The following is a 70,264-nucleotide window of genomic DNA, read 5'->3' as shown; positions in this document are numbered from 1 at the left end:
GGAGGTGCTCTCAATCGCACTGCCGCATGGTAGCTCAAAGTTGTGGACAAAAAATAGAGAAAAATTAGAAACGACAAAAATAAAAGATAAAAATAATAAAAACTAATAGACTCTAAAAACAGAAACATTAAACAGAAGGCAAAATAAAATAAAACAAAAAACAAAAACAAAAATTAAAAATAATAAAAATAAAATAAAATTGAAAAATATAAGCAAAACTGAAATCAGCCGCATCAGTACTGTTGTCTGGCTGTGAGCTCGATCGCAGTGCACTTGCGCTCAATCTCCCTAGAATGGGCGCTCGAGCATACTGTCGCAAAATATAAGCATATAAGGCTCACAGGCAGCAGTGCGCTCGATCGCTGTGAGACTGCGCTCGATCGCACTGCCGCAAATTAAATCAGATTTGTGGACAGAAACAGAAACGAAAAACAAAACATAAAAATTAAACAAAAATAAATAGAAACATAAAACAAACAAAATTAAAAACTAAACAAAACAAAGAAAGAAAAAATAATAATAAATTAATAAAAGAAACTAAATTAAACTAAAGGAAAAAATTTCTAGACATAATTTAACACAATCCCCTGCAACAGCACCAAAAACTTGTTGTGCAAATATCTACATAAATTAATAGGCAAAATAATTATACATTTTACTCGCAAGTGCACAAGATCAAACGATAGTATAGCAGGCAAATACGAGATCATTCCCACGAGGATTGGTGAATTATGTTGAGAAGTAATTTCCTATTTGATTAAACATATAAAATTCAATTGTCACGATTGAATTAAATTTAATATAAAGAAATAAAATAAAAGATAAACTAAAACTAAAAAGGAAAGGGAATTTTGATATCCACCCCTAATCAGACTAATTAAGATAACAATATGCCAATGCGCCAATTATACTGGTATATTTAATGTTTGTCAACCTAAGGGCATAGGTGTATACTCCTTAAGCTATTGATTTTCCTAAGCAACGAATTAAGCATGAGTGTATAAAGCAACGAATTTAGCATGAGTGTATACTCTAATTCTTTTCTTTCTTAAAGGATTTAGCATGGGTGTATACTAAGTTGTTCTTTAAGAAAGCATAAATCTATGGAAATCGACAAACACACGGAACCTTGGGCATGGACATATATTCTCGGTTTTCCATATTGATTAACCCAAGAACCCGGTGTGGATTTCTTTTGTTACTCTTATTAAACCCAGGACTTGGTCATCCAAATTGATTTAATTAACTAGTCCATACCACATGCATATGTTGATCAGGCAAACACATATGAGGAATACAAGATAACTGGAATTAATCAAGTTAAATATACCAAAATATAATCGTAGCAAAGGCGCCAATATTGTAATCTTAAAAAGACATGACTAGGGCTTCAACCTAGCCCTAAATAAAATATAAACTACATAATAAAGATAAAAGATGGAAGAAAAGAAAAACCCAAACACCTCTATATTTAGCCTTCAGTTCCTTTCCAAAGCTTGTGCTTCTTTTCTCCACACCTATTCCTAGAAGCTAAGAGGTCTATTTATAGGCTTTAGAAGTCCTTGTTACACTAGTAAACCTAGGAAATTCACAGAGTTTTATTCATATTACAAGTGAGAGTTGGAAAACCCTAATATGGAAAGAAAGTGAGTCTGGCCGCCTCTTGACGTGTCACCTATGCACCAGTGCGATCGATCGCAACCCTTGAGCACTCGATCGCACGTCTACGATTGAGACGCTTCTATTGTGCGCACGATCGCACATGGCCACATTCACTTGTCTGTGCGCTCGATCGCAGATTCCCTGCGCTCGATCACACTGTCAGGGGCTCCAACTTTTCCCAATTTCTCTCTTTGAGCCCAAATCTTCCAAATTTACTTCCTTTTTCCTCCAAAAGCCTACAAAGACATGAAAAACACATAAAAGAACTAAAATAGCATAATTTAACCAAAACTAAAGGATTAACAAATATAAGTTAAGAGCTAAAATATGAATATTTTGGCACTTAACTGCAGGTTCGCATAAAACTCGCGAACTATCTCGATTGTAGTTGGTCGATGATCCTTCATCATCAGCAACCATCTCTGGACGTCAAGTACATCTCGCACTCTTTGGGCGTTGTTAGCCACGTCGGACACATTCATCCCCCTCACTACAATGATTTGCGGGTGCTGTAGAGAGAGTTGTATCGAAGCTTTGCCTTGGTAGAAGCATCCTAATCATAACTGTGGAGCGGAAAACTTGTCTGAGATGGCCTCCTCCTCCGCCTCCATCTCGAAATCGGAGTCAAAGTCGGGATCCTAGGCCTCCTAGAGCTAGGCTCGAGTCCTACGGAATCAATTTGGGTAGGAAGAAGATGAAGTTACTGTGCTTGCCTTTGTTCGTGCCAACGTCCTGCATTGGATTAAAAACCATCACTGCCAATTTTATGTGCAACCTTAATAATAATTCATCTAACTACAAAAGTGGTAGCCTAGTTCTAGAAACTGAAATCCCTCCCCTCAATCGTCAAGAAAAATGCCAGAAAGCATTGGGAAACATGGGATTTCTGAATCTTAGTGAAAGCTTAGCGGAGTTGTGAAAATGTTGGTTCGTAGTTTAGAAATTCGGGTCAATTGGTCAATAACAGTTGTTGTGCAAATTTATTTAACTCTCAAGTGCACGAATCAATTGTAGTTTAATGGATTGCAAGTGCAAGGTCGAACCCACAGAAAATTGTATTTTTGAAAGAGAAATTTAAATCTAAACTAATTAAATCCTATCCAAAAGGGTTTTGAATTTTGGTTTTTAAAATTAAAAGATAAACATAAACTAAACAAAAGGTAAAGACAAAGGTTTAGGAATCCACACTCACCAAATCATAACAACATACTCCATGTTCATCAATATTTATCCGAAGTTCTCACAATTTAAATCTTATGTATGTTTTACTATACTTCAAAGAATTAATCAAAATCATCCCATGTATCCATTCATTGACCAAATCACAAAAGGAATCCAAATTCAATTGAAACACCAGATGTATCCGTAGAACAAATCACAAGGGATATCCAATTTTTATGAGTTAAAAACCAAGCAATCAATCATATGAAATTATTTTAAATCAACACATGTATCCTTTAATCATAAGAGATATCCAAGAATCACTCCACACATTGATTAGAAGTAAAACAATTGAAATATAAAACTCAATAAAATCGGATAAATAAATACTTACATAAAAGTGATGTCGTTCTTCATCAGTGAGGCTTCATCCCCAACCTTAGTTGGGAATTTAGCTCCACATAAAAATAAAATCTAAACCTAAACCTAAACCTAAAGAAAAACTAAACAAAAGAATTTTGCTCTCTAGGATTGTATCCTTTTCTTGAATGCAAAGAAGTCTATTTATAGGCTTAGGAAAGTCCTAAAAGCCTTATTAAACCTAGATAATTCGGAGGTCTGTCTCCTAGTCAAAATAGAAGTCTAAAATCGGAATAGGATTCGTCCAGATTTGTGTCTCTTAATTGCGCAGCGATTTTGGCATAGAAACCTTCCGAATTAGGAAAATCCTATTTCACAACAAATTGTATTATTTTGAGTTAGCTTTCCAATACCGCTTGAATCACTTCAATCCGATATTTGAGTAGAAAGTTATAGTCAAAATACTGAGACGTATACAGAATCTGAATTTGAATCCGATCCGAAATCTTTTCTAATCTATCTTTAATCCAAACTGATCTTTAATCCAATTTAACATTTTTTCTTGGATTCGGTTGATCTTAACCACATCATCTAGGTCTTCTCAAAGTATGCTTTCTTCCAAACTTTGCATTTTTCCCTTTAAAGCTGTAGTTTTTTTTAATGACCTACAAAACACTAAAAACACGAAACTAACACAAAATATTAAATAACGACACAGTTAAATGACTAACTAATATAAATAAAGGGGTCCAAATATGCAATATTTGGCACTTATCAAACACCCCCAATCTTACATTTTGCTAGTCCCTTAGCAAAACAAAACGAAAAATAAAATAAAAGCAAGAAACATAAATCCTCTTTCGTGGGAGAGACGATTGCATTTAGCATATACAACAAGTCTTTTAAACCTCTAGACATCCCTAGTGGACGAGTGAAGTCTCGTGAGAGCTTAACGGGAATGATACCCACAAACATTGTACACTATGTTGTTCACAAGAAAGAATTTTCATAAACCATGGTTCTTATTCATGAGCAAGTTTAAAAATACAAACGTCATCATAACAGTCAAAAATGAAATCCATAATGAAATCACTCATAAATGGACAATTGAGAAATCATATGTTCTGAAAAGTGTAAAGTGTAATTAGCATACAATCATGAAGCTTTCAGTTTAAACTCAAGACAAGTTCTATAAAATTTGTAAAAATCTCTATCAAATGAAACAACCAAGGCAATATATGCATATTTTTTTATTATTTTTTTTATTTTTATAGGCTATGCAATGTCTAACTCCCTGAAGCTTTCTAATTGACACATGTAACAAGTATTAAGCCAATGACTCCCAAGCCAGGTGGTTTTAGGGCACTAGATGTAGAACATCCCTAAGGGCTGATTAACTTAAGTCAAAAAGGCTACGAAGCCAGACTAGCCATATCTTAAATCAACACTGAACTTCACACCTTTTGACGCTAACACTCAATGCTTAATGAGGCAAGAGGTCCGGTTACTCAGCGAAAAACTCAACGTAATCTTTCTTTTCTTTTCTTTTCTCTTTTTATATATATATATATTTTTCTTCTTCTTCTTCTTCTTCTTTTTTTTTTTAATTTATTTTTTATTTTTTTTATTTTTTTTTTATATCTTGCAAGCTAATGGTTATTCATCAATAGGTCATCCAACAAATCTCAAAGAGAACAAGCGTAAGCTTAAACATCATACCTCACAAAAAACATGCTAATGTGCTCATGAAAATTTATCTCAAAACAAGTGAAATCTCTTTACCCAAAAATAAGTCAAGGGACTTAGACTCCTAATGACATAATAGTCTGTTCAACCCTTTAAGCAAGCTAAAGAAATGTAAATCACAGTTACAGTTTAACTCAAACTTGACAACAACATAGCACAATTTTTTTTTTTTTGTTTTTTCAAATTTTTTAACACAAAATGACAAATAAAAATAAACAAATTAGAACAAAAATAAATAGATGATGTGGTATTTTTGTGTCCAAAAATATCAATAATAAAAATGACCACTCGCAATAGTACGAATCCTGTAGGATAGGGCTATATTGAGGGTGTCGAACCTCAAGGACTGCAGGGGTTTAATTATCAAAATTTAAAAGATTAAAGTTAACTTAATTAAAAGGGGAATTTGATTTGATTTGATTTGCTTAAAAACTAAAGTGCATAAAAGGAGTAAATATATGAGAGAGAGTGTAGGGTATTGACTTCACCTCTATCCGTACAACAATAGTTAATCATAATTAATCCCAGAAATTCATTATATGCATGTTATAAATAAACAAGAAACTACCTTATTAAAGAATAAGCATAATCTATCTTCGGTTGGCACGGATCGTCCACCTAACCACTAAGATGCGGTACGACCCGTCTTCCCTAGGTATAAATTATCAAATTCTTTAATAGGATACATACAATCAATGAATAAGTGGAACCCATCTTCGGTTGGCACGGATTGTCTACCTAAATTACACTAAACTAGGGTGTAGTACAATCCGTGTTCCTTAGGCATGGCCTATCAAATCCTATTAATCATATGTCAATTAAACTCATTGTATAACTATCATTCTCATAATCACAGAAAACAAGAATGATTTGATTTCAATAAAAGTAAAATACTTTCTAAGACAAGAAAAGAATTTCACAAATATTAATTTTGGAATTTAAGAACAATTGCACTTAATATGAAGAACAGAAATCAATTGTAGCAATCCTCATAGTTATACAATCAACATGCATAAATTGAAAATCTAGAAATTAAATACAATCAAACCATTGTACTTGGATAGGGTTACATCAACACCCCACGAAGGGGTTTAGCCGCTCATGATCTTCTAAGCTCCAAAGACAATTTTCTGATTTCTAACTCTAAGAAGCGGTGTCTTTTATCTTAATGCTTAGAGGCATATTTATAGGGCTTAGAAGAGTCCTAGAAGCCCTAGGAATCCCAGAAAAATCGTAATTCAGTCTCCTAGTCAGATTCGGAGACCTAGAAAAACTTTCCTTCTCAATTTCGGAGTTTGTTTTGCCTCTGGCGCCCGCGTGCGCTTGAGCGCATTGTAGCTACAATACGTGCTACAGTAACTTGCTCCAATACCGCTACAGTAATTTTGCTACAGTAACTCTGGTACATTAAAATTGCTACAGTGCCGTGCTTGCCTTTGTTCTTGCCAACGTCCTGCATTGGATTAAAAACCATCACTGCCAATTCTATGTGCAACCTTAATAATAATTCATCTAACTACAAAAGTGGTAGCCTAGTTCTAGAAACTGAAATCCCTCCTCTCAATTGTCAAGAAAAATGCCAGAAAGCATTGGGAAACATGGGATTTCTGAATCTTAGTGAAAGCTTAGCGGAGTTGTGAAAATGTTGGTTCGTAGTTTAGAAATTCAGGTCAATTGGTCAATAACAGTTGTTGTGCAAATTTATTTAACTCTTAAGTGCACGAATCAATTGTAGTTTAATGGATTGCAAGTGCGAGGTCGAACCCACAGAAAATTGTATTTTTGAAAGAGAAATTTAAATCTAAACTAATTAAATCCTATCCAAAAGGGTTTTGAATTTTGGTTTTTAAAATTAAAAGATAAACATAACCTAAACAAAAGGTAAAGACTAAGGTTTAGGAATCCACAGTCACCGAATTATAACAACATACTCCATGTTCATCAATATTTATCCGAAGTTCTCACAATTTAAATCTTATGTATGTTTTACTATACTTCAAATAATTAATCAAAACCATCCCATGTATCCATTCATTGACCAAATCACAAAAGGAATCTAAATTCAATTGAAACACCAGATGTATCCGTAGAACAAATCACAAGGGATATCCAATTTTTATGAGTTAAAAACGAAGCAATCAATCATATGAAATTATCTTAAATCATCACATGTATCCTTGAATCACAAGAGATATCCAAGAATCACTCCACACATTGACTAGAAGTAAAACAATTGAAATATAAAACTCAATAAAATCGGATAAATAAAGACTTACATAAAAGTGATGTCGTTCTTCATCAGTGAGGCTTCATCCCCAACCTTAGTTGGGAATTTAGCTCCACATAAAAATAAAATCTAAACCTAAACCTAAGCCTAAAGAAAAACTAAACAAAAGAATTTTGCTCTCTAGGATTGTATCATTTTCTTGAATGCAAACAAGTCTATTTATAGGCTTAGGAAAGTCCTAAAAGCCCTATTAAACCTAGATAATTCGGAGGTCTATCTCCCAGTCAAAATAGAAGTCTAAAATCGGAATAGGATTCGTCCAGATTTGTGTCTCTTAATTGCGAGCGATTTTGGCATAGAAACCTTCCGAATTAGGAAAATCTTATTTCACAGCAAATTGTAGTATTTTGAGTTAGCTTTCCAATGCCGCTTGAATCACTTTAATCAGATATTTGAGTAAAACGTTATAGTCAAAATACTGAGACGTATACAGAATCTGAATTTGAATCCGATCCGAAATCTTATCCAATCTATCTTTAATCCAAACTGATCTTTAATCCGATTTAACATTTTTTCTTGGATTCGGTTGATCTTAACCATATCATCTAGGTCTTCTCAAAGTATGCTTTCTTCCAAACTTTTCATTTTTCCCTTTAAAGCTGTAGTTTTTCTTTAATGACCTACAAAACACTAAAAACACAAAACTAACACAAAATATTAAATAACGACACAGGTAAATGATTAACTAATATAAATAAAGGGGTCCAAATATGCAATATTTGGCACTTATCAACAGTGTTTTGAGCATAACAGGTGGGCTTCAAATGTCAGGTCTGGCTTTAATTTCAAGATCATTCAAAGGGTCTAACAAGAACAGCCTCTGAGAGGAAGGGTGGACAATATAGGGCTATCCGGGGTATTTTATTCACTTCAGATCCGGTTGAAGATGCCGAACTCGATTGGGTGAGGGTGAGGACTTAAGGCATTTGGTGCCATTGGAAGGTGGTCCAATTTAGTGGCGACTCTAACATGTGAGGGTACCGAGGTAATAAGAATTCGGGTTTTGAAGGCTTAAGGGTAGTTAGGTAATTTTGCATTTAAAAGTTAGCACCGAAATGAATGGTGCCATTTTATGGTTAGTTTAACATAATGGCGTCCCCAAGATATGTGGATACCGGGGTGAGTGGGTAATTAGAGAAATTAGGGTTTTAAGGGAATTTTGGTCATTTTTTGAATTTAGACAAAGTACCTATAACACCCCGGTCCCATATTGGGAAGATAAAAAGAAGCCCACATAGGGTGGGTGGTTTATAATGATAGTCATGGATGCTAAGTCCCACATTGCCTAGTTATTAAGTGAAACTGGGCTTTATATTGAATTCTAGGAAAGCTCCAAATTGACTTTGGAGTAATAAAGCAGATGTGGCTCGCGCTTTTTCCTGGGTCGTTATAAGTGGTATCAGAGCCACCTAGTAACGCCAGGTCATGTGGTACTGAAGCACTGCATAACGTGGCCTTGATGAGGACGTCAGGAATTTAAGAGGGAGAGTTTGTAACACCTCGGTCCCATATTGGGAAGATAAGAAGAAACCCACATAGGGTGGGTGGTTTATAAAGATAGTCATGTGTATTAAGTCTCACATTGCCTAATTACTAAGTGAAACTGGGCTTTATAAAGAATTCTAGGAAAGCTTCAAATTGACTAGTCCTTTTGGGGTAATAACGCAGATGTGGCTAACGCTTTTCCTTAGGTCATTACAAATGGTATCTGAGCTACTTAGTAATGCCAGGTCATGTGGTACTGAAGCACTACATGACGTGGCCTTGACGAGGACATAAGAAATTTAAGAGGAGGAGTTTGTAACACTTCAGTCCCATATTGGAAAGATGAGAAAAAGCCCACATAGGGTGGGTGGTTTATAAAGATAGTCATGGGGTGCTAAGTCCTACATTGCCTAGTTACTAGGTGAAATTAAGCTTTATAATAAATTATAGGGAAGCTCCAAATTGGCTAGCACTTTTCTCTAGGCCATTACGGTACCAAAATTCGTTAGGGTTAAGGTTGACAGATCGAGATGTTTGGTACTGTCCTAAGGGCAAGTCCTCACAGTGGCGACCTCAAGGTGCGAGGTTACCAAAGTATGAGAGTTAGGGTTATAGTGCTAAGGGCATTTTAGGGTTTGGACAAAAATGCCAAAATTCAAATGGCTAGGTTCATAGGTTAGGCATTCAAATAGGGATTTTAAGGTCTGGTTTGGTAGTCAACTCATCAACCAAAAATTTGGGCAATCCTCAAATTAGGGCAAAAATCCTAATTTAAGGCTTAGGGGTATTTTGGTCATTTTTTGGATTTGGACATAAATTCCAAAATCTGATCAATCAAAAGTGTATATCGGACCTATGATTAATGGGTTTAGGCCTCAATTGGTCATGGGGCCATAGTGGGACCACTAAAACCAAGAATTTCAGATTTTAGGGAAAAACCCCAAATTCAAAAGCTAGGGTTTTGGGTATGCCAAAATTGGCCAAAGGGGTTAGTGGGTTCTTTTCATAAGTCAACATGGGGGCATTTGGGTCACAACCCATGCATCAATTGCATGGTGGGGTCAAGGAAACACAAGGATTTCGGATTTAGGGCAAAAATCGCCAAATCCGAATATGTGGTGATTTGGGACTAGAAAAGAGCTCTAACACAACAACAACTATCCTAACACAACAAGTAAACATCTAGATGCTCAATCCTAGCCAAAATCCTAAAATCGTAAAACTAGAAATTTCGAATTTAAAATGGTTAGAAGTACCTACCACGTTTTAAAAATGGAATTGGAACTTGAAATTGAAATTGAGGGAGACATGACCGAAAATCACTAGGGAAGTGTTTCAATCACAACTATAGCTATCCCTCGAACAATTGCCCAGTGTCGGCATCCATCGCGCATTTGAATGTAGAGTAGGATTAAGTGCCTATAACATAAAGCAGGCGATCCTGTTCAATCCTATACTAAGCAATCAAAAGGTTGTTATTTTAGCCTGCACCTCAACAAATTAGAGAACCTAGGTCTATCCTATGCTCCAGTCCTTCAAGGTTTAGGCCTAGTGTATCGTAGCATAGTCTTAGATATTACAGTCAGCAAGACCGTCTGCTCTGATACCATACTGTAATGCCCCCAAAACTGACCTTGACCAATCTGGCAGAGTTACTGGCAATTACCCCAATTTAACCAACTGATGGCTAAATGGGAAACCACCACTCTAAGCATTATCAGAGTTAATACATAGGAAGGTGAAATAAATCTGAAAAGTCTAATAATCATTACAGGTACAAGTATAATCCTCAATACAAAGACACAGAGTAACTAGCAATAATTTAAAGCAAACCTGATAATGAAGACCTTTCTTAAGCAAAGTCTGTAGTGGTAACCGTACCACTCTTGGGTTCTAGAAACAGGCTCCCTATAAGATTAATAACCGTGTTAGTATAATGACTTAGTAAGTAAATCCCACGATAGAGTATGATATGAACCCGTTATTATTAAGCATAAATAAACATACAGTTTTTGTAAACATTTAAAAGAGGTGTTGTCTCTGTTAATACACCTTAAAAATATTGTTTTGTTGATAAAATGAGGTGTACTCCCAACAACAATTGCCTAAGTATTTTAATGCATGAAACTAATGCTTTATGGGTCATAACTATCATATATGGTCTACCCGAGATATTACCTATTCTCAGTAGGGTTGGCGCTGTTCTAAGGAACCTACAATACAATGCTGGTGCCCCGACCATTGTACGCTACCGTCCATAACATTAGTAACTCAACCGAGTTCGGCCTCGCTACTAATGATGTACGTCTTGTAGTGACCCGCCCATTAAGGCTGCGCGGATCAAGAAATAACCATTGGATTTATGGCTCATATAATACATCCATACCGTTTGACCATAGAGTCAAGTCTATATAGTAAACCCGTGGCCATTATACCGCATGTACCGGTGTACCATGTCATACAATGCATCTTATCAACTAGTTATTAAAGCAGTTATCAAGTGGTACAAAATATAGGCATGCTCATATCATACACGTGCTCAGTTAACTGACATATCGCACTTTTTAAGGAAAGTGTTCGTAATTGTTTACTTACCTCATGTGCTTGTTTGAGTCTCCTGACATCACGAATCCCTACTATAACACGACTCATCATTATAAGTAGTAGTAGAGAACTCTACGAGGTTCCATCTAACGAGATGGGTTGCTAAAAACCTTCGTACCACATATTTGGGCTAAGGGGCATGTGTCTTGCTCTCTAGGTGAGCGTTCGGCCAGAGAGTTAAGGCTCAGTCCGAAATTTTCAAAATATGTTTTAGGCTTCTATCTAAAGCTATGGGTTGGTACATCTCTTTCTAGGCCCTAAATAGACACATCCAGGTACAAATAGGCAACTTTAAAGAAAACAAGGGTGGATTGAAAGCTTTTCGAAATCATTATTGGTTTTGTAAAAAAATGGGTACAAGAGTTGGCCAAGGTATTCTTTACAAATGTATATGTAACACCAAGAAAGCAATAACAATAAACATGAAGAATAAGAAATAAGCTAGAAATTACCTTGATGATGGCAAGACTTCATCAAGGCTTCCTCCTTCTCTCTCAAAGATCACTTCCCACTCTAGGGTTAATATTTCTGATGTTTAGGGAGGCTCAGGGTTGAAGGGTACGGATTATATAGAGGGTGGAGGCGTACTCTGGGTCTGAAAAGTGGAGAACGGGTTAAAATTGATTTTTAGAAATGGCAGCGAGTGCTCGGGTACTATTGAGTGAGTGCTCAAGTACTATTTACACAATGGGTAAAAAAGTTCAGGCGTACGTTTGGGTTTTTCCGATTGGGTTGATGACTGGTCAGCAAGCGCTTGTGTGGTCCCCGAGCGATTGCTCTCACCTAGGCCAAGAGCCAGCGCTTGTGTGGTCCCTTAGCAAGTGCTTAGCCAGTGAGGGTGGTTTTGGAGTTTTTGCTTCTAAAAGTCTCAAGGGGTTCGGGTTATTTGGAAAGGTTTAGGTCTCTTGGTTCAAGGCTTTGTTTTAAGGAAACATTGACCGTTTAAGTAAGAAATATTTAACCTTTTAAAATGGGTGTTTTGTCAAGGTATTACATGGACGGCTAGAGTTGGAAAAATGCTATCCTCCACTCTTCTATAGTTGACACATTGGGCCAGGGAATTTCTCTCTCGCCCATGCATCCACTCCTCTAGTGTTGGGCCTCGGTTTTATCCTAAGCTCTGTCTCCCTCTCTTGCATCCTCTGTTCTATTTCTTTTTAATCCGTGTTTTAATAATTCAAAACAAAAAGCCAAATAGATAAAAAGTCTGCCTGGTTAATTTATATTAGCTTGGTGAGGGACTCAAAGAGAAAATAAAATGAGCTCAAAATAATCTTGACTTTAACAGTCACTATTTGATGCAGCGTGACATCGTGAGTCACAAAGATAAACAACAAGAAAGAAACAATCCTTCTTAAAAACCTTGAGTATATCAAGGATTTAAGAAATTCTTTTATATTGGATTTGAGAACAAAATATAGAAGAAACTCAAACTCTGAGCTTTCTTAATGAAAACTGACAAAAAATATCAAAGCTGCATTCTTGGAGTTATAAACATGTATTTATAGGCCCCAAAACTCCTAATCCTAGTAGTAAAAGGAAATAAGTCAGTTTACAAAACTGCGCTGGCTGTTCGAACGGAACATGCCTTCATTCGGACGGTCATAAAACAAAACTGAAATAAAACATAAATTTATTCTACGTTTGCAGGCCATTCGGACAGGCTAACGAACAGACGTCTTTGGAATTAATACTAGGACTTCCAAGATGTGTCGTTTGCTAGCACGTTCGAACGATCTAGTGAATGGACGCCTCGGGAATTACTATGGTGACTTCCTTGGAGTGCCCCGTTAGCTAGCACGTTCGAACAGGCTATTGAATGGAGGTTTCTGTGACTTCTTTAACAACTCCTCTGCGGGAGCTTGTGATCTTGTCTTGACGCCTCTCGCTAGCACGGTCTCCCTAAAGCCCCTTCACACTCACATCTGCTCTGATCTTCTTCATGAACTTCCATGCGCTTTGGTCTACATTACTATTTAATTACAATTGATTCCACTAAATAATTGTAATTGCACTCTAATTTATATTTTTTATTAAATCAATTAATTCCTTAAACTTACTTAATATTGGCTTTTGATTTTTTCATAAAATCTTCCATAGTAGAATTAAAGCTAAAGACATTGTCACTTTAATTCTCTACCTCTTTATCCTTGAGTCACTAATTTTATTTATTATTCTTGTACTTGGGAAAGGCTTAGCACATGTACATCAATATTTCGGTATTCTTTACCAAACTACCATGGCCCGGGACTAAGAATAATTCAATCTTTAAAATCTATCTCAAGAATTTTTTTTCTTATCTTTTTTAAGAAAATGACTTGGATTCCTTCTTGAGAAAAGTTTTTTCACAATGCTGCATGTGATCGCCCAACACACCTAGAGTAAATGGTTTACGGTTTTAAAAAAGAGAAATAATTTTACAGAAATTAAAGAAGCTCTTTTGGTTAAATTGAAAATTTTTTTGTTGATTATTATTTTCCGTCACACCAAACACCAATAAATACATAAAATACTTTTCAAAAATCATTTATATCGAAACAAGCATATCCTAAGTTGATCATGGAATAGCCTTCGAAAAAATCTGCTTATGAATCCAAAAAATAATTTCATAACACTCTTGCGGATAGGTGACCAGTAAAATTATTATGGGCTCAAAACTGTATGTAAAACATATATATATATATAATCACATACTTCTAAAGTAATTAGCATTCCTAAAAGTTAGGATGTCCCTTTTTTTTTTTTTCTTTTTCTCTTTCACTCTTTCAGTGGAGAATGATTCATCCCAGCCCCAAGTGTCTGCCATATATATATATATAGTCACATACTTCTAAAGTAATTAGCATTCCTAAAAGTTAGGATGTCCCTTTTTTGTCTTTTTCTCTTTCAGTGGAGAATGACTCATCCAGCCCCAAGTGTCTGCCATATATATATATATATATATATATATATATGGGAAATCATATATAAACTTTTTAGGTCAACACGCTTTTATTAAAAACTTTTTACGTGTTTTTTTTCGAAAATTGATTCTCTGGGTCAATCGAAACTACAATAAACTTCCTACCGTCAAAAAATTTTAACAGTCGTTAGTGCTACTCAAAACTCCTTGTTTTACCTTATTAAAATATTAATTTTTTATTAATTTAATTTAAAAAATTAAATCATTAAAAAAAAAAAAAATGGAGGGGTGGCCAGGTGCCACCTCTAGCCACCCCCCCAACCCCTATGGGGTGGCTTGCGGCCACCCCCAGGTGGTTTGGGGTGGCCTGCGGGCCACCCCAAACCACCCATGGGGTGGCTCGAGGCACCCCTTTCCACCCATGGGGTGGCTCGCGGCCACCCCATGGGTGGAGGGGTGGCCCGCAGGCCACCCCAAACCCCCAAGGGGGTGGTCGCGAGCCACCCCATGGGTGGAGGGGTGGCCCCAAACCCCCAATGGGGTGGCCGCGAGCCACCCCAGGGGTGGTTTGCCAACCCCTGGGGTGGCTCGAGCCACCCCATGGGTGGCTTGGGGTGGCTCGCGGCCACCCCATTTGGGGTTTGGGGTGGCCTCCTCCACCCTTGGGGTAGCTCACGGCCACCCCATTTGGGGTTTGGGGTGGCCCGCAGGCCACCCCTCCACCCATGGGGTGGCTCGCGGCCACCCCCCTGGGAGTTTGGGGTGGCCGTGAGCCACCCCAAGCCACCCAAGGGGTGGCTCGAGCCACCTCATGGGTGGTTTGGGGTGCAGGCCACCCCAAACCACCTGCGGCCACCCCAGGGGTGGGCAAACCACCCCTGGGGTGGCTTACGACCATCCCATAGAGGCCACCCCAAACCACCCGGGGGTGGCTTACGACCACCCCATAGGGATTTGGGGGGGTGGCCAAGGGTGGCGCCTCCATTTTTTTTTTTTTAAAAGATTTAATTTTTTAAATTAAATTAATAAAAAATTAATATTTTAATCAGATAAAACGGAAAGTTTTGAGTGGACTAACGACAGTGAACAAAAATTGACGGTAGGGAGTTTTCTAGTAGTTTCGAGTAACCTAAGGACTAAATTTCCAAAAAAAAAAACCTAGAAAGTTTTTAATAAAAACGTGTTGACCTAAAGAGTTTATATATGATTTCCCATATATATATATATATATATATATATATATATATAATCACATACTTCTAAAGTAATTAGCATTCCTAAAAGTTAGGATGTCCCTTTTTTTTCTTTTTCTTTTTTCTTCTTTCATTTTCAAGCCCGACTCAACTGATGGAAGTTGATAAAAAATTCAGTCTTCCATGGCCGGTGGAAAAAAAAATGATAAAAGGAAAGGAAAGATTTGACAGTTTGTAAGTTTTCGTGGGATTTGTTTTTTCTTCTCTCTCCACAAATGTTATAAATACTTTTATTTTACGCCCATAAGTGCATCTCAAATAATACTAGTTAAAATAATTAATAAAAAATATAAATTTTTATTTTAGTTATTACTTAATTATAAGATTAGATGTGATCTCAGCGAATTGAACTAACTACTCTTTGAGAACTTAAAATCTTAATTTATTTATTTATCTATGCAAGATAAAATATGACAAAAGGAAATGAAAGAAAGAAAACACCTGGACGGATCCACCTAGAGAATGGCCGTAATAGATGGGACAGGGATTCAGCCACATCATTTTGGTCGGAGGCCCATCGGATTAGAGTTTGTGCCCCTGACTTTCTCTGGAAAAGTTTGATAACTTTTTTGATAAATTTTAAAATCTTGAATACAGCTACTTAGTAGATTGTTATTTATTTATTTATTTTATATGTCCACACAAAGAAAGGAGATGGGTGATTCAAACTAGTGACTTTCACTTCATGAGGCGTGATTTACTGCGGATTGAGTTACTTCTTGGGATCAGTAGATTGTTATTTAACTTGTTATATAATTTGAATAATATAACAGTGAAAATAAATATTTGAATAAACAAGAACTTGAAAAACAAAAAAAAAAAAAATTTAATGACTAATTTTTATTACCAGATTATGTAGTTATATGATAATCGTATGACAATTTAATAAATAAAATCTTTGTATACAAATAAAGCACAACAAATAAATGCTAGGCTTACAAAATTTAACTTCTACAAATTGACGTGGCACAATATGATTGAATTTCTTAAAATTTAAATTCATCTAATTTTCAATCATGTTGTGCTACATCACTTTGTAAGAGTTTTTCTTCTAAATTATTTTGCAAGTCTAACATTCTTTAAAAATAGTGTATAATAAACGGTCATCAAAAACCAAAAGAAAAAGAAAAACAACGCACCCATGTATTAGAAGTTTTTTGTTTCTTCCTACCTTTTTCATGCTTGTTCAAGGAGAAGGAAGGTAGCAATTAAATAGAGGAAATTAACCAACAAAGGGTGCACAAAAGCCTGGAGATCAAATTTTCAATCACATGTAAGGGGAAATTTTCTACAAACCAACCTCTAAAATTGACATATGTTTCTTAAATGACATATAACAAGCAATTTTTATTTTATGACCACTTAGCTATAATATTAGCTATAATTTGACCACTTCTTTTTCAGCTGATTAGCTAAAGACTAGGTTAAGTGTATAAAGTGCTACCGTAAATAGCAAGTACTGTGACACACTTGATAAATATTTTATTGTTCCTCAATGTTACTTTTTAGTTTATTCTTTCTTTTTCATGAAGATAGAATATAATAATACAAAAAATAAAATTAAAAAAAAAAAAGCAAAAAATAATATTTTATAGCAAGCAGATAAGAGAATAGAAAATCTTTTAGAGAGAATAGAAAAAATGATAGCTAAAGTAGAGAGTTGCACTTTTTCACTAGGTATTTTACCTATTATTGCTGGAGATATTAAATAGAATAGGTCCAAACCGAAACAATATATTAAATAGAATATTAACCCTCTTAAGCCAAAACTCAAAATGGGCTTCTATACTAATCCTTTTAACAAAATCCACAGAATTTAAATAGATTCAGTATACAAACTCTGGTTCTACTCGGATTCTATAAACAAGTTCTTATTAGATAAGAGTGCATGCAATATTCCTAACACAATTTGGAATTGAAAAATGTTATGGGTACCAAATATTTAACCAAAAGAAGGGTATTAAAATGATGTGGAGCTTATTCATTAGTACCCATAATATTTTTCTTTATTATTTATTTTGATCCTCTCTAATAAATAATCTCCACACTTGATAACCATAAAGAAAACTACTACTACTACTACTTAGTGATACACACAATCTCTTTATTCTTTACTGCCATAATTCTAATGAAAATAGAAATCATCTCAGCCTTTGCTTGTTTCTCCCTTTGCACTCCATTAGACCCCTAACACATCCCAAGCAATTTCCTCAGCAGACCTAAAGCACTCAGTTCTGCACAGAAGGCCATATTGCAATCTCCGAATACCCATCTTCAGTGGCACAAGCTCGATACATCCCTGTTGTATTTAAAGCCATTGTGACTTCTCCTTTGGCAGAGACAGCAACCAAGCCAACATTGCCTCTTGGAACACTCTCCTCTACAACATAAGCTGCAGCCTCCTTGAGAGAAAGACCCTTGAATTCCATAAGAGCTGCTACATCTCTTGCGACAGTGCCACGTATTATTGCTTCACCTTTTCCCGTGGCAGAAACTGCGACGAGATTATTGGCATATGTCCCCGCCCCTATGATCGGCGTGTCCCCAATCCTGCCAACCATCTTGTTGACAAATCCACCAGTAGAAGTTGCGGCAGCTAAATTCCCATCATTATCAACAGCCACACATCCAACCGTCCCAATTTGGCTATCACTGTCAGTATTTGGTGTTTCTTTCTTCACATCCTTTTGAATGGGTTGAGTATAATCAAGCTGTAGAATTTATGGAAGAAGTTACCAGCTTAAAGTCAAAAAACCATTTCAAATCACACTGAAGGCTGAAAAACAGGTTTAAGACATGCAAAAATTAGACATCTGGGCAATCCCCCCACTTCAAATGATTTGTTAGATTGCTCAATGTACTTAAAAGTCCTAAAAAGTTTTTAGGCCCTTGCCAATACAAAGGAATAGCTAGCAGCTTGCAAACTGGAGTGGTAGTCATATGCACCATGCAAGTGATTGAGGAACAAAATTTCACAAAGTTAAGATTGACTCCAAGCATACATTCACCATACTTGACATCTACTCCACCAAAAAATAGAGAAGAAAATACCTGAACTGCATTGGCTTCTATTGCCTGTTGAAGCCTCTCAATGTTTTGTGGAGTTATAAAATGGCTCGAATCTACAGTTTCAACACCCTGGACAAATTGAGAAGTCATGGTCACAAAAAAATTGATGAAGATTAAAAAAAAAATGATTATATTACTTTTTATTTATAAAAAACAATAATACTACTATTATTATGATTATTGCTATTGTTGTGGTTGTTATATATATTATTATTACAACTAGAGAGAGCGAAAGGAAAAACATCAATGAAACAAACAGACCTCTACGTATCACTTGCTCAGTTTCAGTCAAGACAAAATACCCAAAGCGATACCAGTTTTCTTTTTCTGAATTTAAAACTGTAAATGGATAGAACCAGGTTCTAAATGAGACGTATAAGGCCACATTCTGGAAAGGGTCCCTACACATTGATCTATATGTTGATAACATGCAAGAAGCAGTGTTGATAAAGTGATTTCATGTGCCTCGCAGCTTGTCTTGCTTAAATAATAGTTACAGAAGAAGCATAGACTTTAAAAGTCTGAGTTAATTACAAAACATTTTGGGAACATGTAGCACCAGCAGGTAAAGGTATGGGTATTAAAAGCATACATTGTAAGAAGCTGCATTTCACAATCCAATTTTTTTTTAATTGTTCAAACAGAATTCTTTTGAACTATTTTTCTGTTTGTAAGATTAAATTATATTTGTTATTTGGAGTCAATAAATTAGGTAAAAAAAAAAAAAAAAAAGAAAGAAGAAAGAAATGAACTAGCTAGTGGGTAAATCAATATATATATATATATAGGCACAATTGGAGCCTTGAAAGAGGCTTGGAAGGGACTTTGAAGGGACTTTGAAGGCTGGCAAAGAAGGTTTTCCCAAGCTTAAAGTCAGCAGGAACAAGATTATAACAAAAACCTCAGAAAGCTATGTTGACAACTTAGGATAGGCTAACTGTAGTCCATAATTTGGTATTGGTCATGGTTTAATTGAGGTTGATGGGCTGTTTGGGTTCTTGGAACCCTAGTAACAACCTGTAATCAGGGTTTTTCAAAACCTAAAGTCCAGGCCTTGAATCAGAATGCTAATTCTAGCCAGGCCATGCATAAGAATCAGTAATCAGGGTTTTTCTAACCCTAATGTCCAGGCCTTGAATTGCTAATTCTAGCCCAGTCATGGATAAGAACAATTTATGAACTTAGGGTTTGAGGCAAAAATCTAGTGATAATGGAAACCTGGTTATTTATCATTCTAAGAAGGTGTTAATGCACATCCTAGGACACCTCTAGGTCTAGGCCGTGGAGGGCCAAGACATGTAATGATGAGGACTGAAGTATAATAATAACTGGTAGTGTTAGCTATCACTTTTGGCAACAAAATGTGGTAATGGGTTTTTGGTCAAAACCCAGACCTTGCATGACTTTTAAGGGCTGTTAAATTGATCTGGAAAACATAGAAACAAATGAGTTTAAGGGCTGGTATGACCAAATTTTAGATTTAAGGCTTACAAACCACGGTTAATTGGGCAATACGTTTTGATGCCATTCTAAAATTATTTGATATACTTCAATTCAGTATATTTGACCTAGGTTGTTTGCTAACTAACGTTTCAAAGAGAATTTTGATATAAATTACTGTTTGAAATCTACTCATTCTAATATGGTATCAGTCTATGCTTCAGGGGTCAAGCACTTGTCTATGCTTGATTTGCTTAGAAATCTCCTCCGTGATATAACTAAGGTTTTGGGACAGATTGATGATGTTGGAACTTGGAAATATTCCTACGACTTACATAATTGTTTCGATATTTTGAGTAGAATTTAAATGTTATATCTATAAATGAGTATATTGATTTTCAGCTATAATTGAGAAACCATTATTTGTATTTAACTTGGTTGCCTATGGAGTCTGCCACTCCCCATAAGGTGTAAATATATGGGTTTCTGTTTGTTAGCTGTATCATTCGGCCTGCCAACAGGGGTTTAAATATATTGGTGATTTCCTAGCCAAGAATAAGTGAGGGTAATGTCCAATCACGGGGACTGTGCATGCAATCCAAGGGCCACATGCCTGGCCATGATATGTTTGACTACCCACATATATCTACTTATGTTTGCTAAGTTTCATCTCTATTCTTCAGAGGAATCACTTTGTTGTCTATGCTTTGCGTTCGATTTTCTAACAATCATTTGATAGGTAATCAGAGAAATTTTATAAAAAGAATAGGCGCCCCTAAGCATACAGGAAGTATACAAAAAGGACACAAAAAAGTAGAAAAAACAAAGGAAACTAAGAAACCCCAAACACCCAACAGAAACCAGCTTGCAAACCCTAGGCAATTACATCACAGCAACAGCCTGCTTGCTTTTGCCGAGGCTAGAACCGCGATTCTTAGCATCAAAGTTAATAGAGCACTCTAAGTTCTTCAACTCCCTTCTTCCTTTAAGATTAGGAGTGGAAACTGGAACCTCCTAATGTTGTCCCTTATCCACTTGAGCCGTGAGGTTCAGAAAACCATTCGTGTTCCCCTCAAAAGAGATCCCTGCAGCACTGCCACAGGAGAAACAACAGGCCCTTCGAAATGACCTCCCCTAGAAGTTTCTCCCACATCAAAGGAGGAAGACAAAGTCGCAAGGAAAATCCAGCAAAAGCCTAGGCGGGGTCAATCACACCCACAGCCTGGACCGAAGAGACCGGAGAAGGCACAAGCCCAAGTCAATCTTGATGTTTGGTTGTAATTAAAAGCTCTTACCCTTAGCTTGGCCCTTCCTATTTGTGAACTATGTACATATTGCTTACTGAGCTGTCAAGCTCATGCTTTTCTATCACTTTGTAGTCAGAGATTCTGTTATTTTATGTACAAGTTGGGAACTTTTAGGAGTTGTATCTTTGAGATTTTGTTTAAATTCAAATTTATTATGGTTTAGCTCTGTTCTGTATACTTGCTTAGTGGGGAGAATTTTCTATATTTTGCTATAAGCTTAAACTTTTAACTTTTCAGGTTTTTTTTTTTTTTTTTTACCTTCTGATTTGTTTCTCCAACTCATTTTTGAAAAGTTTCAAGGAAATGACAGCATAGCAACAAAATTGGGATCTCAAAATGATTGGAAACAAGAAACTCGGTTAAAATGCATATCTCACTCAATTGTCCAAAAAAAGACCAGAAAAGAGATGCTGACCTCTAGGCAGCATACCTTGGCCGCATTCCACATGTTAGAACTATTGATTCTAAAATTTTGGAAGTACTATCCTTTAGCCATAAAAATTATTAGTTTTCTGGATAATAAAATAAAAAATAAAAATAACAAAGATGTATAGGCATGAATACAACGGAATAAGAAACATTATAGACATTTGCCTTCAATTGGAAATGAAAAATGGAGAATATAATAGAAAAGCTCAAGGCTAGCATTTTTTCATAGTAAGATTCACTCACTTGTTCCCTTGCAAATTTTTCTGCTCCATCAAAAGCAAGATATATATGAGGAGTTTTCTCCATGACCAGTCGTGCTAAAGATATAGGATTAACGACAGTAGTGAGCCCAGAAACAGCTCCACATCTTTTGGTGTTACCATCCATGATAGAAGCTTCCATTTCAACCGTGCCTTCGCTAGTTAAGACGGATCCCTTACCCGCATTGAAGTGTGGATTGTTTTCTAGTTCACGAACCTATACAAGGCAAATCATCAAATGTACACCAAAAAGTGAAATAAAGCAGGAAGAAAGTTCAAAATCCTTCTACTGCAAAACAAATACCAAGACCCATATTTAGCCAGAGATTCAGCATTTTAATGAGCTTCCTTAAAGACATAGAAATCTTCCCTGGCGGGAATATAAATGACAGATGAGAAAGGTTTTTACCTTCTACTGAAGTGATCATAGAACATTTCATTCTTGTCATCGCAGTACTTGGCAATAGAATTATATATATAATTCTATTGCCAAGTATATATATATATATATATATATATAAAGCAAATTCAATAAAAGCGCAAACCGCACAACTCAAGTACATAGGATGTGTACAAGAGAAAACACCCATCAAAATCAAGAATAAGGAAAGTGCGCACAAAAATCTGCAAAACTAAAGATATTGAGAAGAGCGTCAACAAAGATCTACTCAAAGCGTGATTGAATAAAACACATTTGCAATAACTCAAAGAAAGCGAGCTGGACACATATGCTCTATCACTCCTAAAAAATTAGTCAAGTTACAATTGGATCTCCCCAAAACCATTTGTAAAGTTTAGTCTCACTTAGTAAGGAACTAATGTGAGAATTAACACCCATGAACATCTTTATAATCCACCACTCAATGTGGAGAATTTATTTTCCATTGTGGGACTAACTTTTTGGAGTGCCACAATTTCCTCCACTTAAATCCTAACGTCTTCATCAGGACTCATGTCATATAGTCATCCACTTACTACACTTCTCTGATAACATTGGTAATAACCAGAAAAAACACTAGCATCATATGTACTATCACTCCAAAAGGACAAGTCAAGTTATAATTGGAACGCCCTAAAATTGCTTTAAAAAGTCTAGTTTGACTGGAATTTAACACTCATAGACATCTTTATAACCCACTCACTCAACGTAAAAAAATCATTTCTCAATGTAGAACTTTGTAGCCGCATCCTTCCTCAATTTCTCCCCCGTATAAAGCGCTCTCTATTCTACAATCTCATACAACCCTTTTATGTCCTCAACAAGGGACCTTTTGTTCTTCTCCACATTACCAAAACTCTCTATCATTCCATGTTTTTAGGTCAGCATAGCTCTTAACTTTTGAACCAAAACAAAGCTAAGACAGCCATGAAAATAATAGGAGTTCCACCATTTTTTTTATAAGTAATTTTTGACCCCAATGGGAGGGGAAAAGAGAAATGAGTGACGTTAAAATCGCCCCCAATACACCAAGGTACCTCCCACAACAACCGATAATCAACATCTAAATTAGGGACTCTCTTCTATCGCCAGATTTGGACATAGAACCTTTAGAGACATTATTAATGAAACAATCTAGTATTTTCAATTAAACAGGGGGCCTAAATCAAAAGACGGCCTTCTCTGCCTCATCGCCGGCGAAAGTCTGGCTTGGAGCGTGTCCCTGGAAGACGCCGTAGACGGAGGACTGCCGGCGGGAGAGATCTCAGTTCCGTCTCCCTCCGACGAACTTCATCAACTTCAAGGTTATGCGGCGGAGCTATCGGAGGGCCAGCGAGATGACCCGAGCTCACACCTGCCATAAGAGAGACCAAACCCGCGCCCGATTCCTTGTAAAACCTAAAGGAAGAAGACCCGGCCCGCTTTTTAAATACCCACTTAAGCGTGGGTTTAGATGGGTTAAGAACCCGTGGCCCTTTTTAGCTTTTAAGACCATCACCTGGTCGCCTCCACGAGGGCTGGGCCTTAAGCCAGTTATAACGGCCGTTATTGGGCTAACCTTTTCCTTCAATCTGACCCTCTCAAAGCGCACATCCCCTTCATCCAATAACCGACTTATTTCCTCTCTAAAAATCTCCGGTTGTTTCTTAAAAGAGCAAAGGATGGGTGATGATTTCATGGGGTAGTTCAATCGGCCGTGAACCATGCCTAATAAAGTGAAGATCACTAGTTCGAATTCTTCCTCCCCCTTCCCTTATGTGGGTATGTCAAAATATTTTTTTTTTTAAAACGGACGGTTGATGGAGTCCCAAGTGTTCTAACTCTAATTTTGTCTTTAGCGCATTTTCAATGGGCTCCTTATATTTTCACCTAAAGGTCTATTTGGTTTTCGACTTTAAAATGTACAAATGTGTATTTTGAAAACATGATTTTTAAAAAATTAGTTAAAAAATTTGGCAAATTAGCATACTTTTTTTTAAATCTATATTCAACTATTGTCAAACATGCTTCCAACATTCCAAAAGACAAAAAAATTAAATTTATATAATTTTTTTTAACTTATTTTTTATTCTCTCTTCTATGATCAGTTTAAAACTAAGGGAAATTGTATATAAAATCCTTAGGTAAACGCGCCTTTTTAAAAAACTCCCTGGGTTTTTTTTTTCGAAAATTTACTCCCTGGGTTAATGGAAATGACAATAAAATCCATGCCGTCAAAAATTTTTAACAGCCGTTAGTCAAATTCAAAACGCACCGTTTCACCTTATTAAAATATTAATTTTTTTTATTAATTTAATTTTAAAATTTAAATCTAAAAATAAAAAAATAAAAAAATTAATCTTTTGTCAACTCACGACTTCTTTCCTCAACCCCGGCGAACACACCCCAGCTCTCGAATCTCTCCGGCAACATCAACGGTGGTTTGGCTTCGGTGGTGCCTTCTCCAGTTGTTGGAGAACAATTGATTTCTCAGTTAGATTTCCAGTTGGTGACTTCTTGCCTTCAAATTGATTTTTCAAGTTGAAGAACAAGAAAAAGAGAATTTTACTGCTGGTTCTTGTTATTATATCTTGATGGTCTTTTATCTTTACAATTTCAGGGTCTCTACTGCAATTACCAAAGGGAGAAAAGGAGACTGTTGTCGATCTGATCATTGCTCAAAGTTTTTGGTTTCTTGCTCTTGGTTTTGTTGGTAGAAGGATTTTCTGAATGGGTTTTGCTTAGTCTTTTTTTTTTTCTTTTTATTTCTGGTATATGGGATTTTTTCAGCTTGTCAGATGTCAACGTTTGGAGAATCTGGTTGTTTCCCTCAGAGCCAAGCTAACGTTTACCCAAGTCAATCTGATCATTGTTTCCCTCTTGCCTTCAAGGAGAATTACAGCAAGCATCAGAAAGGTTTAAAAAAATTCCACAGGCGTCAAAAGATTCCAACTTGTTTAAGACGGCTAAAACACATTAGCAGAGGCATGCATAACATTGTCCCTTAAGATGTTGGATTCTCATACACAAGACTCAGGAGCCCAATTTCAATAGCCCTTCTCAGAAAGGGAATTACATCAAAATTGCACATCTAAAAAAGGGATTCTGGTAGATTGGTAGCGCTTGGTTTGATGGAATTGCGTTTTTTCTGGGGTTGTCAATACTGAGAAAATTTGAGTGTTTTTTACTTTGTTTGGTTTGAGGAAGACCTTTTTTGGCATTGGATTGTGCTCTGTAATTATGTATTGTTTTGAGGAAAAATTGGAGGTTTGGATGTTTGTGATTACTCTAATCATTCAAATATGACAATGGAACTGTAGTAGTGCATTGTCGTTGTTAGGAAAGATCCATAGGAAGATGGACTCCACAACCCCTCCCTCCTCTCCTGTGCGAATTTACCAACTTCCTCTGTCACCTCACCACCACCACCTTCTTCCCCTGCTCCGTCGAATTCTTCAACTACGCCTACTCAGACTACTGACACCCCAGCGCCTTCATCCCCTTCAACCCCTTCAACTCTAGCTCCTCAGTCTCCTCCACCGCCAGCCCCTGCTGCTCCTCCTCCATCCCCGCCAGCTTCACCCCCACCGGTATTAACACCACCTTCAACCTCACTGCCACCTTCTCCGCCAACCACCATCAACTTCACCACCGCCATCGCTACCAGCATGACCCCCACCATCTGCCCCTTTGCCAGATCACCCCCTCCAGTTTTATCTTCGCTGCCACCACCACTAGGAGGCTCTCCTCCGCAAGCATCCCTTACACCTCCGGTGGCATCCCCACCTCCCCCTCGAGCCATTCCACCAACTGCATCTTTACCTCCTCCACCCAATGATCCAGCACCGCCTTCCTCCAATCTAGATCTGGGAAATTCTGGGAAATTTTTACGATCTCTCTGGAATTTAAATTAATTTTAAAATTAAATTAAAAAAAATTAATATTTTAATAAGGTGAAACGGTGCGTTTTGAATTTGACTAACGGCTGTTAAAATTTTTTGACGGCATGGATTTTATTGTCATTTCCATTAACCCAGGGAGTAAATTTTCGAAAAAAAAAACCCAGGGAGTTTTTAAAAAAGGCGCGTTTACCTAAGGATTTTATATACAATTTCCCTAAAACTAATAAAAATAAAAATAATATTTAACTAAAGCAGATAAAGGTCTAAGAGCATTCCTAATGTAGGAGCCAAATTTTTATGTAAAATAATTCCTCAAAACTCACTTTATCTAGTTCAACTAATAAATTTTTAAATGTCTCCTACATCCGATTATCTATATTTTTATCTATATCATTTAAATATTTTTATTTTTTTTATTTTTATTTTATAAGGATTGTGTTTTTCCTAAATATCTTATTTTTCAACTTTTAGGAAAAAAAAAAAAGTTGAGTCATAGTCTAAAAAAAAGATGTGGAGAGAGAAATAATAGGAAAAAATTTTGGAAAAACTGAAAAAGAGTGATGTAGAAGAGAAATAGCAAGAGAAAATTTTGGAATAAGAAAAAAAACAAGTAAAAGAAACAATAAAAAAATGACATGGCTCTTGAGAAAAGTGCCACTACATGTAGCATTTTTTTTTTTTGGCTATTCTAATAAAATATTTATATTGCATTTTTTTTTTTTTTTTGTTGCTAATCCAATGTGAGAGTTTTTAACAAATCTAATTAGCCATTTTAAATAAAACTACAATTTAACTTCTTCATTGAGAATGCTCTAAAAAGTTTAATGTTTAATTTTTTTAAAAGTGTCTCTGTTATTAATGCTCTTACATACCATTTCTTTATAAACTTTATAAGAGAAGTGCACTTTCTAAATATTTTGTCAGCCTCAATGATAGTCAGTGTGAAGAAGTCAAGAAGTGCTTTGCACATATAATAGAAGGTAGGTACCCAAAATAAAATAAAAATAAAAGAGGACCACCGGGATTCAAAAACAATTTTCTAATTTCTAGATAGCTAATTGTAGGGATTGGAATCCCCAACAATGGCCGGGGAATTGCCCATCAAAAATGACTGAAATCTTAGCCATTGAATTTCATCAAATGGTCTATAATTTGCCACATGTCCTTTTAATTAAAAATACTAAAATATTATTTAAGTTTTAAAAAGAAAATATAAAATAAAAAAATAAAAAATTTTAAAAAAAGTATGGGGTGGCCGGCCACCCCATCTGAGACATGCGGGTGGCTTCGGCCACCCCCAATGGCCGGTTGGGAGCCACCCCCTAAGGCCCTAGGGGGTGGCCAAACCACCCCCTATGGCCATGGGGGTGGCCGGAGCCACCCCCTAGGGCTAAACCCAAATTTTTTCTTTTCTTGGTTTGGCCCTAAGGGGTGGCCGAACCACCCTCTAGGGCTCTAGTTCGGCCACCCCAAGGATCTGTTGGGGGTGGCCGAACCACCCCCTAGGGCGATGGGGTGGCTCCGACCACCCCCAACTGGCACTTGGGAGTGGCTTCGGCCACCCCATACTTTTTTTTATAATTTTTTTATTTTTTTGTTTTATATTTTCTTTTTAAAACTTAAATATTATTTTAATATTTTTTAATTAAATGGACATGTGACCGTGTATAAATTATTGGATGAAATTCAATGGCTAGAATTTTAGCTATTTTTTATAGGCAATTTCCCAGTTATTGGTTGAGAGCTCCATCCCTAATTGTAGTGCTAGAAAACTTCCAAAGATAAGTTAAAAAAAAAAAAATGCAATATTTTATTTGTTAATCAAAAACAACTTTCTTATGAACACCAAACATCTCCCTGATCAAAAGATGAAAGCGACAAATCAATGCCAGACACAGGTAGACATAAAACACATACAAGTTGTATTTATTGGCTTACGTACCACAAGCTCGACGACATCGAGGGGACTCTTTTTGGCTTTCAGAGCATCGACGCCGATTGCTAGGAACTGGCGCAGGGCGGCTTCACGAGTCTCGCGGCTTTCTGCCGGAAGTGTGCGCGGGATATCGCCGGCGCCGCCTTGTAGAGCTATGGCCCAACCCATTTCCCGACCTCTCTCTGATTGGGATTAGCCGATTAGGTGGGTGTCTCAGGCAGTGCGCTCCTCTCCTTATATTGAAAGGAGTAAATGTCTAATTAGGAAAAAAAGAAAAGAAAGGAGTCGATGTCTGAGGATGTAAAAAGACAAGAATGCTTAGATCACTACAAATAGAAATCGACGTCTCTCTCAACTATTACACTTCGCACTTTGGATAAAATTGTATTATCACTATATACTACTATTAATTACTGCATAAATCCCCTGTAATACTTCTTCCCCACTTAATTAGAAAAAAAAAAAATTAAAAAATTAAAAAAAAAAAAAAAAAATACTGCATGAAGATATATTATAAATTTGAGTACTACTTAAAAAAAAAAAAAAAAAAAAAAAAGGTATATACTTTCAACACTAGTAATTTACTATAGAATCTAAAATAAAGTCTGTTTCTTCATTATACTAATTTTTACTAAATTTCAAATGCTAATTATTGAGAGAACAATTCTTGGAGGTTTTGCATTAAAAATAAATAAACAAATGATGAAAAAAGAAGATATTTTTAACATGTGAAGTTGGCTAATTAATCAAATGTCTAATCACACCTCCACTACAAAGTGTGGATTCCGACGCCTAACTACTTGTCCAGATTGGCTAATCAAATTCTATAGAGTCTATCTCTCACGTTTATTGTCCATATTGTTAACAACTTAAACAATAAAAATACTTTAAAAAATAAAAAATTAGTGCAAATCTCTATCTACAAAGTGCCAATAGCACTTCCCATTAATGCAGCTGGCCTCCAAGTAAGAATTGGCTCTGATGAAAGGCCTTGGTAGTTGGTACGGATCTCTCCATGTAAGAATCTTACGGCCCATCAAGCGGAGAAGTTACAAGAAAAGTTTCAAGATGCTGTCTAACCATAATCAAGAAATCAACATAAAACAATGGGAGACAGACATTGCCAAAGCTCATTAAATTGATTATATTTTTGTATAATGCTTAAAATACAAGGAGAAAGGGGGAAAAGGAGAAAAGAATTTAATTCGCTTTCCTGTACAAATATATCAAACATTTTGGCAAGGATCTTCCGCTCCAGAAACTTGGGAAGAGTCAGCACATCTCCTGAAATACAATTTGTCTGTGTCCAAAACACCCTAAAAAGAGAGGAAAATCCAGTCGCTGTCAGAAAGGAAATGAAAATAGCAGAGAGAGATTTGGATCCAAGAGCTTCAGAGGTCAGAACCTTGAGGATAATAATGGCTGCATCCTTGTGTAAAACCTCATTATACTCGTGACAAGCAAAACTCTGCAACATGCAAACAACTTTAAAAGTTACTCTTACATTGAGAGAGAGAGAGAGAGAGAGAGAGTAAAGACAAGAGAACTTGAAACAGACTTGAACACAATTAGGGCAACCAGCATCTCCGAAGCAGTAACAAGACGTAAGCAGTTCCAGAGCAGCGGTTAACAACTCTGTGAAAAGGGGTTGAACCTATTGCAACATTCAAATATATTCACATCAAAAAGTAGTAAAACATGTTTGTTGCCATCAATTTGCAGATTGTAAAATAAGAAACTATCAGTCCATTCTGTCCAAATAAATTAAGGTTTGTAAATCACCTCAGCAGCAATGGGGAGAAAAAAAGACGCAAGAAAATATGGACTTGCACATATCTTAAACTTAAGCATATCAGGATGGAGGTTTACAGATCCAAAGGTCCTATATGCCATAGGAGTTAAATCGGCAACTTTCAAATTAACCTTGGAGTTTGCCTCAGGGAACATATATCAATCAAATGTTAGAGCATTTGGAAGGAGCGCAAACTTATCTTCGTAAAGTTGATAGTTATTCAACAAAACTGACGTCCCTTCATCATAAATGAAAATTTTCACAGTTCGATACTGAATTTTCCATTTCATGTCGCTTACCTGAACTGATACACCAAGCCCTCCAGGATGCTGATCATATAATAGAATTCTTTCTGGATAATAGCGTCTATCATGAGGGTTTGGACACTCTGGAGCCAAGTCAGATGAGTTGCATATTATATGTCTACACACCAAAGTATCATACTGTAGTCAGATACACAACTGTTGGGATCATACAGAATTGACATTGATAGTGGCTTCAAGGATAACAAGCGGTGACATGATTGACTTCTTAATATAAACCCTCTCAACCACTTTGCAATTTAGTAAGAATAATTGTAAAGAATGCAGAAAAATAAACCAACTTTCCAAAGCGCAACTGTAAATGCTTCTAAGAGACTTACAAGGGCACTACATTCAGAAGAGCGTGTGAAGCAGCATGCAAGCCTCCACGAAAATCAAAGTTTTGCTTATTGACAGCTGCTTTTATTGATTGCGGAACTGGAATCCAAACTGCCTGCTTAGATGTAAAGATGAAATAAGATTAGACAGAATTCAGAAGAAAAAAAAAAGGTATTTACGTATGTACACATAAATGAATGTCTATATGTTTATGTATGTATATATGTATAGCTGCATGATCCCAAACAATGATGCCATTAAAATTTTTAGAGCCCCTAACAACGTAAATCTTTATGTAATAAGTCCACCTGTGAGTTATATGAATAACTAGGAAGTGACAGTTCAACCGTATCAAATATTTGGTTGCTTCCTCTCCAGATTCGATAGAAACCAAACCAATTAGTAGTTACTTTGCAAGTATGTGCTTTTGCAGTTGTTCTTGAAAGCCGAATGTTGGAAACCTTCACCGGATAGGCCTAAGAAAGAGCAGGGCATGCAGGAGTAACCGATTAGTAAATAAACATTATAAGTATTTCTGAAAATGCAATACGAGGGAATGCTATGCCAAATATAAAGAAGTTTGTAATCAATTTATATATAGAGAATAGGACACAATGGCACGTACATGAATTTAATCTCCTTGGCCATATCTTACAAAAATAAGCAATCCTAAAACCCTACACAATGTCTATCTCCCCACCAACCCCCCAATACGAAAAATTGAGGATCAAGACAAGAAAAAGTAGACAACAGTTTATACATATCAAGCAGTGTTCAATTCCTAACATATGTAATTGACAATTGAATACAGCATATGCAACAGAAATCAAGATTTACTAGACACATGTTCATATCGAACATGTGTATAGCTCAAGGGTAAAGGTTGTAACATTTATGCAAATTAGATCCCAACACCTAGATTATGTGGAGAGAACTCACTTTCTTGCATCCCAACATTTTTCTTGCATGTCTATGCTGATGGCTACCATCTATTTAGATTGGACCTCCCATACGTTCCTACACTGTAAGAAGAAGCAAATAGTGCAATTGAAAGCTGCTTATCTTATTGGCTGTACCTAACTTCTCTAGGTATTCCAGACAAATCATACAATCAAGATTGCTCCAGAAGCATTATGTCATCTTACTCTGGGCTTATAGGGAAGAAAACACGGTTAATGCAGAGAGCCTGGATTAACTTGAAGTCTCAGGAACGGATCTAATCTATGTAAATGGGATGATGAGCAAACTTTTACTAACTCATCAAGCAGCATATGTGCTACATTTCTTAGGGAACCCCATGATCCCTGTTCAACCATGGAGCTATTAGTGTCAATCTTGATAGATCAATGAACTACAAAGCAAGTTCCACAGAAAATGTGGATATTACAATTATGTCTCATGCCTTGAAATCAGTGAGATAAAAAAGCATCCCGCCTGTCCAAGTACTGGATTAAGTCATGCAATTTATAAGAAGCCACCTAAAGAAGTATAAGACAGTTAAGGGCCAGACATACAATCTTGCCGCCATTGACATGAACATCAGTGTAGTCTCGAGTTCTTGTGTAATACTTCAAATCAGCTTCTTCACACAAAGCAATCTTATTTGATAAATCTAATTTTTTAACCAGATAGGTCTTCCCCTGGTGCATATAAACAGCACCTTCATATATCTGCATAAAATAATGTATGGTAAACCATGGAGTGATCAACACTAATAATGAAAGGACTTCAGTAAAAAAATCAAATTTCTATCTCATTTGGGGATAATCAGAGTAAAAGAGTAAGATTAATGTATAAAGCACTTCATAGATCTAAAACAAGGGTCTAACCTGAAAGAAAGCCTTGCTTTCCTCAACCTCTTCAAGGACTTCATCATTGCGCTGGTCTATGACTTCATATCTCACATTTTCTATTGCACGGATACTTACTGAGTGTGAAGGCATTTTCTACAACATAATACATGGGGGAACGATAAGTTTAAAAAATACAAAACTTACAATCCCTATGAAATTTGCTAATACAAAATCATACACAGAGAGTAGCTTAAGCAATTCATTAACCAATGGTACATAGAGTAGACATAAACCATGCAACAGATAATATACCTCATGTCCAATATAGTTCCACATTTGAAACGAAGAATCACACGATTGAACAGTACTCAAATATCCTCTGGTTTTCAGAGACGATATAGAACTGTTTAAACCAGACCCAAAATATTTCTCATCATAAAGCAAACACAGTGGGTATTCGTGAGCAGCGCATACCAAATGCTGTTCAAGAACCTTCGAAGAAGAAGGCAACAAGAAAAATAAGCATTAAGTTCTGCCAATTTATCCAACCTTACAATGTTGATGAATAAGTAAATGGTTATGATAAAAATTTCAAAACCTGCTGGTTTTGAGCGTTAATATGACAGCACTCAATTGGGCTCCCAAAGAGTTTATTAGGGTGATTCATAAAATATTGATCAAGAGGCCCTCCAAATGCAACATAAACTGCAAGAGACGGTCTCTCTCTCCTCCCAGCCCTTCCAGCTTGTTGCCACAAGCTAAAAATATGCATATAAATGGAGTAAAAATCACTGATCAAACTATTTAAGCAAATAGGTTAAATCACTAAAAAGTAAGATGACTGGACAACCTACCTAGCAATACTACCAGGAAAGCCTAAATGCAGAGTTACATCAATATGTCCAACATCAATGCCCAACTCAAGCGCATTGGTTGCAGCAATACCACAAAGCTTTCCATCAAAAAAATCTCTCTCTATTCTTCTCCTGTCCTGTTCCATCATTCAAGCAATGTCAAACCCAAGGAACCATATGTTGGGAAAATTTGTATTGGCTGTCAAAGGGCAGATTTCATGAACAAACTTTCTTCATCGTGATGGCACCAAGGCTCCAAAATTTAACAGTATAGAGACAGAACGCCAAGCAGCATAGAAATACTGTGGCATAAAAAATACTGAGACATACATCAAGCTTCAAACAGTTACAATGATCAAAACTGAAATCTGGGCATCGAAAGTGGAAAACAGATCAGTAATGCTATCTATTCAGGAAATATTTAGGTGTTAGTGGTAAAAAAAATAACAATGTTTGTTCCTTCCCGTGCATGTAATAGTGCACTATTGTTTTTTTTTCTTCTCTTTTTTGGTAAATAGAGTTTGTAATGTGGTGGATAAATGGAAATTCTATTGATTGATCAAAAGGAAAATACAATGGAAAGATGATAATGGCTAGATTCGAGGTTAGCCAGGCCTCCCAGAATTGCAAAGAAATTCCAATGACAATTTTCTCATGAGTCCCCCAAATCCCCAATTGCATCACTTCAGATAACCCTTCTGTTTATCCCCCTTTTTCTCCCTCTGTTTCTACTTTGTTATTTCGTTGTCCATGGCCGAATAGAGAACTATGGCTTGTTACAGCACGTGTGGGCAGGGTGCGGGGGTGTATGCCTCTTCCCTTCACGTAAAAATATTCCTCAACAACTTCAATTCGAGGACACGCAATCTTGGGGATTTCCAAGTAAACAAAAGAGACAATTGTGAAATAGATTACCTAGTATGCTTACTCTAATGATCAGAAGAGACTCAATATTATCAGGGTCCAAATCTTAACTCACTAAATAAACAACTGTAGGCAATTCCCAATATCTATCCTATGTCCCAAATCGCTAGCAACGATGCTCTTCTTGTCACAACCTATTCATCATATAGGTGGAGAGAGAGAGAGAGAGCCAATTTTTCTTGATTTATAATTGGCTTCCTTTCTCACATCCTTCTCTTGATTTTTGCCACTCAGCATTGTCACACATAGTCTCACAGATTAGGGTTCAAACAAAAAAAGAAACTGAGAATCATCTTGATGCAGAATTCATCACGGAATGACAGCTAGGGTTTGGCAGATAGGTTTTATTTTATGTGTTTTGCTTCTTTTTTTTTAATGTTTAGCATAAGGGTATTATTGTACTTTGTGTTATTTAGGGTTTTCTACAAGTGTTTTTATAAAAAAGAGTTATAGCCGTTAGGCAAGACAACTAATTGAGGTTTCTCTTTTTCTTCCAACTTTTAGGTATTCTTGAAGAATCTACCAATTGTTGATGTCTTTATTCCTCTTATTCTTAGTGAATCAACATGTTTAAAGAAAGATTTTGCTTTCGGTATTCGTGCGTGAATCAACAAATTCAAAATCGTTTATCTTTTCTTTTTCAAGATATAAATTTCTACACGCTCCCTGCATTAGATGGTATTTATTAGAGTCTACCACCTCCCTGCTTCACATCTTCTGGCCTACATTCATTTGTGATAACAGAAGCTGAGGAAACAGTAAATAATAATAGTTAAAACAGTGGCTGCCTCTATCACTCAAAACCTAGGCCACTCACCAAAAAACTACACAAATACCCAACTTATTTGGACCCAAATAAACACGTAGAGTGGATCTGACAAGTGAAATTGAAGACATGCCACCATAGAGGGTATATCCTTTTTTTGAGCTCATGCAAAGATAGCTTTTTGAAGTTATCATAGTATCCCTAGATTGCCCATTAAGTCTTTCCTTACAAACAAAGGCGAAGGCTTACTTACCAACCACTATATGCTTTATAAGACATTATCCTCCAGCAATCCAAATAACAACAAAAACCAAAAATAAGAAAATACATACTTTTCTGTCACAACTGAATATAGGGCATCAAAATTATTCTCCAAACAAAGGCTTGTCTTCCACATTGAGCACAAGAAAATGTAATTAAATTACACACCATGATGTAGAGGAGCCAACATGCAACCATTGATAACAAAAAGCATCAAAGAACTGTAACAGTACTGACCGTAGCAATGTAACCAGCACGATAGGCACATATGGACTCAACCAAATGCGGTGCTGTATCCCGAAGAATCTCACGCCTATCACAATTTTAGCAATTTAATTGCATTACTTTCTTCATCTAAAAACTTAATAGTAGACGCAAAAAAAAAAAAAAAAAAAAAAAAAAAAAACATATCTTAAGAGAGCTAAAAATCAGGTCATATAGCATTGATGTACTGAAATTCTTGGTACTGATGTGACATACGTATAGCTTAAAACAATTTCACAAAGTTTACGCGATTTACAAAAAGCAATGCAACGAAGTCCATGCTGAACCATTTCTGCAAAGAGGCGCGAAACATTCAAAAGTGGGCTGCAAAAGTAAATAAATCATTAGGCCCTGAAGTACTCATTCCATGTAAAAAACAATACAAAATTCATTCACAGAGATTTATGACTAATCATAAGTATTAAGTCTTATTAAATACAATGATGGATTTTTCAAATTTGTGCACATTTGGTTAAAATGATTTAGCAATGTCTTGATTCAGATGGACACCATTCTAAAGAGTCCTCAAGAAAAACATTACTCCATGAAGAGAAGGAAACGAGAAGAGGGAGTGGGAGTGGGAGTCATCCCATCTTATTTTTCTTTTGGTTTTTACATTCTCACAGGAGGCATGTGAAATTCTCATTGCAATAGTAAGCATTTTATCTTCACAGCGTAAGCATCTCAAATGTGGCCTCCAGCAGATACAAGAAAGCTACAAAAATTTTGATAAAATAAAAATAAATAAAAATAAATAAAATAAAAGGAACCAGAGTTTTCTGTATGCCATGCAAACCACAGCAGAAGTGCCCCTGAATTCTCCATCCATTTCTGTAACAGTGGATAATTGTTACCTTGAATTTCTGAAATTAGCAATTTCAACTGTAGATCCTCCAGTATCCATACTGCGAGTTTCCTCCAACAGCTGTACTTAAGTAGCGTTAGCAAGAAATACATAAATATTTCTTGAAAAATACTTCAAGTAGATCACTTATAGTAGCAAAGCACATACAGTTTTTGGACATGCAATAGGATTCCAAAGGATGAAGAGCTTTCTAGCAGAGGGACTTCCATCATTCTGAATCAATTCCAAGGTTGGTAGATTTGCGAGTTCCTTAAGCATCAGAAAATTCATTTGTCAAATGCATCTATTCAATATGTACACAAGATAATTTGTCAAAATGCCTAAAAAAATATTTTAGGCAGCTGAGGAAAGCTACATATAATGAAGAAAAATTTCAGAAAGAAAACATGGTACAGCAGCTGAATTGAAGTATAACTAAACCACAAAATCCATCAGACAACCATAAACGAGCTGGCTTGTGCACAATTACACAGTGCCGATAAGCTACACATGTCAAGCATTCAGGCCAACTCAGCAAGTCAAAGAAAGAACCTCCCCCCTGGCTGTTGATTCTTTTACTCATTATATCTGCATATCTTTTTTTTTTTTTTGATAAGTAAAAGTCAATGTATTAAAAGGGCAAGGGGTGCAACCCATGTACACAGGAAGTATACGAAAGAGCCCACTACACAAGCTTTAAACTGAAAATGACGTACAGAAATCTATAAATTTCGTAAGCGTTGAAGCTTGCGAAGAATACCCCAAAACCCTCCAAGAGAAAGTGTTTGGAGCACCCTTTTCTTCAATTCTAGAGTACCCATTTCACGATCCTCAAAGCTCCACGCATTCCTTTCTCTCCATAAGGACTACATTACACACAAAGGGGCCATCCTCCAAAGGTGCATGACTGTCCGCTTTCCCCTTTGCCCTCTCCAACTTCCCAAGCATTCCTTCAAACTCCCCGGCATCACCCACGTTATACCAAATAGCTGGAGAATCATATTCCATACCTCTACATCAGCTTCACAATGCACCAAAAGGTAATCAATAGATTCGTCACTCTTCTTGCACATACAACACCATTCCGTCACAATGATGTTCTTCTTTCGTAAGTTGTCCAATGTTAAAATTTTCACCATAACCGCTGTCCATACGAAAAAAGCCACTCGCGGAGGAGCTTTACTCTTCCAAATAAGCTTCCACGGGCCATCCACCGGGGCTAAATTGATCTTCACCTTGTAGAAAGACTTCACCTCAAAGATTTTCCTCTTCGAGGAAATCCAACTAATTTTATCTACCCCACCATGCCTTACATGTTGGGAATACAGCAGTTCGAAAAATCTCGAGACCTCCTCCAATTCCCAATCATGAACAGGCCGAATAAACCTACATTCCAAAAAATAGCACCATTTACCAACTCCATATTCTCCTCTTCCATGCCTCCTTTCCACATGCAATATTGAACAAGGCGGGAAACAAATTCTGCAGTGATACCTCCCCACACCACACATCCTGCCAAAACAAAACTCAAGACCCGTTTCCAACCTCGAAACGCACATGTTGCTTAAACTCATCCCACCCCCTTCGGATACTTTTCCACAGTCCCACCCCATACGACCCTCCTACCTCCTTGGAACACCAATCACCCCTCATCACCTCATATTTAATCTCCACTAATTTCCTCCACCATGCATCTCTTTCATGTGCAAATCTCCATAACCATTTACCCAATAAAGCTCGATTAAATTGTATCAAATTCTTTACCCCTAATCTCTTTCATTATATCTGCATATCTACACTTGATTTATTGTAAATCGAGGGCAACACATGCCTCGACAAAATCAAAACTAGTCTATATTTCTGAAAATATTACACAAATGCGGTGACCAAGACATAATTCCCATCAGTCTAAGGTTCATTAGGGTGGCAGGTGTGGGGAACAAACCAAGAAAGGCACCAAATAGAAGTTTTCGAAAATAAAGAAAGGCATGAAAAACTAAAATTGCAAAACATAAAAAATAAAATAAAATAAAAAAATAAAAAATGAAGTATCTAATTAGTAATTACATTCTAGAAATCTTTACCATACAGTGCTCGCGAGGATTTGAAGAAGTTGCAGTAGAAAATATAAAATAAGGATCACTTCCGTATACTGCAAATGGAAGGAAACCACTTATTGATGTACCGTACAACAGAAAAGACTAAAAATGCATAAGAAGTTATTCAACTCTCACAAACTCTACAGAAAAATTTTACCATGTGAACAGAGTCGGCGAAGCCTCCGCATAATAAGAGCAGTATGACATCCAAATGCTCCCTTGTAAGCATGAGCTTCGTCAATGACCACAAACCTGATTGATTGGAATATAAATAAATCTCCAAAACAACAAACAATGTGCTATTAGGAAAACAAACAAACAAAAAAACGACGTGCGTAGTTATCAAAGTAAGAAACTCCACAAAATTCTCAAAACTACCACTTAATGCAGAACTCAACTCAATATATAGTGGCAGAAACATGAAAACAAAATGATTAGTCACTCGGTAATAGAAAGAGAGATTGCAGTCAAAATAACATACCTAAGATTTGATAAAATCCGCCTAAATCTTTCATGGTGTGGCAAGATTGATATGTGTAACATATCTGGATTTGTGATCAACTGCATGCAAGCAAACAAGAATTCCAGCACAAATTCTGGTGAGACACAGCCAGCCAAAGAAAGCTGCCCTGTATGAGCCAACCATATAGTAAATTACCAGTCTAGCGTTATCACGCAGCCAAGTCCTGTCCTTCTGAGAAGTGTCACCATCATAAATGCCAATATTTAGACTGGCATCAAATCCTTTTGTCATATCTAACAAAGCTCTGAGTTGATCTTGAGCTAAGGCCTGCATGCATGAAATATTTCATCATCTAATTACTGCCTAAAAGCAAAAACCAAGATGATGACCTCTGTTAAAGCATATAGAAGTTAGAGATATACAGATTGCAACAACAAACCTTTGTTGGAAATAAATATAGAGCACATGATAACAAATCCTGGGACAAGACTTCAAGAACTGCTAGATTATAGCAAAGAGATTTCCCACTAGATGTCATCGTTGCCACGACAACATTCTTCCCAGCATGGGAAGCTTCTATAGACTCCACCTATGGATACCAAAAAAGCTGAAAACATTCAAAAATGTTGGATATCAGAAGGATGAAAACACAGGAAATATCCGTACCTGGTGACTATACAATTTAGTAATTCCCAAAGATTTAAGTGCTGATCTCATGTTATCTGAGAGTTGATTTGGGATTTCTACATAAGTGGCTTTCCTGGCACCAACATCTTCAACATGCACCATCTGCATTTAGACGAGCTTTCAGAGTGTAGTAATCAGCAGAGCCTTCTACTAAGAATAGTTATAAACATGCCCACAAACCAAAATCCAAGTAGGAGCAATGGCCTGACTAATGAAAAAAAAAAAAAAAAATTGAAACATGAAAATAAGAAATGAGAATCTGTTTATATATGCCAATATGTTAGGCTTCCAGCTCCGAAGAAGCCTGGATGAATTACATGTTAACATACTCTTTTTTCTAACAGAGAACAAATTGATAATACAAGAATAGAAGAAACCTGTCCTTTAGATCCAATGCCCTTCCTAAGATGTTCAACCATTTCCATAGGTAGCAATGAATTTGTTTCCTGCTGAGCAAAGAAGTTGTTATAATGGCATAGATATCAGGTAGGAAATTCTAATTCCTCAACTTCAGAAGACAATTATCGCAGCAAGAATTCCAAAGTGAAGGAAAATCTTAGAACTGATTCAGTATCTTATTGTATGAGACGCCAAAGAACCTTCGATATTGAATGTAGCTTCTTTTATCATTATATAAATAGTCATTATTCCCAATAAGTAGTCTTATACCGTATCATGCAAAACACTAAAAGAATAAATCAATTGTTATGACAGCAAATCAAAATGGAACGAGATGCAAAAATATTGCATCAACAGCATAATTGTATTAATAACCACGAGCCAATGAAGTATTACAGCTCTAGCACCAATAAAGTTTGGGCATTCATTTGAATTTGTTTATTTCACCATTTATTTTCCTTTTGTCGTTTTCCCTTGCCTATGGAGTCTGTACTTGCATCTTCAATATATATATATATATATATATATATATAGGAGAATGAAGGCCTACATGACAATGTACATGGTCTGAATCAGAACTTGAAGCTGCTGAGCTTCCCCTTGTCCGTTTTGCTTCTTTTCCACTAGCAGCAGTACCATGTTCCTTTACTGATAAGAGTAACTCCTCCAAGGAAAAAGCCGCAAGAATCTCAGGTCCATTTTTACACTGCATAGAAAATCTCAGATTATTCAATAGCCCAAAATTGTAGTTGTAAAACACAAGAGTTAATGCCTAACTATAGAATAGGGGCAGTCTGGCAGGTAAACCAAGTTACTCAGCCACTAACAGCAGCAAAAATAGTTATATTGTCAATTTGTCATATAGAAAATACTTTTATAAAGACACGTGTTCATTCAGGAAGGAAAAAATATAAAGGTTTGGTTGTAAAAAATCTATCAAAGAGAGTACCATTTATGTCCCAAAATCAACCCACTACTAGAGTATATAAAAGTGCAATGCAGATACGCATTTGCTTATGTATTATAGCCCTGAACAACCACAAGCACTTCCATACAAAGAAATCACCAGATATGATGAGAAGAAAACAATATGGCCATGCTACTGTTCCAGTCTAAGTCCACAATATGCCTTCTACAGGCTCGCATACTTGATATTCTGTCATAAAGATACTGACTAATCAGCAGTACGTGACCAAGAGCAGGCTGATTTCACCAATGACAATTAAATGCAGTCACAAAAGATGTAGGAAACAAGACTCTGGATCAGACAGACTGATAATAGAATAGACAAGCATTAGATTGAAATAAAGCAAAGATCTGAAAATAGAGGTAAAAATTGTATCACTTCATACAACTTGACACTCAAAAAGATGCAGGAAAACATAAGTAGAGGCGGGAAGTATGCGCCTAAGCAGGATTTCTATCAAGATTGCTACAGTGTAATGGAAGGGTACTCCGTAGGAAACATCTAAATTTTTTTTTTTTTTTTTGAAGGAAGAGGTATCTAAATATTACAAGTTAAACAAACATACCACTAATAACTCAACAGCCTCCGACAGATTAGTTTTGAAAGAACTTTCCCGTCTCTTCATTGCACAGATAACCTTTGGTACAGGCACAGGCAACTGTTTCCGAGCTATTGAACAGAAATGTTAGGCCAATGAAGTTAGAAGCCTATAAATTTGAAATTATTTCAAGAAATGAAAGAAAAGGAAATGCATATCTTCAAGAATACCAGTTTTAGGATTATGATCAATTTGATCTTTCAGTTCTGTCGAACAATTAATGATAACAAGGGTATCACCAAAACTTGTTTTCTCCATTTCATTATCTGAAAAACGCACTCCCTGAGAAACAACATACATGTTTAAAGTAAGGCAATAGAATAAAATATCAGAACTCAATGACATATGGCTCTAAGTCCTTCCAGAAATCCAGTCTAATACCTTAGGACAAACAAGGGAAAGATGCTCTATGTCCTTCATACAAAGTTTAATTCCAGACTTTCCAAGCTGAGTCAGCACTTCTTCCAAACGACTAGTAGTCAATTTCTTCTGCTGCAAATGATGAAATGCAGAAAAAATGTTCAAGAAAGCAAATGCCTTCATAATCATCTTCAACCAAGCTGGACACAAACATGAACTACCACTTCCCACTCCCACGCCACCAGCCCGAAAGTTGGCTTTTCTCGATAGCAAGCAGAATCCAGAATGTGGGTCCGACAAACAATTCACTGACTCCAAAACTTTAAGAAATACTTCATAATTATGCTCATTGAGAGCTTCCTTGCTATTGAACCGCAATGTATCCAGTATAAGATCATAGGGGAGCCCCATCCATTTATCAAAATCAAAACCCCTTTTCCGTTTTGCCTCAAAGGAACAAGAACTTGGCATTCCCACCATAGTTTCTTTCCTATCTCCAAGACTAGAATTCCCTTCCATGATATCTCTTCCATCTCCAAGACTAAAGCTCCCCACCTTCCGATTTGTACAAGTTTCATTACCCGATGTTTCACATAAATATGACAAATCTTGCATCATATCGGACCACGCCAAATCAGCAAACTTTGAGATTGAGCTATTATGGGGACTGTTCAATGAAGTTTTAGATTGTTCAAATTCCAGGGCCCTCATGTCCTTCTTAGAAAACGGAACGAGTACTATAAATTCACCATTCTCAAGAGGGTAAGTGCTTATCTGACTCTGCAGTCTCAATTTAACGCCCTAGAAGAAGAATAACAAACAATGGGATATATATGAGTATTAATAGTTCTTATAGAAACCAAAAAAACAAAAAATGTATACATATTCAAAATCACAACCTAAGCTTCAACCCACTGTGACTAACTTCAAAGCAAAAGAGTACGACTACAATCAGTTGCTTTAAAAAAAAAAAAAAAAAAAAAAAAGGGGCAATATTAAATCCATAGGTGCTTGGAAAACAAGAAATTCTTCTTCTCAATGTGAAACATATCATACAAAAAGAGTACAGAACCAAGAATCATAATGGAAGGGAAAAGTTGAAATAGCAGTAGAGAGATACGTAATGGGCCTTGCCTTGAAGAAAAGGTGGAAATTGGGGGAGTTAGAGGCGGGAGGGAAAGATTGCTTGAGGAGGAGCTTGAGCTCTTCAATGGTACTATTATTCGGAACCAAAACGGCGGTGGATTCCCCGGTTATCGTCCGGACTTGGATTTCTCGCGCACCGCTCCCTGCCATTCTTATTTTGTGCACTCGTTGATTCTTTCTGAAGAGAAAGCCAAACAAGGGTTTCAAATTGTTTTCTAAGCACACAAACAGGTTTGGCGGGGAATTCGTTAATTACAACCTCAGTAATTAATAATTTTGGTTATATCAGAAGGGCAAAATTGTCAAAACAAAAATGTGAAATAACAATTTTGCCCTTGTGATATAAACAGGCCTCAAAGATAATGTAGTTATTTGCTTTCATTGCAGAGTTATATAGCCGAAATTAAAATAGGAAAAAAAATATTTATTTCCATTTTGCCAAATAAAAGTCACAATCATGAGATTCCTCGCTTAGATTCCTTCAGATTGATGACATTGGCAAAGATTAGATTTATGTATTGTGCTTCTTTTAACCTTCACGTTTGTTTTTTTGGTTAATGATTTGCACTTCCTATCACTTTATTTAATTTAATTTTTTTTTTTTTCTTTTTTGGTAGAATGCATTACTACTTTACTAGTAAATATCATTTAGTGCTTATGCCTGCAATACATGCTCCGAACATCGATACACAGTCACTCTCACCCCCACATTTGTATATGTTTATATGTTTACTTCTGGTTTGCCAATGATTCTTGATTTACATTTTGTTGGAAAATAGTTTTGAGGATCTAACGTAAAAGGATTTTGTTCCGTTAGGGTAGAAATCCAATGGAGGACTAAAGAGCAAGAAAAACAGAAAAGTATATTATGTCATAATGATTCTTACGTTCTGTTTTTCTATATATAAGAGTGCAATACATTTCTTCATGAAGAATTGTATTGTTTCTCTTTAACTATAACCTCCATGGAAGTTACCACTTTCCATGGGGATCACCATACTAATTATGGTGTGATCACCCATACATCTTCATCTCTCACTTGATCACACTATAACATTTGATGATAAACTTTAGTAGAGCATGATTACCACGATAGTAATAATTTTTTATCCATGCTAACTCTCTCATCTGTAAAGCCTATAGATCAACGTCAGATCATAACATGATTCTACGTGCGCACATCCTTACAAGGATTAGAAGGATTCATGACAAGCAAGCTTGTTCTTACAAACTAGTACAGAGCAAGAAACACAAGCAAGGAAACACTCAAATTAATCCAGACAAAAAGATAAGATGGTTCAGATCTTACAAACAAAACCTCATTGATTCCAGCTTGTGAGTATGGAAAACACTTCCAAAGAAGCATATATCAAACATACCTCTCAGAAAAACACACACAAAAAAAAATTATCCCAACAAACATGACCAAGGAGTAAGCACCGAGATGAAAGAAAAACAAAACTTAAAACAAAGAATATTTACAAAACATACACGAACCTTGCTTGAATCCCGGTCAAACCTTTTCAAGCTATTCACAAACACCAATTGCCGAGCGAAGAAATTCAAATCGAGACACATCCAGAGGTTTAGTTAAAAGGTCTGCCAATTGCCGTTCTGTAGCCACATGATCAAGCGTGATAACATTAGTTTCAATCAAATCATGAATGGAATGATACCTAATGTCAATGTGCTTGGTATGGGAGTGTAGTACTGGATTCTTGGAAATGCTGATTGCACTCTGATTGTCACAAAACACCACCATCGTTTCTTGATCAAGGCCATAGTCTGATAGAAGTTTTTTCATCCGTAAGAGCTATGTGCAACAACTCCCCGCAGCAATGCATTCAGCTTCAGCTATTGAGAGGGATATAGAGTTCTGTTTCTTGCTTAGCCAGGCTACAAGATTAGTCCCCAAATAGAAACATCCTCCAAAGGTACTCTTCCTATCATCAGAACATCCTGCCCAATCAGCATCAGAGTACCCTACCAAGTTTAAGTTAGTGTTCTTGGAGTACCAAATCTCATGATTTACAGTGCTATTCACATATCAAATGATTCGTTTAACAGTTGTTAAATGTGATTCGTTTGGATTGGCTAGAAAACGAGCACACACACCGACGCTGAAGGAGATGTCCGGTCTACTAGCTGTGAGGTATAATAGACTTCCAATCATACTTATGTACAGTGTTTGATCAACACTTTTGTCACTGAGTTCTGCTGAAAGTTTCACAATGATACTCATAGGAGTTCAAAGATGACTTTTTTCATCAAGGCCAAATTTTTTAACAAGCTATTTGGTATGAGAGACAAACATTCCAAGGTCTGATTGTTGAACTTGAAGACCTAAGAAATAAGACAACTCTCCAATCATACTCATTTCAAACATTTTCTTCATTTCTTTAGCAAAAGTGTGAGAGTGGGAGTTAACTGTAGCTCCAAACACTATGTCATCCACATAGATTTAAGCAATTAACATATCCTTTCCTTTCTTTCGAATAAACAAGGTACAATCTGCTATTCCACGAGTGAACTCATGTGAGATGAGATATGCAGTGAGTCTCTCATACTCTTTGGGTGCCTGTTTCAACCCATACAGGGCCTTCTTTAGTTTGTACACGTGATCAGTGTGATGTGGATCCTTGAACCCTTTTGGTTGTTCCACATAGACTTCTTCTTGAAGAATCCCATTCAAAAAAGCACTCTTGACATCCATTTGATACAATTTAAAGCCAAAATTGCACACTATCCCTAGAAGGATTCTAATGGACTCAAGCCTAGCAACAGGGGCAAAGGTCTCATCAAAGTCTATCCCTTCAATTTGCATATAGCCTTGAGTAGCCAATCGGACCTTATTTCGTATCACAGTGCCATGTTGATCAACCTTATTCTTGCAGATCCATTTTGTACCTATGACATTCTGGTCATCAGGTCTGGGTACCAAGGTTCAAACATCATTTCTAGTGAATTGAGTCAATTCCTCTTGCATAGCTTCAATCCAACTCTCATCTTGTTGTGCTTCTTCAACCTTCTTCGGTTCCATTTGAGACAAATAACACATGTAGGAGACTTGATTTAAAACCCTATTATGAAGTCGCTTTCCTTCTCCAATCCTTCCTAAAATATTTTCTTTTGGATGATTCAAGATTAGATGTGAGGGAGTGTCTTTGGACAGAGCTTTAGAGCTAGAAGGTTCATCATTTGATTCTGGAGAACCAAGATCAATAGTTGCATCTGACTCCTCCACAACTGGTTCTTCTTCTTTCACTGGTTTCTCTTCACTATCAAGAGGACAGTTACTAATTTTAGAGGATTCATCATGAATCATAACATTAAAAGATTCCATAACAACATATGTTCATTTGTTGTAAACCTAATATGCTCTACTAGATGATGAATATCCAAGGAAAATTACTTCATCACTCTTGGTGCCAAACTTACCAAGATTTTCCCTGTCATGAAGGATGAAACACTTACTTCCAAAGACATGAAATGCTTCACAGTGGATTTCTTGCCTTTCCATATTTCATTCGGAGCCTTCTTAGTACTGGGTCTTCGATAAACTCTATTGATTATGTGACAAGCAATGTTGACAGCTTATCCCTAGAAGTATGTAGCAAGATTCTTCCCATGAAGCATAGCCCGAGCCATATCTTGGATGACTCTGTTTTTTCTCTTAACAACTCCTTTTTTGCTGAGGTGTGATGGGAGAAGAGAATTCCTATTATACCTGCCTCTTCACAAAGTCTCTCAAAACATGAGTTATCAAATTCTCTTCCATAATCACTCCTTATGCGTTGAATGGCACACCCGTTCTCATTGAATTCTTTTGAACAAAATCTTAGCTTGATCACAAGCTTCTGACTTATCCCTTAATAACATCACCCAGGTGAATTTAGAGAAGTCATCCACCACCACCATGATATATTTCTTTCCCCCCGCCCCCATACTCTCACTTCTCGTGAGACCCATAAGATCCATATGAAGCAGCTCCAAAGGAAAGGAGGTGTGAATAGATTGAGTGGCTCTGTGTTGAGATTTGATTTGTTTTCCCAATTGACAGGGGCCACACACCATCTTCTCAGATTTTCCTAACTTGGGCAAGTCACTAATCAGCTCATCCTTAGATGCCTTATAAAGATCCTTGAAGTTCAAATGACCCAGACGTTGATGTCATAGTTCAGCAATGTCCAGTTTGACTTGTTTGCAACTGAGAGTGGTCGAGGAGCCAATCCCATAGTAGTTACCAAACGTCCTTACTCCTCCCATAATTCATTTTCCATCCTCATCAAATACATTGCACTCCTTTGAAATTTGAACAATATGGTCCTTGTCGCAAATCTGACTAATACTGAGAAGATTGGCTTTAAGATCCTTTACATAAAGCACCTCACAAATCTCAGGAATTCCTTTGATTTCGACTAAGCCTCTGCCTTTGATTTGAGCATGATTTCCATCACCAAAAGTAACACTTCTACCCCTGTACTCAGTTAAACCATTAAACATAGACTTATCCCCCGACATATGCTTAGAATAAGCACTATCGAGGTACCAAAGACATGAATCAAGAGCTTTTAAAGATGTATAAGCAACAAGATCAATATAGCTATGTTCATCAACTTGGCACTTCTTAAAAGAACAGCTGCAATCACTAAACTCTTGGCTATGCACAAAAGATGAGGGGAATTTATCAAAGATACATTAGTCAAAAAGTCCAGTTTAGAGTTTTTGGCCTCCAATTGTTGTTGAACAACACTTGCATCTTTCTTACTAGAACCAGCATTTGAAGATTTAAGGATTCTATGCTTCAAAAGAGGGCATTTAGCACGAAAATGCCCTTGAACACCACAGTTAAAACAAGGGCCATGATTCTTAGTAAGTAAAGGTTCATGAGATGTACACTCCAGAGATTTCATGTCCAACCGCTTAGGTTGTTCAGCAAAAATAAGTTATTTTCTCTTCATCTCATTATCTAATCTCAGTCTATCTATTTCTGAATTAACTCTTACTAACTCATTCTGAATACGATTGGTGTCTAGATTAATAGCGCAAAGTTCCTTGGTCATCGTATTATAGGAGTTTAACAAGGCTTCCAATGAGACAGCAGGATTAACATGATCAATATCATTACATTCAGAAGAGACCAGAGATTCAATAATACTAGCACAAGAAACAGAGGACATATCAAAGTCTTTTAAACAACCAAGCTCATCAAGAAAATGAATATTCAAAGACATGATTGAACACATAGAGAAAAGAGGTTATGAACACGCTCAAGACATTAGTCAAAAACCGAGCAAACCTGCTCTAATACCAATTGAAAGTTTACTAGGATCATGTTCTACCTCTAGTAACCACTGTTTCAAAACAAGAGACTAAGCCATTTCATCAAACACAAAATATGCACAGTTGAAATAAAAAGGAATAGCATAACCATAACACAAGATTTGTTTATGAAGTGGAAAACCCTTGAGCACCTCAAGGTAAAAACCACTCCGGGGTAGCCAAACCTAGGAAATCACTAAAAGAAGATTCACTGTTACAGAATAGACGATACTCACTCCCTTGAGGACCTTTAAACTTAGTAAGAACAAGAAACTTCCCAGCATGTCTCCATCGTGAACATCTTTAAGCAGTGACTTTCCTTATTGACCCTTCGGTGGACTTCCTTCACCAAGCATCCAAAATAGCAATCTTTAAGTAGACGAACGAACAAGGCAACATGCCAGTCAAGAGAAAAGAGTCGTTCCAAGCCATAACACGTCTCCTTTTGAATAAAACAGCACCACCGAGACACAGCTCTCGTGGAGAAAAATTGAGACTTTAGTGAAAGGAGCTCTCAAAAAATATTTTCAAAGTCTAAAGAATGAACAGTGACAGAAATCCTTTTATAGTTAAACATTTCCGTCGTCACGTCTGAACAGTGACAGAAATCCTTTTATAGTGAAACATTTCCATCGTCACGTCTGAACAGAACACTTTCTTGTTATGACAGGAAGGCCAAATTTGTAGATCTCAAACAACCACATCTTAACGAGAAAGTATTCCTGTCCTGACGTGAAAAACAAATGTCTCCTCTTTGTCACTTGTCTCGTCTTAACGTAGCCTCTGACGGGAAAATAGTAGCTTCGGCTTTGGTCCTGTTACATGTCCCGTTCTGATGGGGTTCCAGATGAGAAAACAGTAGCTTCAACTTCACTCCCATCACATCCTTGTTTTGATGCAGCTTTTGATGAGAAAATAGTAACTCCCGTTACATGTTCTGTCTTGACGCAGCTTCTAACGAGAAAACAATAATTCCCAGTTACATGTCTCGTCCTGACGACACTCCTGACAGGAAACAATTAACTCCCCGTTACATATCTCGTTTAGACGAGCCTTCTGATGGGAAGACATAGACTTTTTCAACCAAGCTCCGAGAACCTAAACACTACTAACCAAAGTTTTAAACAATCAAATAAGGATAACAACAAGAACATTACAAGACAAGTCATTGAATTAGACCAACCTAAAACCTAACAGTTTTGTTGTCATTGATGATCCTAATGCATAGGTTTGCCCTTTTTGTAAAGGGCCTCTCGAAACCTTATCCCATATTTTTCTTGGATTCTGACTTGGCCAAATTTTAATGGAGAAGCTCCCCTTGGCCTAATTTATTTTAGGGGTTTTCCTCTTGGCCTATTTCTAATTGGATTTTAGCTATTATTTTTCTTATGGCTGCATTTGGTATTTCTAAATCTAAGGTAAGGAAATTTTAGCTATTTGCAACTCTTGTGTTGGATTTTATTTGGAGAGCCAGGAATCTTTTGATCTATGATGGCCTAGTGCCCTGTTCGAGTCAAGCTTTTTTCCAGGTCTCCAAAATCTTGAACCATCATGCTGCTTCTTAGAGAGATAGTGCTCTTCCTTCATTGTGGGTTCCCCCAACAGTGGGTTGTGTCCAGGCCAAATGTGGCAGTTCAAGACTCATATGCAGTGACTACAACGGTGATCAATAATGATCATGGGAACATTCTTGTAGCTGCTACTCATAAGCTCTTCTCTACTAACGTTAGCAAGGGGAAGCCTCTATTGCTCTTTTGGCAGTTCGTTTGACTATCTCTTCTGGTTGTAGCTACCTTTTGTTGGAGGGTGATGCGTTGCTCGTGGTGTTAGCCATCTACAATCCCCCTTTATTTTCCTATTGAAATTTTGCTAATTGTATTTATGATATTAGTTTAATTTTATCTTCCTTTCAAAGCTGGAATGCATTGAAAGTGTCTTGATGTGCTGATTTTCGTGCACCGCTTGAGCGAAATAGGTCGCCTCTCATGAGTTTTTGGAAGCATTCTCACAGGATCCCATATTCTCTCTTCCATTCGAATTAGAAATGAGAAAGATCCTCCCTTGTGGTCCTTTTTCTCATTCAATTAGAATATATACCACTCAATTTTTATTTATTTATTGGTAATTTATACACGTACCTGGTGAGACATGAACCAATGGCCTCTCCCTCCACCTTGCACTACAAAGGGAAGAAGTACCATTTGCGCATTTTTAATTACTAACATATGCACTAGCTTCATTTTGATGAATTCTATGATTTTATCTTTAAAATTACATCTCTTTTTTTCCCCCCTCTCTTCAACAATACGTTGATTAGTGCAGGAGTGGTGGAATTAACAAAATCCTTCTTGGTATAGGTGGTGGACATTATGTGCCCTGGCATATGGATAATGCCCTCTAAGTTGTCTAATATTATTATGGTACTTTACTGCTACTTAGAATATTAGTGTTAAATCATCACTTGTCCTAAAAACTTAAATTAATAGATAGAGGTGAATTTAATAATTTAGTTTATTTTCTAAAAATTAGAAAATTAGATTTTTGGAGCAGTATATGTTCACTGAAGACAGTGTTTTCTTTTGTAAGTACACTTTGCTGAGGTTATATATATATATATAATTTAGCAACTATTTAGTTATTAATATTTTCAAGAAAGATGCTAAGGGAAAGGGATAAGGGAGAGTAGGGGAAGTGAGGAGTCCTCCTCCCCTCATGTAATTTGGCGGGGGCAAAGGAAAGAGAAAAAGGAAAGTGGAAAGATTGAGGGTTACCATTATACTCTTGGCAATCCCTCCCTCTCCTTTTTTACAAACTAGATTGTACATCTCTCTCTTAGCCTTCCACCTAAGGCTAAAAATGAATAAGCCCTTTTAACAACCTGCTAAAATAAACTCTATTTTAATTCAGCTCGTTTAATAAATGAGTTGATCGTGAATGCAAAATTAGACTCGATTATTAAACGAGTTATACTTGTATAAACTGGACTTGACTCGTATAAGTTCATATAAACTCGTATAACTTTATTTTTATTATTTTTATAATTTTATTTTAATTACATCTTAAGTAAAGAATAATTCTCTTCGTAATATAATAGATATAACTTAAAGAGAAATGTTTGGTTTCTATATTTTGTCTATCTCCGTATAAGAGATTGGCAAATCTACCATTGAATATGTAGGACCACATGCAGGTCCTACAGATTCAATGATAGATTTGCAAAAAAAAATTGACAAGAGATGGGCAAGAGATGGATGTGCAACACTTTTCTATCCCGTTCGCCTATCTTTATTTCTATTGTGCTCATGTTTGAAGTAAAATTAAATGAATAGAGCTTGACCATTTAATACTCGGCTCAACTATGCTCAATTACAGCCCTACTTCCACCCTTCTCCTCTCCCTCCAAACACAATGTTAGTACTTCTCATCAAGGGACTGTCTAGCTAACTTTCCGTAATTATAGCTCAAGGTAGAAAGGAGATGAGAATTATATGCAAATTATTGTGGATTGTCCAAAAACCCTTCAACGTAAAGGGTGAGAGGACTTAATTAGGTTATATCTTTAGCCCTGGATCGAAACTACTTGTCTTACTTTGGAACAACAATTTTTTTTTTTCTTTTCTTTTGGATCTTTGGGAATAAAAAGCAGGAAAACATACATCCAACACTTGAAATAGTATCTGAGTGAGATTTTCATGTATGTTTTAAACAACATTAAAGCATTCAGCACTAGTAGTTTCTTCATGTGAACAATCCAAACGTGTAGGAGAAAAAAATTGAGGAGAGTGGAAGAGAGTGAGAGAGGATGCAATGTGATAAGCACCGAATGTTGCAACATTCCAGCCCCTTAACTCGCATATGTTAATTCCTTAGTGTTTTTAATTGTTTAATTTTGTTTTATTTTCATGTTTCAAGGTTTTAAAATATAGATGCAAGAATTCCAGTGGAAAATGGGCTTAAAAGGACATTTTGGGAGCATCTTGAAGGCCTAGGATCAAGCACATAGCAAAGGGCTTGAGCGCACCTACGCTCGAGCGCCTCTCCAGCTAAGAGCACTCCTTGGGATCGAGCGCATTTGGGCGTCCAGCATGCAACAAAAGACCTTTTCCACCTTAAATTGGGTTTGCAGTCTCTTATTTGAACTAAGAGACTGTCTACAACTTGTAGAGGGCTTCTAGGGTTCTTAGGGTCTCCTAATTCCTATAAATAGACCTTTAGGCATTGAGAAAAAGACACACTGCTACCAAAGCAAAATTCCAGTAAATAGTAGATCATGGCAGGAGGCCATTGTAGTAGAGTCATGAGCGGCTAAACTCTTCGTAGGGGGATTGATGTAACCTTATATCTTAATTTAGATTTTTAGTTTATGCATGTTGATTGTATAATCTAGAGGATTGCTACAATTTAATATTGTTCTTCATGTTTAAATGCAATTGTTCTTAAATTCCAAAATCAATATTGGTGAATTTCTTATTTTGTCTTAGAAAGTTGTTTGCCTTTATTGAACTCAAATCATTCTTGTTTTCTGTGATTATGGGGATGATGATTATACAGCAGTTTTAATTGACATATGGTCAATAGGGTTAGATAGACCATACCTAGGAAAGACGGATCGTACTATACCCTAGTTTAGGTAGACAATTTGTACCAACCGAAGATGGGTTATGCTATTCCATTAATTGTATGTATCCTATTAAATGATTAGATAGTTCATACGTAGGAAAGACAGGTCATACCGCATCCTAGTGGTTAGGTGGAAGATCTGTGCCTACCGAAGATGGATTATCCTTATTCGTTAATATGGTATTTTTTTTTTGGTTATTTATAGCATGCATATAATGAATCTCCATGATTAAATACGATTAAAAATTGTTGTGCGGATAGCGGTGAGGTCAATACCCTACACACTCTCTCTTTATTTTAAATCAATTCAATTTGCGCTATTTTATACACTTTAGTCACAAACAAATCAACAACTATTTTCTTAAGTTACTTTTGATATCGATAAACTTGATAACAACATCCCTGCAGTCTTTGAGGTTTTTTGATCGCCAAATATTTCATATTTGGGCCCTTTAATTTATGTTTGCTAAGCCTTTAGCTTTATTATTTTTTGATGTTTTGGTTAGTTTTGTTGTTTTAGTGTTTTGCAGGTCATTGAGAGAAAACTGCGGTCTTAAGGCGAAAGTTGCAAGAAAGTTTAAGCAAAGCATTTTGGGTTCTAGAAGTGTGCTCGAGCGCATTGGCCATACGATCGAGCGCACCCGCGCCCACCATCAAGCTAGCAACGCCCAAACGATGTGCCGCAGGAGACCTGATGCACGAGTGTTGTGCCAAATACCCACCTAAATTAATAGGCAAATACTTGGTACGTTTTACTTACAAGTGCACAAGATCAAACGATAGTATAGCAGGCAAATACGAGATCATTCTCACGAAGATTGGTAAATTATGTTAGAAGTTTCTATTTAATTAAATAAATAAAATTCAATTGTCACGATTGAATTAAAATAAAGAAATAAAATAAAAGATTAACTAAAACTAAAAAGGATTAGGGTTTTGATATCCAACACTAATCAGACTAATTAAGATAACAATATGCCAATACATCAATCATACTGATATATTTAATGTTTGCTAACCTAAGGGTATGGGTGTCTACTCCTTAAGCTATTGATCTCCATAAGCAATGAATTAGGCATGAGTGTCTACTCTAATTCTTTTCTTTTTTAAAGGATTTAGCATGGGTGTCTACTCCTGGTTCCTCCATAAGCAATGAATTAGGCATGAGTGTCTACTCTAATTCTTTTCTTTTTTAAAGGATTTAGCATGGGTGTCTACTCCTGGTTCCTCCATAAGCAATGAATTAGGCATGAGTGTCTACTCTAATTCTTTTCTTTTTTAAAGGATTTAGCATGGGTGTCTACTCCTGGTTCCCCATGTTGATTAACCCAAGAACCTGGTGTGGATTTCTTTTGTTACTCTTATTAAACTGAGGACTCGGTCATCCAAATTGATTTAATTAACTAATCCATACCACATGCATATGTTGATCAGGCAAACACATATGAGGAATTCAAGAAAACAGGAATTAATCCAATTAAATACACCAAAATATAATTTTTGCAAAGGCGCCAATATTGAAATCCTAAAAAGACATGATTAGGGCTTCAATTTAGCCCAAATTAAAATATGAACTACATAACAAAATAAAAGGTGGAAGAGAAGAAAACCCCAAACTCCTCTTGATCTAGCCTTCAGTTCCTTTCCAGAGCTTGTGCCTCTTTCTCCACACTCTTTTCCTAGAAGCTAAAAGGTCTATTTATAGGCCTCTAGAAGTCCTTGAAAGTTGAAACACTAGTAAACCAAGAAAATTCATAGGGTTTAGTCCTATTACAAGTGGGACTTGGAATACCCTAATATGGAAGGAAAGGGCATTCTGGCCACAGCTCATTTCTCTAGCGCACGGGTGCGATCGATCGCAGCCCGTGTGCACTCGATTGCATGTCTGCGATCGAGTCTCCTTGTGTGCGCATGCCTTGCGCTCGTCTGGTCATTCCACTTGTAGTGCGCTCGATCACAGGTCTCCTGCGATCGATCGCGCTACCAGAGCCTTTAGGTTTTCCCAAATTTGCTCTTTAAGCCCAATACTTCCAAATTTGCTTCATTTTCTTCCAAAGGCCTACAAAAACACCGAAAATACAAAAAAGAAATAAAATTGCATAAATTAACAACACTAAGGAATTAACACATATAAGTTAAGGGCTAAAATATGAATATTTTTTGGCACTTAACAATGAGTGCGATCGAGCGCACCTCGTGTGCGATCAAGTGCACTCGTTCGACCTAACAGCGCTGAAACCCTAACTTAACATTATAAATATCAATTTTTCTTATTGTAAATGAACAGAGACGCGCTAGGGGCGCCGTGCTTTGTCAATTTTTGTGTTTTCTGTGTTCTTGGAGCTTTGAACTCCAATTCTTTTGTAAGTTCTTTGATTTCAATGAAGTATTTTAGTTTCTTTATGATTTCTTTTGTCATGAGAGGCTAAATCTTCAACTAAGGTTGAAGATGAAGCCTCACCACTGATTTGTTTGCATATTTTTATTTTTAGTTCATACAATTCTGTCATTTAATGTAATGTATGTTTGTTTCAATTCAATTGCGTGACAAGATTGTGATTGATTGTTGTTTATAAATCGTGAAAACGTTGGATATTCATTGTGTTTCATCCAACGGATACATTGCATCTTTTGGTTTACTTTGGATATCCATTGTCTTTTGTGTAAAGCATGGATGCATCGGATCTTTTGAACTAAACCATATATGTTTTGTAATTTGTAATAGAGATGGATTCATTGAATGATTCAATAGGATTTTATAAAAACAATAGAACATGCATAGGGTCTAATTGCTTGTTGGATGTATGAACTAAACATGAGAATGTGTGCTTTGATTTGGTGAGGTGAATTTTGAAACTTTAGTCGTTTATCATTTGATTATTATCATTTTGTTTAATTTATGTTTGTTTATTTCTTTATTCAAAAATCTGAAAATTCAAAACTAGGTTAAAATAGGATTAGTTTGGATAAGAATTGATTTTTGCAACACAATTCCCTGTGGATCGACCTCCCACTTGCACACGTTGTACTGCACATGACTCGTGCACTTGCGAGTAATTATAATTTGCACATCAAGTTTTTATAACTCGGACTGGAGCAACCATTCTAATTTCTCGTGGCAAGCCCATGCTACGAGAAATTATGCTCCCCAAGTTGACGAACTGCACAATCCTGAATATCCGCAATTTGACAACCAATTTTCTACCCCTTCATCGTGCAATTATCCTCCTCAACAATCTTCGTTGGAAGACGCTCTCAATGTGTTTAGGGGAACAGCCAACCAGGGCATACTAGAACTGCGACAATCCATGCAAGAGCTCAAAGATGCCGACACTCAAGCTACCGCAACGATGGAAAAATGGATTGACCAGCGTAAAAATGAACATCCATCTGAACATCGACTTGACCCAATGACTGTTGTCCTAAATACTACCCAAATTAATAGATAATATTTAGTACGTTTTACTTGCAAGTGCACGAGATCAAATGATAGTATAGTGCAGCAAGTATGAGATCGATCCCACGAGGATTGTTGATTTTATTTAGAATTGGTTAAAAATATTAGTTTGTCACTAAATTAATATTGTGAAAAAGAAATAAAAAGATATAAAGATAAATGAAAAGCTAAAGGTAGGGCTTTGATATCCACCACTAATCATACTTAGATAATATAACAATATGCCAATGATCCAATCATTAAGGCTGGCAATTTTGACACGACCTGCGAACCCGACATGAACACGACACGAAAAAATAGGTATTGGATTTAGCCTTATCGGGTTCGGGTCTTAATTGGGTCTGCCCGTTTAAGACCCGGATAATTTCGTGTTTGGCGAGTCTACTCGACGGGTCTGGTAGGTCGACCTGCCAGACACGATTACTATTCAGGTCTGGTGGGTACCCGTTAGACCCGGTTACTGTTCGGGTTTGGCGGGTACTATCCGGGTCTAACAGGTACCCACCAAACCTGGTTAAAAAAAAATTTTTAAAAAAAAGGAAAGAAAAAAGAAGTCAAAAAATGAGCATATTTGTAGTGTTTTATAATTCATATCTTTGATTACATGGGATGGATCATGGATCCTTCAAGACTTCAAGACTTCAAGTGGACAACACCGGGCATAATGGCCCATGGGAACCTAATTTGTAATGAATCTAATGATGATGTAGTTTTGAGTTTTGTTTCTTTTTTCCTTATTATTTTGTTTTTGTTAGCTTTTTTTTATTATTATCTTTTTCTTTATTGCTATGATGGAAATGTTGACACATTTTACCCCTCATTTATATTTTGATCATTTTGAAATAGAAATTTTAGTTTTGTCCCTTCTTAGACTTTATGCTTTATGAGGTATCGATAAGGGCCAAGTGGCTTACTAGTAACTAAGCCAACCCCTTGAGTAGGTCCGACTTAATAGATTTTGAGGCCTAAGACAAACAAATTTAGGTAGGGCCTTTTTTATATTTAAATATTTAATTAAATGATTTTAATTTAAAAACATTCTTCTTGCTTTTTGCCCTTAATTTTTTTTTTTTTTTTCAAATGATTTGCAAAATTCATCTCTGTTATGAGACATTTAATTTCAACAGATTACAGATATCATATTTTGTGTTGAAATATACATAATTCTTTTTTAGTGGAATGTAATTTGAGCAAAATTAAATTTCTTTATACTAAAAATTATTTTAATAAATGAACTTTGTCAATATGCTTACTTGTTTTAAGTTTAGGTGAAATTATGAGTTTAGTAATTTCTTCTGGAGTACAATTTCGGTCACTTTCCATTTTTTTTTTTTTTGTTTCTTATCCTTTATTAAAGCCTTTAATATCTTGGAACTCAATTTTTTGCATTGATTGTATTGATGTATTATTATTACAATTTTTTTTTTTTTTTTAAAAAAATAATTTAAAGTTTAGGGTTTTAACGAGTCGGGTTGGGTCGGGTCTACCCGATTAGACCCGGTTATTTTAAACAGGTAAAACGGGTCGTGTCGGATTACCCAGCTATTTTCGTGTCATAATCGTGTTAGACCCGATTACCAGTTTAGCTAAACGGGTCGTGTTTGTGTATAGGCTAATCGTATAATGGGTACCCGCGGGTCGTAATCGGGTCGTGCCAGGTACTCATTTTGCCACCCCTACCAATCATATTATGAATACTTAATGTTTGCCAACCTAAGGGTATGAGTGTCTACTCCATAAACTATTGATTTCCCTAAGCAGGCATTGGTGTCTACTCTAATTCTTTTCTTTCTTAAAGGATTTAGCATATAAACATAATTAGGGCTTCAATCTAGCCCTCCTTAAGAGTTAGCTACACATAATTAAAATAAAACTAAAAAGAAAGGTAAAGAAAGAACCGAAAACCGCTCCTTGAAGTAGCCTCAAATTCCTCTCCCCAAAGTTGTCTCCTTCAAATTGTCTATTGAATTGTGAGGCTTAGAGGTCTATTTATAGGGCATAGGAGAGTCTTAGAAGCCCTAAAAATCGTAGGGTTTGAGCCCTAGTTCGCACAAAGTTACAAAACCCTAAAAGTTGCATTTTTCATATTAAGGCTGGCGGTTGACTTGGCCATTACGCACGGGTGCGCTTGATCGCAGCCCGTGTGCGATCGATCGCAGGCCTGCGATCGATCCTCTTTGTGCTGACGCTCGATCGCAGGTGCCTTGCGCATTGTGGTCTTCGCCTGTAGTGCACTCGATCGCACTACCAAAGCCTTCCATATTCCCAAAATAGCTCTTTTAAGTCCGAAACTTCTGAGATTGATTCTTTTTCTTCCAATGACCTACAAAATCAAGAAAAACACATAAAAGCACTAAAATGGTATAAATTAACCAAAACTAAAGGACTAACACATGTAAGTTAAGGGCTAAAAATATGAATATTTTAGCACTTAACAATGACTCAATATTGGGACAATGAGAGCATAGAGGATGACAACAAGAAAGAAGAGCTTCAAAGTCAGGAGATGGCAAGAGGGCAATACATGATTGATGAGGACGACATCAACAATCCTTATCATGAGCATGTCCAAGCCACCACCACAATTGGGAGAGAGGAAGTTGTTGAGGAGACTCTTGATGAGCCAAGTCTGGAGGACCCATTAGGAGAGTGCTTTGCTCAATTTGGATGTAATCTAGACCTTGACAAGTTATTTGAGCAAGCTGATGCCTTATTGGACTCCACTCCTAAGATGCGTATTGAGAATGGGGAAACCATTGAAATATCATTCCCTAAACCATCTTCATCAGTAGGTAAGCCTCTCATTGTTGATAGCTATGAGGAAGAAGAAAAAGAGGAGCAAGTTGAGCACATTGAGCCTCTGTCAACTCCAAGTTTGTCCAATGACAAGGACGTGAGTACTGAAGCTCATTCCTTCGTCACAATCCCTCTTGAGACACTCCATGAACCCCAAGGTTCACTTATTCAATGTCTCAAAGAGCCATTTTATGCCAAGACTCTCAAGGATCTATGCAAACAAGAGAGCAAATATAGGAACCATCGGCCCAAGAAGATCCTTCTAAGCAACAAGGTTGGCTACTTAAGATGGCGGAACATCCTTCTAGAGGGATATCAAATTTTAAAGAAGAAAGGGTGGAAGGGATTGGTTGGACACCCAAATGATTGGGGAAAGTGTGGTGTTTTTTTCCTTTTTATTTTCCGCACTTCATTGTTGAGTTCTTTTGTTATTTTATTTAGTGTCATTTTCTTTTTATTTCTAACAGCAACTAACCTTGTGATGCGTGTTCCTATGAAAAAATATTGTTGTTAGTTTTGTTGACGAGTGCTTTGGTGTTCGAGTTTGGGGGACATCATGACCTTTGTACACTCCGATTTCTTCATCCCACGGTATTGTATCTCTTGCCATATTGGGGACAATGTGTCATTTAAGTTTGGGGGTGTGGAACAACACTCTGTTTGTTGTTTGTGTTAGTTTGTTTGTTTTATTTTGTCTGTTTGCTTTAGTAAAAATTAAAAAAATTCAAATAAAATAAAATAAAAACTTGTGTGCTATGTTGTTGATTTTGCATGAGTGACATTGTGACTGTGGTTTACATGTCATTGGTTTGTTTAACATTTTGAACATAGCATGTCATTAGAAATCTGAGTCTTTTGACTCATTTGTTGGATTAGAGAGACTTCACATGTTTTACTTGATTATCACAAGCACATTAGCGTAGAATCTATGAGGTATGAGATTTGAATTGAATAGTGTGTATTTTGAGATTTGTAGGATGAATTTTTTATGAAACCTTGGCTTGAAAATAAATATATATATATATATATATGTTCATTTTGAGTTTCCCATTGAGTAACTGGACCTCATGCCTCACTAAACATTGAGTATTCGCGTAAAAAGATGAGAAATTCAACTTGGTCGGTTGTATGGCTAGTTTGGCTTTATAGCCTTTTTGACTTGAGCAATTAAGCCCGTAGGGATGTTTTTACATCTAGTACCCTAAAACCATTTGGTTTAGGACCCACTGGCCCAACACTCAATTAGAAAGCTTAAAGGAGCCGAGCATTGCACAACCTAAGCACAAAAAAATGCATATCTTGACTCAAGCCTTGGTTGTTTTCATTTGATAGAATTCCTATGAATTTTGAGGTACACAAAAAATTTGAGTAGATTCAAGCCTCATGATTCTATGTTAATCTCACGTTACACTTATTGGAGCATATGTTGTCTCAAAATTCCATCTATGAGTTGAATGATGTTAAGTGCCAAAATATTCATATTTTAGCCCTTAAACTTATATGTGTTAAATCCTTAGTGTTGTTAGTTTATGCCATTTTATTCATTTTTTGTATTTTCTGTGTCTTTGTTGGCCTTTGGAAGAAAAGGAAGAAAACTTGGAAGTATTGAGCTTAAAGAGCAAATTTGGGAAAAGCTAAAGGCTCTAGTAGTGTGATTGATCACAGAAGACCTACGATCGAGCGCACTGCGATCAGTCACACACGGTCTACTATCGAGCGCACTCGTGCGCTGGAGAATAATGAGCTATGGCCAGAATGCCATTTCCTTCCATATTAGGGTTTTCCAAGTCCCACTTGTAATAGGACTAAACCTTATGAATTTTCTAGGTTTAGTAGTGTAACAAGGACTTCTAAAGCCCTATAAATAGACCTCTAAACGTTGAAAATAATCATCCTCGAATAGACACAACTTTGGGGAGTGGAATTGGAGGCTACTTCTAGGAGCTGTTTTCGGTTCTTTCTTTCCCTTTTCTTTTTAGTTTCATTTTAGGGAAAATTACAGTTTACCCCTCCAAAGTTGACAGCGTTTTTCAATTCGAACACCAAAGTTTCAATTTTTGCAATCCAGGCCCCCAAAGTTTCAAATTTTTGCAATTTAACCAATTGTATCCAAAACTTCCCATATTGCCTCTAATTTTTATTTTTTTTATTTTTTTTTATAAAAAATTTTAAAAAAATTCAGGCCCCCCTTTACCCATCTGGCCATTTTTACACCCCCAAATTTTTTTTTTTCATAAAAAAAAAAAAAAATCAGGGGTAATATGGGAATTTTGGGATAATATTGGTCGAATTGAAAAAAATTGAAACTTTGTGGGGGTGGATTGTAAAAATTGAAACTTTGATGTTCGAATTGAAAAGCGCTGTCAACTTTGGGGGGGGGGGGGTAAACTGTAATTTTCCATTTATTTTAATTATGTGTAACTAACTCTTAAGGAGGGCTAGATTGAAGCCCTAATTATGTTTATTTAATATTTCAATATTGGCCCATTTGTGATAATCATATTATGATGTTTAACTTGATTAATGTCTGTTTTCTTGAATTCATCATATGTGTATGATTGGCCATTATATGCATGCGGTATAGATTAGTTAATTAAAACAATTTAGGTGACTGAGTCCTGGGTTTAATAAGAGTAACAAAAGAAATCCACACCGGATTCTTGGGTTAATCAACATGGAAAACTGAGAGTATACACCCATGCCTTAGGTTCCGTGTGTTTGTTGATTTCCATAGATTTATGCTTTCTTAAAGAACAACTTAGTATACACCCATGCTAAATCATTTGAGAAAGAAAAGAGTTAAAGTATACACCCATGCCTTTAGGTTGGGAAACATTAGGTATTCATAATATGATTAGATCATTAGCATATTGTTATATTATTTGAGCATAGTAAGTAGTGGATATCAGAGCCATACCTTTACTTTATCTTTATATCTTTTTATTTCTTTCTCATAATACCAATTTAGTAACAACTTGATATTTTTAGTAAATTCTAAATAAAATCAACAATCCTCGTGGGATCGATCTTGTACTTGCTGCACTATAATATCGTTTGATCTTATACACTTGTGAGTAAAACGTACTAAATATTATCTATTAATTTAGGTAGTATTTGGCATAACAAATTTTTGGCGCCATTGCCGGGGATTGTGTGATTTTGTTTGGAATTTTTTTTTTTTTTTTTTCGTTTAATTTTTTTTTGTTTTAAATTTTTCTGTTTTTCTAGTTTTTTCCGTAGTTCCTGTTCTGCCTCTGGAGGTGTGCTCGAGCGCCCAACCAAGGCGATCAAGCGCACCTCACAATGCGATCAATCGCACATCCGTACAACAGCACAGTTACTGTACTAATTATAGATTTGGATTTTTATTTTTTTATTTTTTTATTATTATTTTTTTTTTGTTTCTTTTCTTTTCATGCAGGGTCAGTCGAGTATGCATTTTCATAAGTTTTTATTTTTAATTTTGTTTTTATTTCCCTTTTAATTTTAACTTATTTTTGTTATTTTATTTTTGTTTTCACATATGTGGGGAAACATTTTGACACCCTATGGACTACCCTTATCACCATGTTATAAATTGTCCCTCAATAAGACAAATTTCTAACGAATGTTTTGGGCATATGAACACATCGGTGAACGACAGCTATTTTGATTCTTATAACCCGTCATGGAGCCAACAGTCTAATCTCTTGTGGCAAGCTCAAGCTCTTGAAATTCAAGCACCACAACTTCAATAAGAGGAGCCATCTCCACAGTTCTATGATCAATCATATTCTTCTCCCATTGATTGGTCTCAAAAATACCAAGAGCAATAGCAATACCAAGAAGAACCACCTCCTCCAAAAAGGCCTACCTTAGAAGAAACAATGTCAGCTTTTCTTAGCCATAGTAGGGCCAGTAATCAATGGTTGCAATCCACCATGGCAAGATAGAGGATCACTTCAAGAAAATATTACATATACTTAAAGAAGAAGAAGAAGAAAAGTGTCAAGGTTAGTTGGTGGCCAATCCTATTGAGCACTACATGGAGGAAGAGTGTACCTACTATCATGAGCAAGCTGTCACATTAAGGCGTGAAGAGGTGGTTGAAAATCAAGTGGAAAAGGGGAAGGAGGAGCAAACCGAAGTTACATAGGAACCACATCTAGGAAAAGAAGAGAGCATTGAGACTTCTTCAATATTAGCTCTTATTCCTGAAACACTAAGAGGCCAGAAGAGAAGTCTGTTGGAGCTACCACATGAGCAAATTGAGGACATCAAGATAGAAAAGCTCCCTAAGTTTTATTCTTACTTTATTCCAGTTCATGATTCCCCACCAGATGAAAAACTATTTGAGAAAACTCAAGTTGGTCCTCCCCGATCTATAGACATTAGGAAGCATCTTGCAATAGGAAGAATTCATTCCCTTTGGTGTAAGAGAAGAAAAGACTGGTGCTTCAAGTTTAAAGTGCCATAGTCTGGCTGAAGACGTTAAACTTAGCGCTCATGGGAGGCACCCCATAGTTTATCCTATTATCTTTCTATTTGTTTATTTTTATGTTTGTCTGTAGTTTTGTTTTGTTTTGCTTTTTTTTTTTTTTTTTTTTTTGGGGAAACTTCACTGAAGAATCCTGAACTTCCACCTGATTTGATAAACCCCCCGTAAACTTCAAATTCTCTCAATTTAGTCCCATGAACTTTCAATTGGTCTCAATTTGGACCCCTCCATCAGATTTTAAATGTTACATAACGTTTATACCCCTGACTTTTATATAAAATTTCAACTTTCAAAACGTTTTTTATTAAAAAAAAAAAAACCAAAAATTAGGGATATTTTTTTTTTTTTTTTTTTTTTTTTTTTTTTTTTTTTAACGGCTAAAATAGACGGAGGTGTCCAAATTGAGAGCAATTGAAAGTTCAGGGGACTAAATTGAGAAATTTTGAAGTTTAGGGGGGTATTTCAAAATGGGTGGACGTTCGGGGGTCTTCAATGAAGTTTCCCCTTTATTTATTTTTTAGTGTTTTATTTTGCAGAGACAAGTGTCCTTCAGTTCAAGTTTGGGGGTGTGCTATGAGCCATATTATTCCAGCCAATTACGTCCATATCCCGGGTTAATTCTTTCCATATTATATATATATGTTCAGAATTTTAAGAATTTTAAACTCACCAATGAAATCAAATCACAATTCTTAAGATCAACCAACATTTTAAGACAAACATGAACATATATATATATATGATCATTGATAAGCTTTTCACTAAGTAACTGGACCTCTTGCCTCAAAGCAAGTATTCACATCAAAAGGTGAAGAATTTTGATTTGGTTAATGTCATGATTAGTTTAGTTTCGTAGCCTTTTTGACTTGAGTTAGTAAGTCCTAGGGGTGTCTCTACACCTAATGCCCTAAAACCATCTGGTTTGGGAGTCATTGACTTAACACTCGTTACATGGGTCAATAAGAAAGCTTAAGGGAACCAAACATTACACAACCTGACAAAGAAGAAAAAGAAAAAAAGAAGAAAAGAAAAATATGCCATTGTTGTTCATTCTAATAGGGATTTCAGTGAACTTTGAGATATTGAGACATTGTACATTGGAAATAATTGGAAGCTTCATATTTATGTGCTAGTTCACTTCACACTGTTTCGAACTTGTGATGCCTTAGCATGTCTTTTGTAAGTGATTAAATTTTTAAATTCCAATTCATTGTGAAGATGAAGTTCATTTGTTTTTAGGGTTAATAACTTTTTTGGTACCTGAATTTTCACTTTTTTATTTTCCCCCCTGAGTTTTAAAACAGGACGAATCTAGTACCCAACTTATGGGAAAAAAATGAATCATTACCTCCGTCATTTTCCGTCAATCCCACTAACAGACGTCCATGTCATCGCCACATAACTATGCTATAATGACGACATCTGTCACCTGGTTCCACATAAGCTAACAGGATTCCTCTTCCTCCTTCAAACCCGAGCTTCCTTCTCCATTTACCCCTAAATCGCATGAACCTTAGACCACGAGCTCCACAATCCGTTCTCTTGCTACTCGAATTGAGCTTAGATCAGTCTCACGCATAGGTACGGTAAGGTCGAGCTCCCTTTCCTTCTGTTACCATCCTTCTTCTTCTTCTTCAACCCAAAGCTATGTACCTAGTTATCTCCAAATGACCTGAACACTAGAATCGAGCTTAAATCAATTGCGCCTAGATCAAGCTTCAATTTGGTTTGCAGACGCACGCTTAAGGGATATCGAACTGCCATCCATCCGTCGATCAACTCGTACTAGAAAGCTTAGAGAAGAAAATGTCTTCTCTCGGCTTGGATGAGGTATCTACTCAAACCAATCAACCAATCTTGAGCTTTAGTTTTTTTGGTGGATACTGTACCCAAATTTCAGCTTTGGTTTTTTTTGGTGAACACTGTACCGAAATTAAGCTAGGGTTCACGCTATTTTCCTTAGGAACTGATGAAGTCATCATCTGCATCTGAGCGTTGTGCAAAAATATACCTAAATTAATAGGTAAATAATTGTACGTTTTACCTGCAAGTGCACAAGGTCAACATGGTAGTATAGGGTGCAAGTACATGATCATTTCCACGAGGATTGCTGAATTTATGTTTAAAAATAAATTCCTTAAGAAAAAGCAAACTAAAATTGATTGTTGATGAGATGATAATAAAGGGTAGGGCTTTGATATCCACCACTAATTATGTTAAACTAGTATATCAATATGCCAATGCTTTGATCAAGTTATGCATATTTAATGTTTGCCAACCTAAGGGTTAAACCCTAACTCCTTAAGCTATTGATTTCCCTAAGCAACAAATTAGGCACTTGGTCCATGCTCTAACTCTTTTCTTTCCTAAAGGATTTATCATGGTCTATACTAAGTTGTTCGTTAGAAAAGCATATGTTCTATGGAAATCGATAAACACACAAGGCCTAGGGCATGGATACATACTCCCGGTTCCCTATGTTGATTAACCCAAGAATCCGGTGTGGATATCTCTTGTTACTTATGTTAAACCCAGGACTCAGTCATCCAAATTGATCTAACTAACAAGTCCATACCACATGCACATGTTGATCAGGCATACACATATGAGGAATTCATGTAAACAGGTATTAATTAAGTTAAATAGCACAACATGATCATCACAAGGCGCTAATATTGAAATATTAATTTAACATAACTAGGGCTTCAATCTAGCCCTAAATAAAATATAAACTACATAATAAAAATAAAAGGGTGGAAGAGAAGAAAAACCCAAACTCCTCTTGATTTAGCCTTCAATTCCTTTCTAGAGCTTGTGCCTCTTTTCTTCACACCTATTCATAGAGGCTAAGAGGTCTATTTATAGGCTTTAGAAGTCCTTGTTACACAAGTAAACCTAGGAATTTCGTAGGGTTTTAATCATATTACAATTGGGAGTTGGAAAACTCTAATATGGAAGGAAAGGGAGTCTGTCTGCAGCTCCTAGAATTCTCCAGCGCACAGGTGCGATCGATCGCAACCCATGTGCAATCGATCATAGTGCGATCGATCACACTACCAGAAACTCCAATTTTTCCAAAATTCTCTCTTTGAGCCCAAATCTTTTAGATTTACTTCATTTTCTTCCAAAAGCCTACGAAACCATAGAAAATACAAAAAGGAAGTAAAATGGCCTAATTAACCAAAACCAAAGGTTTAAAACATGCAAGTTAAAGGCTGAAAATATGAATATTTTAGCACTTATCACAAGGTCTTCTTCGGTGGACTGTACTCAAACGTCCTGGGTTTGTTAATGCTCGACACCTGCACCTTTGAAGACATCCTAAACTCCAGAAAACCCTGGAAGGAGATTTTGGGGTTGTGCTACCTATGATTCTAACGTGAGTAGTTTCATTGCACAATGCATATTGGTCTGAAAGTTATTCCTACATGAAGTGAGTGTAATGGTTTGATTGATATTTTGATATTTTATGTATATGTAGAGGAAATCACTATGCCGATTATTCAAATGGATGGACAAACCAATTTATGAAAGGGGTATGAAAGTGATTCCTGCGTTGTTGGATAAGGTGAAAGAGTTGGAGAATGAAAACTGTCAATATTTGCCAAAGGTGAAAGACCTTGAGACTAAACGTGATGACCTTTAGACTGAACATGATGGCTACATTGCAAGGGTAAATCAGTTAGAGAAGGAGGATGATAGATAATTGGAAATGCTTATCTACTTATAAAAGGAGAAGGATGTGTATAGGGCAAGAGAGAAATTTCTCATGTTTGGTTTATTGTTGTCATGGTTGATAATAATGTTGATTGGCATTAGGGCACTAAGTAAATGAGTGTTTTGTAATGTATGTATTTATGCAAGTGATTAGTTATAGACTCTTGTATTATTGCTCTAATTAACTAAATGTTTTGTAATGTTGTATTTATGCAAGTGATTAGTTATAGACTTGTGTGTTATTTCACTAATTAACTAAATGTTTTGTCAATACTGTACAACTTAATTTGACCAAATTATTGACATTCCAAATATTGACCATAATTTGAGCATACCATGTATATGTAATTGAAGAAGACCAATTTGGACCATTTCGAAAGTACACTGCATATTGGTCTATTTTGGACCATACTCAAACAATGCATATTGGTCTAATTTGAACCACACCCAAATATGCCATAAATTTCGAGTAAATAAGTCCTTCCACATTGTCCATTAACCCAATCTGGACTATATCATAAACATTCCAACTAAACAAGTACTTTCACAATCTGGACCACATCATGTACATTCCAACTAAAACATCCAAATATGCCATAAATTCCTTCCACATTGTCCATTAACCCAATCCAAACCATATCATGAACATTCCAACTAAACAAGTACTTTCACAATCTGGACCACATCATGTACATTCTAACTAAAACATCCAAATATGCCATAAATTCCTTCCACATTGTCCATTAACCCAATCCGGACCATATCATGAACATTCCAACTAAACAAGTACTTTCACAATTTGGACCACATCATGTATATTCCAACTAAAACATTCAAATATGCCATAAATTCCAAATAAACAAATAAATCACAAACTTCCATTAACCCACATTGTCACAAAAAACACAAAAACCGTAATTCCTATATGCCACATTCACAAAAAAACGTGCCACATTGTCAATACAATTATGCCACAAACTTCCATTAACCTATATCCAAGAGTGCTCAAAAAATTACATTTCTATGTCACATTCCAACTACATTCCCTATTGTGTTGCCCTGAATTGTGTGGATGGTAGATGAGGTTGGTGTTGCCCCATTGGCTATGATGGCTTAGCCTGCATCAACATAGGCAATACATTTAACACTATGCACACAAATTAGCCTTACTACACAAGAAACAAAACTGATGAACTCACCATTGTTTGTAGCCTAGCCAACCTTCTAGCTACCATCTTGATGGAACTCCTACTTTGTCCACTTGGGGTGGCAGTTGGTTGGGGTATGTCAGTTGGATGCATTGTCTGTGAGGTGCTTCCCTATCACACCATATAATAAAAAAACATAAATATGGAAAACATTTAAAATATCAAAGGTCAAACTACCCTAGAGTATTATGTAGAAACATACCTCAGTGTCAGTGTTCGGTTGTGGCTTCTTAACCTTCTTTGGGTATATCTTCCTATTTGGATTATGTGGTCGGGTGCAACTCCTAGCGTTGTGGCCCAGCTGATTGCAGATTTCACACCATACATCATACCCCTTTCGACTCAATTTAACACTTTCATCAGGCTCGTTTTCATTAGCTCCTCTTCTTCTCACCTTCTTCGGCCTACCTCGTTGTTTTTTGGGTAAAGGTGGCAGTGTGACTTCCTCATCATTGTCAATATCCCAATCTTTAGGGCCAGGCATCGGCTCAATGCTATATGCATATGACTTCTTATACGTATCCATTAAGTACCAGTCACTTACATATTTTTTTGGAGTTTCCCTATTTTGGTAGCATAGCAAGCATGAGGGCATGGAATCCCATTCTTTTGCCACCTACCACATCCACAGGTTCTCAATTTCAAATTGACAACCCTCCTAGCTTCATGGCTGTGGTCAACCTCAAATGTCAAGTCGTTACTCTACTTGGAGATGGAATTCCTAGCATCTGACTTGTCCCTATCTAACTTTTTTTTCACAATCTTAAGGCAAATAATATTGGTTGATGTTGCTACACCATTTTTTTTTTTGGCTAATTCGATTCATCAGTTGCAGCCTTATCATCTCCATGACAGTAAGAATGGGCTGATCTCTAGCTTCAAGTACCCATGCGTTGAAAGTCTCAGTTGTATTGTTCAGAAGTATGTCACTACAACTGGTCTCCCTGAAAGCATTCCTTGACCACATCTTTGGGTTCACCTTGGCGATGAATTCATGGGCTGCAGTATCCATTCCTTTTATCACTAACATGTAGTACTTGAATTAATTTTCATTTGATGCTCGAGCTGCACCCCACAATACATCCTTTGTATGTTTTGCCCTTGTAACCCTTGTTCTTGAAGTTTGCATGCATATGTCGAACACATAACCTGTGTTCCACATCAGGCATCAGGTACTCCATGGCTTCCATCAATCCTTGTGTAAGAAGATAACAATTTAATTAACACATGTTATTAGCATAATTTAATCAAGTATTCATTCAATTAGGATGTTAGGTTGTTACCTTTTGTTTATCGGACATAAATGACCACGTGTGCTCCCTTGGATTCCCAATATCCTCCAACAAAGTGTGCAAAAACCATGTCCATGTGCCTCTGCTTTTAGTCTTGCATATAGCATATGCTATTGGGAAGATGTCATCATTCCCATCCCATGCAATGGCAGCATGTAGTTGCCCACCATGCTGACCTTTCATAAAGCAGGCATCCACACATATCATCGGCCTACATCCGGCCAAGAAACCCCGCTTACAAGCATCTAAGGAAACGTACATCCTTTTGAAGAATAGCCCATTTCTTTGTATGTAGT

The 70,264-nt window shown here is 36.5% G+C and overlaps 2 protein-coding genes across 4 annotated transcripts; both read right to left on the bottom strand.

Annotated features, from left to right (window-relative positions):
* Positions 1-17,226: 17,226 nt before the first annotated feature.
* On the bottom strand, positions 17,227-28,551 carry ASPGA1 (N-terminal nucleophile aminohydrolases (Ntn hydrolases) superfamily protein). Its single transcript, XM_059598523.2, has 4 exons — positions 28,228-28,551; positions 21,949-22,182; positions 18,512-18,598; positions 17,227-18,171 (listed from the first exon to the last, which is right to left on the bottom strand). Exons 1-4 carry the CDS (start codon positions 28,387-28,389, stop codon positions 17,689-17,691), a joined length of 966 nt encoding a protein of 321 aa, XP_059454506.2. The 5' UTR covers positions 28,390-28,551; the 3' UTR covers positions 17,227-17,688.
* An 800-nt stretch (positions 28,552-29,351) lies between these two features.
* On the bottom strand, positions 29,352-43,334 carry LOC132184275 (UBQ, helicase-c and DEAD-like helicase domain-containing protein). 3 transcript variants are annotated; one of them, XM_059597841.2, is made up of 27 exons: positions 43,068-43,332; positions 41,955-42,734; positions 41,744-41,855; positions 41,541-41,644; positions 40,559-40,714; positions 39,987-40,055; positions 39,589-39,711; positions 39,362-39,511; positions 39,118-39,249; positions 38,941-39,020; positions 38,617-38,711; positions 38,445-38,512; positions 36,529-36,630; positions 36,371-36,441; positions 35,733-35,840; positions 35,490-35,565; positions 33,302-33,438; positions 33,046-33,205; positions 32,760-32,939; positions 32,484-32,600; positions 32,169-32,324; positions 30,963-31,130; positions 30,657-30,769; positions 30,313-30,436; positions 29,780-29,875; positions 29,627-29,689; positions 29,352-29,537 (listed from the first exon to the last, which is right to left on the bottom strand). In XM_059597841.2, the coding sequence occupies exons 1-27, from the start codon at positions 43,227-43,229 to the stop codon at positions 29,448-29,450; spliced, it is 3,792 nt and encodes a 1,263-aa protein (XP_059453824.2). In that variant the 5' UTR covers positions 43,230-43,332; the 3' UTR covers positions 29,352-29,447. The 3 variants fall into 3 exon arrangements, 2 of the variants coding, with proteins under 2 accessions (XP_059453824.2, XP_059453825.2); XM_059597842.2 differs by having other exon boundaries at positions 33,302-33,433; positions 35,773-35,840; XR_009440548.2 differs by lacking the exons at positions 29,352-29,537; positions 30,313-30,436 and having other exon boundaries at positions 43,068-43,334.
* Positions 43,335-70,264: the final 26,930 nt, after the last annotated feature.

The sequence above is a fragment of the Corylus avellana genome, chromosome 7, assembly GCF_965113065.1.
Source record: "Corylus avellana chromosome 7, dhCorAvel1.hap1.2, whole genome shotgun sequence".
Taxonomy (NCBI): Eukaryota; Viridiplantae; Streptophyta; class Magnoliopsida; order Fagales; family Betulaceae; genus Corylus; species Corylus avellana.
Note: the sequence above shows the minus strand (reverse complement) of the source record. Positions and strands in the feature narration are given on the sequence as shown.

Excerpts from the sequence above, each read along its gene's own strand:
- ASPGA1 (XM_059598523.2), bottom strand. The coding sequence starts at position 28,389 with ATGGGTTGGGCCATAGCTCTACAAGGCGGCGCCGGCGATATCCCGCGC. Across the intron at positions 18,599-21,948 it reads AAAAATTTGCAAGGGAACAA|GGTGTTGAAACTGTAGATTC; the intron begins GTGAGTGAATCT and ends CAATTTGTCCAG. Across the intron at positions 18,172-18,511 it reads TAGAAGCCAATGCAGTTCAG|CTTGATTATACTCAACCCAT; the intron begins GTATTTTCTTCT and ends TAAATTCTACAG.
- LOC132184275 (XM_059597841.2), bottom strand. The coding sequence starts at position 43,229 with ATGGCAGGGAGCGGTGCGCGAGAAATCCAAGTCCGGACGATAACCGGG. Across the intron at positions 38,513-38,616 it reads TCGCCGACTCTGTTCACATG|TATACGGAAGTGATCCTTAT; the intron begins GTAAAATTTTTC and ends TTCCATTTGCAG. Across the intron at positions 33,206-33,301 it reads TTTCCTGGTAGTATTGCTAG|CTTGTGGCAACAAGCTGGAA; the intron begins GTAGGTTGTCCA and ends GCATATTTTTAG.